Consider the following 60,948-nt stretch of genomic DNA (forward strand, 5'->3'; position numbering starts at 1 on the left):
GCTTTAATCTATACTCGGATTCTAGCCGTTCTATCTCAGGAGATGGATGATATTTTTTCACCATGAGACCTTTAGAGTTCCCACGGGTCATTCTCTTGAGCAGAGCTGCTGAGTCTTCCCAGCCAATTATTGTTACAATGTTGCCGTTGCTGTATACAGTGTTCTCTGGTTCTGCTCATTTCACTTTGCATGAGTTCATATAAATCTTCCCAGGTTTCTCCCCCTCGTCCTTTTTTGTCTCATCACAATCATGTACCACAACTTGTTTAATCATTTCCCTAAGTTTTAAAAAAAATTATTTAAATTACTTTTTTTAAAGGGGAAGAAAGAACCGCTGAGGGATGAGGAAAGGCCTCTAATACAAGGTTATCTCCAAGTTGTTATTCGAAGGGAGGCAGAGGGAGGTGGGGAAGGAGTGTATTCCAGACACTTGGGGTTCAAACCAGTTGTCAGATTTGCCCATCTCCATCACTGGAGGGAGTTTCTGCCATGGGAAGGAGCAATCTTGTGTCCAAGCACTGCTACAAATACTATTACAGATATTACATTGTGACCATGTCCCATTTGCTCTTCACCACAATCCAAGAAGGGAGCTGCTATTATTATTCTCACTTTCAGTTGAGGAAACTGCCCGATAAGGAAGGCAGAGATTAAGTCTCTTAAGCTCACAGACGCTTAGCTAATAAGCATCACATTTGAACTCAGGTCTTCAGACCCGGTTCTCTGTCTACTGTGACTGCCGAGGCCTGGGTCAAAACCAAACCAAACAAAAAGTAACCAAACCTGTGAATGATAACAAATAGAAGTCAAAATGTTAAACCTTCCTGCTCAAATTTTGGATAGCTGAGGAGAGCAGCTCAGAACTGAACCCAGAGGACATAGGTCAGGGGACAGCTACACTGAGTCAGTTACCAATCTGGAACAATATTATCGGTTCCCCAGTATTTGGGGACTGCAAGTATTTTGGGGACTGTATATTCAGTATTTGGGCTGCAAGGGACCGCACCTTCCTTGCTTGGGTGTCAGTAACTGATAGGGGAGTCCCAGGGCCTGTTGAGGAGAAGCTTAGAGCCTGAGGGGGGGCAAGCAAGGTCACTAGGTGGCTAGAACCTTTAGCCTGAAGTAAGGGAGACTCATCTCTCCGAGTTCAAATGTGGTCTCAGATACTTAGTACCTAAGTGATCCCAAACAAGTCACTTTACCCAGTGTGCCTCAGTTTCCTCATATGTAAAAAATAAACTGGAGAAGGAAGTGGCAAAGTGCTCGGATATTTTTGCTATGAAAACCCCCAAAGAGGTCCCCAAGGATCAGAAAAAAAGACTTGAACGTTAAGAACCTGAATAACGACTCTAGAGATGGACTTTCAGGCTTTGGAAAGCAGCCAGGGGAGACCTATGGCGGAAACACACTCCAGCCAGAGCACGGAGATACAGACAGGTGGGAACACGGAGACATCGAGAAAGAGCTGGAGACACAGAAAAGAACAGAAAGAGAGACAGTGAGAGATACAGAGCCTGGAGCCGGTTACACAGACACATAGAGATTCAGAGACTTACTATACAGAGACACCTAGAGAGACAACTAGAGGCACTGAGATAGAGAGAGAGACAGTGAGCTCACCACCCTTACTAAGAGGCGGTGGCTGAGGGCGGAAGACGTCTAGGAGGCTGGGGAACCCGGGTCCTCACCCACCAGACCCTGCCCGGGACGATCCCCAGACTCTTGGCTGCGGGGATTGAGATCGCCCTCCCAGGGCACGGAGCAGTCCACCTAAATCCTAGCCCCCGACAGCCTTCTGCGAGGGGGATAACACATTAAGAATCTCAGGACCTGCGTTCCCCCACCCCTGAACCCCCTAATGGGGTGTTGGGGGGGACAAATGGAAAAGTCTGCTCCCTCATTCCCTTCCCCTAGGGATCCGCCTGGGCGGTCCCCAACTCAGTCCTCGGTTGGGGAGGGGGGGACAGGCAAAAGGCAGAGACGTCCGAGGGGCGGGGGGCGGAGGGGGTGGTGCGGGCGGGCGGGGCACCGGGGCTGGATCTGGCCGGGCTGAGGTCGGGCGGGAGGGGGCGTCACGGAGGGAGGGGCCCCGCGCGGAGGCAGGCAGGGAGGGGGACCCGGGGGCAGGGGGCCGGGCCTGGCCGGGCGGGGCGGCCGCATTACTCACGCCGCTTTTCAGGGCGGGGAGCCCCGTCCGGGGCTCCGCTCCCTTTTGTGGCCCTTGGGGCTCCGCTCCCTCACTCCGGCTCCGGGCCCGGCCACCCGCCCAGCAGTTCTCTCGCCAGTCCCGTCCCCTCCACCACCCGGCCGGCCAAGCCCCTCCTCCCCTCCGGGCCGGCGTCCGGGCGGCGCCCGGCCGGGGGCGGAGGCGGGGGGGCGCGCGGGGGCGCCCGGCGCGCCGCCTCCGCCTGGACCTCGGCCTCCGCCTCCCCCTGCGTCCGGCCCGGCCTCTCCGCGCGATCAGGGCCTCCTTTGGGCCTGGACCGGGGCCTGGGCCCCACCGGCCCCGAAAGCCCGAGCCCCCGGCGACCGGCCTCCCTCCAGCCCGCCCGGTCCCCCGGGCCCCCGGGCTCCCCTGGCGCCCACCAGCTCCTTCCCCCCGGGCCCCCCCGCCCCCCGTGCCCCCATGGCGGAGACCAAATTCCCCAGGACGGGGAGGGGCCCCCTCCTGGTCAGCTGCCCGGGCCCCGGCGGTCCCGCTGGGGCTTCAAGGTGCTCCCCGCCGGCTCACTGCTACAAGTTCTTCTTCAAGTCCATGGGGACTTCGGTAGTGGGGCCTTCGCCGCCTCCCCGGGCCCTCCCCCCTCGGCCCTCCCCTCTCTGTTCCTCTCCCTCCTGGCCCTTTTCGGCCATTCCCCTCGGCCCCTTATTTGGCCCCCTCCCTCTTTCCCTGGCCTTTCCGGTCTCTGGAGGGGTGTTGGAGGGCCCCAAACCTCTCCCCTCCACCCCCCCTCCCAGGCACCTGTTCCCACAGAATGGGGCCTCTACAGGGTCTTAGCCCTCTCCTTTAAACATGTCTAACTAGTTTTTAAAGCTCTGCAATTTAACTGGGAAATGCCACCCCTCATTGAAGGCCGAACCTATAAGTGAAGGGAAAAATCCGACCTTTCCCCTCCCCTCTCCTTTAAGGCTCCACTGGCCGAGGGGTAGGGAAAATGGGCCCTTTGGGGAGGGGAAGTTTTTTGCCCTCTCAGACTCCTGGCTGGGCTGGGCTGGGCTGGGCGTGCAGGGCTCCGTCCCGGGAAGGCCAGGCTAGGCCAAACCTCCTGCCCGGCCAGAAAACCCCGGGATGGAGAGGAGCCAATTTTTTTTTTTTTTTTGGGGTTTGCACCAGTGGCCTTCACCTCCTTATAGGCTTTCCTCCTCCACCCTCTGATCCAGGGGCTTCCACCCCAAGCCTAAGAGCCCAAAAACTCCCTCCATTTCTGAAGATCCTCTCTCAGCTTCTAGGGGGTAAATGGGGAGTAGGGATGGGGGGGGGGGCTTGCACTGTGTCTCGGCTGAAACCAGGACTGCCCCTCTCCCAGAATCCTTTCCGGGGGGGGGGGGGGGCAGACCCTGTCTCCAAGGTTTATTTGATATCAGTATGGTGGCTGTCCACCACAGCATCTGCCTGTGGGCTTTAGGAATCCATTCTCTGGACCCCAGAGTCTTCTGGGTACCTTTCTTACCCTCATTACCAGCGGGAAGCCTCTTTCCTGGAGGTCTGGAACCTCTCCATCTGGGCCAGGGGGGTTTTCAATGGGGCCGATTCTTTGCTGTCCAGGCCTAAGCAGGGCCCTCGGCCGAATTTCCTTGGCTCTGGCCCTGGCCCGTGTTCTGGGGCCTGACCGGTTGGCCTCCCTCCTATCGATTAAGCCTGGTGGGCCCGCTCTCCCTTGTTTCATCCTTTCCGTGGTTTGACATTGAAAATTTTCCCTTTCCTGGTTTGCCTGCCTCCCCTGCCGGAGCTTCTGGGCTGCCTGCTCTGGCCCCAGGGTGGAGGGGCTGAGCTTTAAGGAAGCCAAGGGCTTTCTCTGGGCAGAAGCGGGGAGCCAGGGTATGGGGGGGCAGCTCTGGGGGGGAGGCAGGTGCTAATCCGGTGGTATCAAACTGGGAGTTGCTAAGCTGTGCATAATAATCTCTGTGGGGGAACATACCGATTCCGAAAGCTTCATGTTAGCATTATCCGGGTTCTGTTCTGATTTTGTTTATTTTGTTCCATTATTTCCCAATGACATTTTAATCGGGTCACTAAGGACTATTTCTTGGGGACTGTGCATTTGACAGCACGGGTGGGCTGACTTTGGGGGCCCAGGGCCTCCTTCAGATCAGGGTGGGTGGTTTGTTTGAGTATTGGGTCTTAGGCAGGGCTGGAAGGGCCCTTCCAGAGAACTTCTTCCTCTTCCGAGTTGTGTGACTTTAGGCAAATCCCTTTCCTTGTCTGGTCCTCAGTTTCCTTATCTGTACAGTGGAGAGGCTGGTCCTTTTTAGCTTTGTCTGTAATCCCCAGAGCAGTTATCACAGGGTGGCGAGCCACTTTCCATTGATCTTGGGGGTCTCCCTCACCTGGCAAGGGGACAGCTCAAGGCCCCTTTCTGTGGGACTATGGGTAGAGAGACCCAGGATCAGTCTATATGCTTAGCTCGGAGACTAGGTTTCTCACGCTGGACAGCGCTGAGGCCCCTTCCTTAGAGGTTTCATTGGTTGAGAGGCCATTGCTACTGCCATTGGGGGAGGGGCGTTGAGCTTTCCCCCTCCCCCACCCCAATCTCTGCAAATTACAGCCTGGATTTGGAAGTTGCTTTTGGAAGCTCCTGTGTGGGGTGGGGATCACGGACTCTGGCCTGGAGCCCCAAGACTCAAGATTGGGGCTGCCAAAGAAAGGGGGGCAAGGCTGGTGGGGCCTTAGCAAAGCCTCTGTTAGGTACATCCACTTCCTTTTTTTTTTATTTTATTTTTTAATCCTTCAGTCTGGATAGAGAAATGTTTCTGGCATGAAGTCCTGTATAAGGAATACCCAACAATATACATTAGGATCTTCACAATATTAAATGCAAAACATACAAATCTGCAGGTATCTGAGGGGGGTGAGTGGGACCCTCATTTTTTGAAGATCCAGGTCCTGTGACTTTTTGGGGAAGACCTGGCAGGAGCTGGGGGCCACTTATCCCAGAAGGCAACGGGGGAGCTTGCTGGGGTCTGTTCTACTCCCTTGCTAATCATAAGAAAGCTCCCCTTCTCCGAGATCCTTGTTTTGCTTGGAGCCTCGGGAGAAGGGGTGATTCCTACTGAAGGCCTGGTTAGGCCTTTAACCAGGCCTGGTCCCTGCCACCTCCCAACCTTCAGGCGTTCCCTTCTGCGGAGTCTTGGGCCAGCCAAAAGTTCCTTTCTCATCTCGGACCCCATCTGCCTCCCCCCTTTCCTTCTTCCCCACCTCTGGATAATGGGAAAAGTACTGGATTTAGTCAGACAACCCCGATTTCAATTCTGGCTTTGTTTCCTGGCTTAACTTCCCTATCTGTAAAACGCCAGAATTGAATTTAGCTGATCCTGGAGGTCTCTTCCAGCTCTGAATCTGGGGTCTCAATTAGATTTGGCTCAAACGCTTCTGCTTACTCCCCCCATCCCCACTCCCACCCCCTCCTCCTCCCCCATCCTCATTCCTCTTCCATCCCCACTCTCAACCTCCCATCCCCACTCCCTCTCCCTCATCCCCACTCCCACCCTCTCCCGCTCTCTCTCCCCCATCCTCACTCCTCCCCCATCTCCACTCCCTCCCAGAACATACTTCTCAGCCCAGCCTGCAAATTAATCCTGGGCTTAGGAAGGAGAGTTAGTCCTTTGAGCAGGGCTTTGATTCAGAGCTGGGGGGCCTCATACCTGGAGACCCAGGGAAGCCGGAGACTCCTCGCCACCTGCCGCAGCCCCTCCCCGCCCTCCTTCACCTGTTTCCATTAGAAATGCCCTCCCGGCGGGAGAAGTTCCAGGTGGCAGAGCCCCGGACCCTCCCTTTGGATCTGCTCCAACTGAGATCCCCCGGGCAATCCATCCCTGCCCTTCCCTAGCCCTCCGTCTCACCTCCTGGCGGACCCCTCCCTGCTCTGACAAGCTAATTAGCCCCCTTGCTTCGAGTTTCCAATCCAGCCTCAAATGCTCCTGAACTCCAGGGGATCTCTGATCTCATCGATCTGGAGATTTCTTCAGACAACCCAGATCAAACAAAACCCACTTATCCCGTCCTTGCATTAGTTGGCCCCTGGAGATCCACCTAAAGGCCTCCCTCGGTTTCTCTGGGCCTTGTGAAAGTTCTGGCGGAACCTTTAGGGAATCCAGCTGTTGGCTTCCACCCTGGGCAGGTCTCTTGCGCAGCTGTCAAATGTCTTAAATCTGACTATGTTATTCCCCTGTTCAAAAATCATCAGTGGCTCCCTCCTGTATAGTATCAAATATATAATTTTCAGTTACTCCCCTGCTCAAAAGTCATCAGTGGCTCCCTCCTGTATAGTATCACATATATAATTTTCAGTTACTCCCTGCTCAAAAGTCATCAGTGGCTCCCTCCTGTATAGTATCACATATATAATTTTCAGTTACTCCCTGCTCAAAAGTCATCAGTGGCTCCCTCCTGTATAGTATCACATATATAATTTTCAGTTACTCCCTGCTCAAAAATCATCAGTGGCTCCCTACTGTATAGTATCAAATATATAATTTTCAGCTTGACAGCTAAAGCTCTCTATACTCAATCCAAATATTTCCCCTTATTTCACTTTATTTCAGCCAGACTGGCCTACTGACTGCTCTGGAATCAGTATCTCATCGCCCATCTCTGTACCATCTCGGGAAATGTTCCCCTCTCACTTCTGCGTTTCAGAATAGTTAGATAAAGCATTTGTTAGGGTGTTTATTTCTCCTGAGGCTCGGCTCAAGTGCTTCCTCCTGTGGGAAGACTTTCTTGATTCTTCCCCGCTCCTTCCCCTTCCCTGCTGCTAGTTCTCTCTTTTCAGCATTTGTTGTTTAATTATATCCGACTTCTAGTGACCCCATTTGGGGTTTTCTTGCCAAAGATACTGGAATAGTCTCTTTCTTCAGCTCTTTTTACAAATGAGGAAACCGAGGCGGGAAGGGTGATGTAACTCATCCAGGGTCATAGAGCTAATAAGTGGCTGAGAGCATATTTGAACTCAGATCTTCCTGATTCTAGATCTTGTGTTCTGTGCACTATGATGCCCCTTAGGTGCTCTACCTCTAATTTAATTAAAAGCTTCTTGAAGGCAGGAGCTGATTTTGTATTTAATGTTTTCCCTCAGTTACATTTAAAACAAAAAAAAATTTTTTTACATTTGTTTTTAAATTTTCTGAGTTCTGGGTCCTTTCCCTTATCCCCACCCACAATTAAAGAAACCACAGGGGAAGTTATATAAAACATCAGGAGCCAATTTTGATAGAGCCAAAAAGGAAATCCATGGAATCCAAGCTCTTCATGTTACGGATGAAGAAACTGAGGCACGAAGCCATGAAGTGGCTTGATTGGGGTCAAAGGGCCTCATCTTTTCTTGGCATTCTCCATGCCTGGCATACAGTAGGTGCTTAATAAATGCTTGGGGAATTTTTTTGAACAAAATCACCACTGTCATGGGATGTTAGAGCCAGAAATTACACCTTAGACATCATCTCTTCCAAGGGTTCTCGGCCTTGTAGCATGAACTTTAAAACACAAACAAAACTATTTAGATAATTCTTTTAGTCTGGTTGGTTTCTTTGGCAATCCTGTGGATTTTATTTATGTATTTAACATATTCTGCCAAAGAATATATAGGTTTTTTTTTTTTTTTTTTACCAGAATTCCTTAATGCAAAAAAAAATAAAATAAAATAAAATAAAAGCTTATGGATTCATGAGAAATTAGAAATAAGGAAACTGAGGCTAGGGTCATGCTGCTTTTGGTTATAGAGAAGGAAATGAACATGGGTCCTTTGCTTGGGATACAGTGTTCTTATGATATTGGGGTCCTTCTGGGGACTCCAATTGAGTTCCTGAGCTTTAGTATTGGGTTGGTGAGGGCGGGAAGGGGAGGGGAAGGTTTGGGGTAGAGCCCGGGTTAACCTGTGGCCTGTACAGTGCGAGCGAAGCGTGGAGGGACGTGCTGTGGTGAGGGCCCGCCTGGAACCTGTGGGGCTCGGGGTCAGATAATGCAGTGCACAGTCAGCTCTCGGCTGTCCGTCTGCTGCGATGTCTGTGTCCCGTCTCTTTGCCCCTCAGTGGGGAGGGCTGACGGCAGAGTCCCTCAAATCCTTTGTCCTCCCCTGCCCTCCAGCTCGCCGGGGCTACCATCATGGGATCCCGGGCTGGATTGCAGAGCAGGTGCCGGTCGGCTTTAGTGGAAGGTGTTGCCTTGAGGGAGCTCCCTGCATGGGGGAAACCATTGGGCAAAAAGGGCCATATGTATAAATGTAACTGGGAGCTAGGTGGATTAGTCAATAGAGCCCCTGGTCTGGAGTTGGGAAGACCCGAGTTCAAGTGGACCCTGAACAATTAATTCACTTCACCCGTTTGCCTCAGTTTCCCTATCTGTAAAATGAACTGGAAAAGGAAATGGCACATCATTGGTTCTGTGACCCTAGGCCAGCCACTTACCCCTATTTACCTCAGTTTCCCCAACTGGAGAAGGAAATGGCACACCACTATCTCTGGGCAAGCCACTTAACCCTGTTTACCCCATCTGGAGAAGGAAATGGCACACCACTAGTTCTGTGATCTAAACCAGCCATTTATCCCTATTTATGTCTGTTTCCCCATTTGGGGAAGGAAATGTCAAACCCTTCCAGGATCTCCTGAAAACAGGATTGGAATGACTGAAAGACAAAAATAAAGGTAAACTATTACTCTCAAATTGGATTTTCTCAACAGGCCTGGGAAGTAGGGGCTATTATTACTGCCGTTCCTGTTTTACAGAGGAAGAAACTGAGCTTGAGATAGGTGAAGTGCCTTGTTTAGCCTCATGCAGCCAGGAATGTGTCAGAGACAGGGCCCGAAGCCAGATCTTCTGTACATTATCCATTAGTCCATCCTGCCTTTTTCTAATTGAGGGCTCTTTGCCTTGAAGCCAGATCTTCTGTACGTTATCCATTAGTCCATCTTGCCTTTTCTAATTGAGGGCTCTTTGCCTTGCTCCAGAACGTTGCAAAAGCAACCATCATTATCAGACTTATTATCATTATTCAGCTTTGACTTTGTCACCACCATCCCCACCCCCCATCCCTCCTTTTCCTAGTACCCAGCCTAAAGGTCCTTGGCCTTGGGGACGGAGCCAGGGGAACCTGTGGGGAGGATGGGGACGGGGCTCCGGCCACAGGAGGAGGCTGACGAGACCACGGTCAGGGTGCGTGCCTTGTGGGGAGTTGGGAAAGGGTTAGCATAGTCCAGTGTTGACCCTTGACCTCTGGCTCCTGCCTGTGCGCAGAGGGAGGTGGGATGGGGCCAGGAGTGGGGCTGGCTCCGTATGAGCAAATCCTTCCCAGCCAGAACCAAAGAGACTTTTTAAGTTGGCTAATCCATCTTCTGCTCTCCTGAGGGAGAAGGGGAGGGCATTCTACTCTTAGTTCTTGACCAGGGTGGGGATCCCATGACATGCGAATGAATTGGATTGGAGGGAGGGAGGGCTGGACAAGGGCACCTGCCTCCCTTTCCCCTGCAGAGCCACCTGGGGCCAGTGGCCAGACATAGATCAGGAGGACTGGAGATGGCCCAGGATGCAGTGGGGGACCTGGGCCTTTTGAAGCTAAGGTCTTCAGCAGGTCTCTGTGTGACTGAGGCAACACCCACTCAGTGACTGAGGCTAGAACTGGCAGAGCTGAGGAGGGACCCTAGGATGTGAAAGTATATAACTGCAGGACTGGAAAAACAACCCATAGGCCCCCCCAAATCCCCAAGAGGCAGCTGGCGAATGTGCTCATAGACCAGGTACTGCTAATCGGGGCTACCTACATTTCTTTTTTCTTTTTAATACTTTCAAGAATCTTATTTCAGTCAAATCGGTTTCCTTTGTGGTTCTATTTTATTTTATGCACTTAATGCCATGAATCTGAGCTAGCATCCTGCCAAAGGTGGGGTGTATGACACCCCCAAAATTAAGAATCCTGATTAACCTCCTCCCAAAGCATCGCTGAAGATGCCTTCTTTGTTTGGAGAACTTTCCTTTTCTGTTTTTATTTTTTGGCAAGGCACCTGGGGTTAAGTGACTTGCCTTGGGTTCCAGCTAATAAGTGTTAGTCGTTTGAGGCTGGATTTGAACTCAGGACCTCCTGACTCCAGGGCCACTGCTCTATCCACTGTTGGAGGGCTTTTCTTATATGAAGTTTCCGATTTCCATCCAGTGGTTATAATTCTCTGTCAGGAAGGTCTGATCTCTCTCGGTTCAGTCTTGTCTGACTCTTTGTGTTCCATTTGGGGTTTTCTTGGCAGAGATACTGGAGCGGTGTGCCATTTCCTTCTCTAGATGGGGAAATTGAGGCAGAGTTAAGTGGCTTGTCTAAGCCTGTCTAGGTCATATAGCTAATGGTGTGCCATTTCCTTCTCCAGCTCATTTTACAGATAGGGAAACTGAGGCAAACAGGGTGAAATGAATTGTTCAGGATTACAGGGCTAGTGGTGTGCCATTTCCTTCACAGTTTATTTTACAGATGGGGAAACTGAGGCAAACAGGGTGAAATGAATTGCTCAGGATTACAGAGCTAGTGGTTTGCCATTTCCTTCTCCAGTTTATTTTGCAGATGGGGAAACTGAGGCAAACAGGGTGAAGTGATTTCCCCAGGATCCCACAGCGGGGAAGTATCTGAGGCCAGATTTAAACTAGCCTGATACTCTGTGCCCTATGGCGCCCTGTAATCATTGAGACCCACCTGAGTCCTCTCTTCTCCAGGCTAAGCACTCTCTACTTCTACAAACACTCCCGTGGCTTAATCTCAAGGGCCTTCTGGCCCTCTCCTCTGGAGACCTCTGAGGGCCCTTGAATGTAGAGAGCTGATCATCTTACTCAGTTGCAGGCTGGCCAAGGCAGAATAAACACCTTCCTAGTCGGGGACACTGTTTCTTTGAACACCCTCAGCCAGTCCTGGAATTCTTTACCCATCACCTCACAGCGCTGACTTGGTTTGACCTTACGGGCTGCTGGCATTCCGGGGTCTCTTCCAGATAAATTGCCATGAAGTAACTGCCGGATATGCAGGTTTTCCCACTCCGCTGCTTAGAAACTCTGGCTGCCTTTCCTGAAACCAAGTCTCTTCTTTAACACTCTTGAATTGGCTCCCACCATGCTCTGCTCTCCCCAGAGCCCGAGAAGAGGGAAGATGCGAGGGGCCAAACATTCTACGCCCTCCCTTTGGGTGACCCTTAAGAATCTTTACCTGGGGGCAGCAAGATGATGCAATGGATAGAGCACTGGCCCCGAAGTCAGGAGGACCTGAGTTCAAATCTGGTCTCAGGCACTTAACATGCCCTGCTGTGTGACTCGGAGCAAGTCACTTAATCCCAACTGCCTCAGCCAAAAAAATAAATAATAATAATAATCATTTCCTGGTCGGTCAACCAGAATCCTTCCCCTGGTTATTTGTGGCCCAGGGGCTACCTCTTCTGAGAAGCCTTTTCTGTTCTATCCCCCAACCCCTAGTATTAGTGCTGTCTCCCTCCTTTCATCCAGCCTTAAATCCCCCAAATTTGGGGTTTACTTTTGTGAACTTTGGATATTACAGCCCCATTCCTCTTTTCTCAGGACCCCCTGCTCCCAGTATTTTAGTCCCTGTAGAAGGGGCTATTTTGTTTTTGTGTGTTTGACCCATAGCTAGTGCTGGCAGAATTGACCCAGACCCTGGCCTTTCTGATCTTCAGGGAAAGTCCGGGGCTCCTTCTAACTGCACAACTACTCAGTGTATCCACGGGCATTTGTTAGATCACAGGCTCCCTGAAGAAGGGGACCGCATTTGGCCTCCTTGTGTATCTCTAGGACTTAGCACAGCACCTAACATAAGGTAAATGGCTAATACATGTTTATGGGTTGATTGACATGCAGCCAAGTGCTACGATAAGCAATTGGGTGCCACAGTAAGTGGTTGGACGCCATGGTAAGCTGTTGGGCACCACGATAAGCAGTTGGGCACCATGGTACACAGTTGGGTGCCACGGTAAGCGGTTGGGCACCATGGCAAGCGGTTGGGCACCACAGTAAGTGGTTGGGCGCCACGGTAAACAGTTGGACACCATGGTTAAGTGGTTGGGTGCCAGAGAAAGGCGATCTCTGGTGTGGCCTTCAGACTTGAACGGAGGAAACAATGTACAAATGGCCTAGAAAGAGGGTAGATGGAAGAAAATCTCTCCAGGAAGGGACTAGCACTCAAGGGGATGGGGAAGGAAGGGCTCGTTCAGTAGGTGGTTGGACTGAGCCTCCCCAGACGTTCTGTTGTGGAATAGAGATCCCTCCCCACTTTTGAACACCCTTGTTCGCTTTCTGGTCCGTGTCCTTTCCATCCTCGTGCTTTGCTCCCTCTGTCGATGCTCTCTGTATTGGAAAGTCACCTCCACGACAACCATAGTCAGTCATCCATGCTGTAATTTGAATGAGTTGGTAGAAGTCTTTCTTTAGAAGGCGCTCTTCTGAGGGAATCAAGTCCACAGGCGCTTTATTAAGGAGTTACTTTCTGCCAAGTTCTGGGGCAAAAACACTGGGAGGGGAAAAGGTCAAGTAGCTTTTGAGATCTGGCTGTTTTTTGGGGTGGGGGGGCTCCTCCCTGGGTCCTGCCCCTCAGGAACAAGCTGAGTTCAGATCCCAAGTACACAAGAGAGCAAATTCCTCCTTGGGGTGGATCTGTGGGGGTGGAGGCCCAGGGCTGGGCAGAGCTTTGAATTTGATGGCCCCCTCCACCCCATATCAGGCGGGGCTCAAGATCTGGCCAAGAACTTTCCAAGTGGGGGGACGATTGGGAGGCAGGTGCATAGCACTGTGGGAGCCTGGAGCAGGATTGGGGATTGGGGGTGAGAGGGTGTGCCTGCTGGGCTGCCTAGGCTTACTGTTCCCTGACAATTAGAAAGAGATTAATTACAGGCAGCCCTAGTATCTAGAGGCAGATTCTTATATAAAGGGAAGTTGAGCGTGTTTCTGACAATGGGTGGGTTTTCCCTCTGTCATCATCCTTGCAAGGAGGCTCTGTCTTTTTTAGCTTGGGACCATGTTTGCCTTCCTGGGGCCCTACAGAGTTCGGGTTCTATGGCCTGGGCCTCTCTGAGGCTGTTCCTCTTAGCTGAGCCTTCCTCAGCTGGAGCCTGGTGTCCCTGATCTGACTCAGCAGGCCCCAGACCCCAGGGAATGGCCTGCTGGGAGTTAGAGGGAGAGCTAGGCGGGGAAGCAGAGATTCACCTAAGGCTCTGTGGCTAGAGGAAGAATCCTTTCTCTAGAGAACAGTATCTGACTCCTGTAGCACCTTGGACAAATCCCTTTATCTCTGTTCCTCAGTTTCCTTATTTGTAAAAATGAAAAGGCTGCTAGGATAAATCTCTGAAATTGCTTCCAGCTCTGACTTTCAAAAACTATAATTCTTATTTCCCTCTTGGGATCTCAGAACTGATCTCCCCTTTAGCTGTTTGGGGAAACCTGTGGATCCTTTCTCAGAATAATGTTTTTATTTTTTTATTTTATTTTATTTTATTTTAATTTATTTAATAGCCTTTTATTTACAGGTTATATGTATGGATAACTTTATAGCATTAACAATTGCCAAACCTCTTGTTCCAATTTTTCACCTCTTACCCCCCCCACCCCCTCCCCCAGATGGCAGGATGACCAGTAGATGTTAAATATATTAAAATATAAATTAGATACACAATAAGTATACATGACCAAACCGTTATTTTGCTGTACAAAAAGAATCAGACTCTGAAATATTGTACAATTAGCCTGTGAAGGAAATCAAAAATGCAGGTGGGCATGAATATAGGGATTGGGAATTCAATGTAATGGTTTTTAGTCATCTCCTAGAGTTCTTTCTCTGGGCGTAGCTGGTTTAGTTCATTACTGCTCCATTGGAAATGATTTGGTTGATCTCGTGGCTGAGGATGGCCAGGTCCATCAGAACTGGTCATCATCTAGTATTGTTGTTGAAGTATATAATGATCTCCTGGTCCCGCTCATTTCACTCAGCATCAGTTCGTGTAAGTCTCTCCAGGCCTTTGTGAAATCATCCTGTTGGTCATTTCTTACAGAACAATAATATTCCATAATATTCATATACCACAATTTATTCAGCCATTCTCCAACTGATGGGCATCCACTCAGCTTCCAGTTTCTAGCCACTACAAAGAGGGCTGCCACAAACAGAATAATGCTTTTAAATGCATAGAATAAAACCTGTGGATCCTTCCTCAGAATAATGTTTTAAAATACATAGAATAAAATCTATGGATCTTTTTTCAGAATAATGTTTGTAAATGCATAGAATAAAATCTATAGGAATGTGAAGGAAACCAGCTATATTGAAATATAATTATCAATATATTTTTTAAAAAATCTTTGAAGGTCCCAGGCTCTAGGAAATTGTCTTGAAGGCTTCTTCTTGCTCTGAATTAATGGTGGGACTCTTGCCCTACCTTGAGCTTCCCCACCCCAGCCAGTCCATGCAAGGGGGCCAGGGAATTCTGGGTCCATTTTTTCCCCTTCTTTGATGGACCTGGGATTTACCAATGCTACAAGGTGTGTTCTCTTTGAGAACGTTTCACGTGCCAGTGCAGCTCAATATCTGCTCCCTGTAATTTCTCCTTTTAGAGAAGTCTCTGGGACACAGAATTCAAGTTCTTGTCCAGGGTCACTCAGACGATATCTGTCAAAGGTAGAACCTGAACTCTTGACTCCAAGACCAGCAATCTAGGCTGCCTCTCTTTAGGTTCCATTTTGCAGATGAGTTCAACTGAGGCCCAGTGTCTCAGAGCTCAAAGGGAGCAGTAGAAGCACACTCTGCTCAGGGGACTTTCCCAGCAGGAAGATGGAGTCGGAAGGGTGGCTGGCCTGAAAGGGTAGGGGGAACCCGCTGTCTGTGGGGGGAGGGAGGAGGCACTGGGAGCCTGTGCCAGACCAGACTGGGCTAGGGACCTCACAGGGTGCTGCTGAGCAGCCCTCGGTTGCCATGGGAACCTGGGGAGCCCGAGGTTTCTGATCCGGCTGCGGAGTAATCTTCCATGTCTGTGTTGGCCTGGAGGCTGCTCCTCCAGTTCTGGGTGGGTTGGGAAGACGGGGACCCCCCGAGGGGGGCCTGGGCTGGACTGTTAGTCCCCGTGGGGATCCAGCCATGAGCCAGCTTGGGAGGCTGGGGGACGAGTCAGATGGGGAGAGCTGGGCCGCCCGGACTCCTGGGGGACCCTCACCCAGTCCGACTGGCGTCCCTTCGGCCCTCATCTGGGCCAGGTGCGGTGTGAGGTGCCCGGGCCACCGAGACAAAAGGAACCGCTCCATGCCCTCATTGCACTCCTCAGTAGGGAGGGAGACCTGAGGCCCCGGGGAATCAGGAAGGGCTTCTTGTAGGAGGTAGCTTTTGTTCAGGGCCTTGAAGGCAACTTGGGAGAGGTGGAGAGGAAGAGGGAGTCACAGAGCAAACCAGTAATTCCTGCCCTCTGGGAGCTTAGATTCTGGAGGAAGGGATGGAAGGTAATTTGAAGGGAGAGACAAGAGAGACTGAGACAGAAAGAGACAAAAAGAAAGGACAAGAGAGATAGAACTGGGAGGGCAGCAAAGTCTGGAGGTGACGACTTCTGGGTTCAGGGGGATGAGGTGTGGCCTTCCTGCCCCCCAAGATGGCTTCTGCAGCCGCCCAGACGGGGAGCCACCTTGTTCCAGGGCCAGGGCACCCAAGCCTTGGGGCAGACAGTTTATCCACTAGATGAGTTCTTGTGCTCTCTCTCAGGCTTGGGGCAAGGCAGCTTGATGGGACTTCTCCCCATATCCCAGATGGAGAAACTGAGGTCCTAATGGAAAAGACAGAGCAGCTTCCCCCTTTGGTCAGCTGGTATTTAAACGGTGCTTTCCTATTTGCTTCCCATTTCGCGTAATTCTCCGGCAGCCCCGTGAGGAGGTGCTACCCTCTCCCCATTTTGCAGATGAGGAAGTTGAGGCTGAGTGATTTTTCCAGGGTCAGGACCCCTGATCTTGCTGACTCCGGGCAGCCCCTTAGGGGTTCCTCCGGGGCGTTCCCCCCCCTCTCCCGGCCAGGTTTCGTCCTCCATCCTTCCCCCACCCCCACAGCACTTCCTCCGCTGCCTGAGTCACTTGGGAGCTGTTGGGTCTTGAAGGCTTTGAGTCATGGTAGTGGGGGAGGGGAGGCAGGAGGAATGCTTACCTCAGGACTCCCGACTTGCAGCTTTAAAGGGACCTCCTCCTCCTTGGGCTGAGGGGTCCCCCTCCTAGCCCCGATGGCCACGCCCACTGCTCGAGCCCAAGGTGACTTTCCTTGGCCACGCCCACTCTGGCCCCGCCCTGCCCCACCCTGAGGCCCTTCTCGCACCTGGGTGTCCCTGATACCCAGAGATGGGTGAAAAGCCTGGCTAATGGGCCTGGAGAGGAGCCCCCGACAGGAGGGCCTCTGGGTTGGTCCCCCAGCATCCCTGGGCTCCCCAAGGGCGCTCGGATTCGGCCAGAGTCAATTACCAGGCCGAGGCCACCGGAGGCCGGACTCCGGCTCCGCCCTCAGCCCCCCGGGACCAGGAAGGGTGCCAGAGGGACGGGGTCTTAGCTGCGGTTCTTGGGCAGACCCCCTGCCCCTCCCCCCGCTGCAGCCCGAGGGGCGCTCTAAGGGAGAGGGAGCAGACTTTTGCCTGGGACCCAGGGTGGGACCCAGGGTGGGACCCAGAGTGCCGATAGGCAGATCGGGCTGAGCAGGTGTGGGGGAACCGGCGGGAAGCCAGGAGCTACAGGCAGACCTTAGAGGGGTTCCAGGTCAGGTCCCTAAGGGCTGGACTAGCGGCCCCTGCCGTCCCTTCCTGATTCTTTACTTTCTTGGTGGGGAAATTAAAAAAATGATTAAAGACTTATTTTCAAAACACATGCATGGGTAATTTTTCAGCAAAGTTTGCAAATCCTTGTGTTCCACTTCCCCCACCCCTTCCCCTGGATGGCAGGCAGTCCGCCTGATCCCTTTCTGTTGACAATTTGAATCTTTAGGGTCAAGTTGGCCAGTCCCCTGCCCCTAGGCAGCCTGAGTACGGGGCCTGGTGTGAGCAGAGCACTAAGGGGCAGGGCTGTGGTGGTGGCCATGAGGGGGGACAGGAGGGAGGGAGTTGGGAAATAGGTTGTGGTTCGGGGTTGAGGCACCTGTTGAATGTTGGCTTTCCCGACTAGAGCAGGAAGGTGACTGCCAGAGAGCCAGGCCCTGGAGGAGGGAGCTCTGCTGGCCGGGATCTCCCCCTCCCCAAAGCCCGGGCTCTCAAGGTGGGGCCCGGGACAGTCCCAGGGGGAAGAGATGTACCAGAGGTACCCAGAATCAGAACAGGTTCTAAGAACAGCAGTAAACTCCTCTTAAGCTATGTGCTGGGTATTAGGGGACACTGCAAAAAGGAGACCCTTCTGCCCTCACAAGCGGGGAAACAACAGGGGCCCCCAGAAGTCCGTACAAAGAGAATGGGATGAGGGAAGAGAAGGGCAGCCTCCTGCCAACAAAGGGATCTTCCTAGAGCTTGGGTCTGACTGTGTCACTCCCCTATTCAATAAACTGTACTGTCTCCCCGACCCCTCTAGGATCCCGGCTTCCAGTATCCCACAACTCCCTCCTTCCCCCCATTCTGGGATCCAGTGACAACAGTCTCCTGGCCGCTCCTCAAACGAGACCCTCCATTTCATTTCTTCAAGCTGGCCCCCACCCCTGGCCAGAGGCTCTCCCTTCTCACCTCCTGCCCCGGGGCTTCCTCAGGTCCCAGCTAAAACCCTCCCTTCTACAGGAAGCCTTTCCCAGCCCCCTTAGTTCTGGGCCCTTATTTCCTATCTGTACCTTGTTTATACATAGTGTTTGCATGCAGGGTTTCCCCCACTGGATGGCAAGCTCCTCGAGGGCAGGATGACTTTTTTCTTTCCTTTTCTTTCTTTCTTCTTTCTTTCCTTTCTTTTTCTTTCTTTCCTCTCTTTTTTTCTTCCTTCTTTCCTTCCTTCCTTTCTCCTCCTTCTCCTTCTCCTCCTTCTCCTTCTCCTTTTTCTTCTTCTTCTTTTTTTTTTTTTTAAAAAGGAAATGGGTTCAAGTGAATCCCCAGGATCACACAGCTAGTGTCCAATGTCCGAAGCTAGATTTCTCCAGTCCTTCTGACTCCAGTACTCTTATTCACTGAACCACCTAGCTGCCCCTCAGCCATAATCTTTTGCCTTTCTTTGTATCTTTAGAAATTAACACAGTTCTTGGCACATAGTAGGTGCTTAGTGCATATTGACTGACTTGATGGAAGAGATGGCCCATGAGGGAGCCTCAAAGAAAGTTAGGGCTTCTAAGAGCTAGCGGTAAGGAAAGAGTGTGTTCTAGGTATGAGAAATACCTTTTGCAAAGGCAATAAGGAGATGGAAGGAAACAAGCTTTGTGAGAGCACCTACTGTGTGCCAGGCACTTGATGATTACTATCTCATTTGAGTCTCGCAACAACCCTGAGAGGCAGGTGCTATATTCATCCCCATTGTACAGTTGAGAAAATGGAAGTAAGCAGAGATGAAATGACTTGTCCAGAGACCTTCAGCCTGCCAGTGTTTGAAGCTTCCGAATTCTAGGTCCAGAGATGGGTGATGCAGTGTCATGTGTGAGGGATAGCAAGACACCCTTTTGTATCAAAAGCCTGGAGCGGTCGGCGGTGAAGGGCCAAACAAGAGTTTGTGCTTGACCTCAGAGGTGATGGGAGCCTCGGGAGTTTGGAGAGCGGGAGAGTGACACAGTCAGGAAAAGTATTCCTCTGTGGAGGAAAGGGATTGGAGGCCATGGTAATAGTGCAGGTCAGAGGGAGGAGGGCCTGAATTGGAGGGGGCTGGGAGGAGTGGAGAGAGGAAGACCATTTTCAGCCATATCCAACTCTCTTGGGCCCCCATTTGGGGTTTTCTTGGTAGAGATACTAGAGGGGTTTGCCATTTCCTTTTCTGGCTCGTTTTACAGATGAGGAAACTGAGGCAGGCAGGGTGACATGATTTGCCCAGAGTCACACAGCTAGTGAGCATCTGAGTCAGGTCTCCCTGATTCCTGCTCTATCCACTGCACCACCGGGATGCCCTTCACTGGGGAGGTACCGTTGATGAGGCTTGGAAGCTGATTGGGGGCGGTAAGGGGTTAGTAATGATGCTGCAATTGCCAGCCTGGGTGACGGAGGTGGGCTCTTGAGGTTCTGAGGAGCTGAGGGCGGGTTTGGAAAGAGGGAAGGATGAGGGTCTCTCTCAGGTGTGTTGAGTTAGAGACGTGTTGTGCCCTTTCCTTCTCCGGCTCATTTGACACATAAGGAAACTGAGATAAATGGGATTAAATGGAGTGCCCAGGACTGGTACACAGCTGAGGCTGTATTTGAACTCAGCTCTTTTTCCTGACTCCAAGCCCAGCCCTAGGGTGTGACCAAGTGACAAGATTTGAGCCTTGCTTGTCTGCTTCCCGATGCAGTTCAGTGCTGCCCTTGAGGAAGGAGGAGCTGGGGGACTGGGCCCTTTGTGTTTTGTCAGGGAAGCAGTCACCCCATTATCATCCTGAGATGTCTTGGGTCGCTGGCCCAGGGCTAAGCTGCACTTTGAGAAAAATGAGGAGAGGCCCAGGAGGGCCTTGGCTCAGGGAGGAGCGAGAGTGCTGAGGAGACCAGGTTGGAGCAATCCTGGGTATGGGGCCCCTGGATACATGGCTGCTAGGCTCACCGCTTCTGGGTGTACCGCTCTTGGGCATAATGCTTCTAGGTGTGCTGATCCTAGGTGTACCTACCATGGATACACTGCTGCTAGAGTCACCCTGGATAAAGTGCTGAGTGTCCTGCCCCTCCATAAGCCCCTGGACGAGCAGCTGGGGCCCCTGCTGTTGGGCAGGGGGAGACCTGGGGGGGGATCGGGTGCCTTGGATTGCACCAGTCAGTGTGTGCCAGTGGGCGGGCACAGTCCTGCCTGTGGGGAGAGGGGAGCACAATGGCACTCACATACAGACTCCTACACGCACGTCAGCACACAGTCCTTGGAGGACGCTCGTGGGCAGGGACCGCTGTACTCACTCCCGACACAACCGATCTTTTCTCCAGAAAGCCAGTCCCTGCCCTTGGGAAATCCGAGGCAGAGTGCCAGAGCCTTCTGATTGCACCTTCAGCCTCCCCCGCTCCCATCCAGCCTGAGCACAGCCAGCTACCACCTGGACCTTCCCAAAGGTCCTTCCCTGCTCTAGAACCGTCAGGGGCTCCCCGTTGCCTCTAGTTCCTTCTCTGACATTTTCAGTGTTTTAGTCCAATTACATACCCCCCTCCCCTCAGATACTTCTCAGTGACTTCCTATTTCCTAGGAAGGACCTAGCATCTCCTCCTACCTTACCCCTTTGTACCAGCTGCCCCCCGGAATCCACTTCTGCTCCCCCCAGCCTCTTAGAACCCATCAGCATGGAGACATTTTATCTGTGTATGGTGTATACGGGGCACCCTTAGTCTGTTGCTTTAATTGAATTTAACCTATTTCTTCCTTTAATTTTTAAGGAACTATTTCAGTCTGCCAGGATCCTCTGGATTCCTGTTTTATGTTTAAAAATATTCTGTGAAGGCCCATGTGTGAGAGGGTCCGTGGGGCGTCGTGGGGCTGTTGGGCAAAGACAGGTGAAGGGAATGGGTTGGAGTGGGGGGTGGGGAGGAGAGAGCCCAGACCTTGGATCCCCAGGGAGTTCAAGTTCAAGTCCTGGCTCTCTTACTTGCCTGGTCAGTCCCTTATCTCCCTGGGCCTGGATTTCCCATCTTTGGCCTGAAAACCTTGACCTCAGGGCCGTGTAAAGGCCTTCTAGTCTGAAATCTGTAAGGTTCAGCGCCATCGCTGCTGCAAAGGCCCCCTCCTGGCCCCTCCAGCTGCTGATGCTCCCTCCTCTGTAATTCCTAAGTATTTAGTCTGTGTATGTGTAGATTTAATTACCTGCTTGCAGGTCCCCCACCCCCATGCGAGGGCAAGGGATTGTGGGAATTTTTTTGGGGGGGGTCTTTGTGTGTCCCCTCTGTTTCTAGCCCACTATCTGGTATATAGTAGGTGCTTAATACATGCTTCTTGAGTTGAATGGAGGGCCTCAGGCTTTGGAGTGCAGAGGAAAAATGCCTCTTTTTGGTGTTTGCAGGAAAAGAGATTTGGTTTCTGGACCCAGCTCTCCACCCAGGTCTCCCATCCCAGGATACGGGGCCAAGTTACACCCATGGAAAATTGAGTCTGAGCTCGGCTTTGACCCTCCGGCCTTTGGCCTCGCTTTCGGGGCCGCGGCCTCCCCTTTCCCAGGCTGGGGGATGTTTGATGGGATGTTCTGCACCCTGGCCAAGTTGGGGCCCATCCCCCTCCCGAGGTCCCCCCACTACCCCTGCCAACACTAAAAATACCCCTGGCTTCCTCCTCCTCCCTGCCCCTTCCCCCCTTGAGTCCAATTGTTCTGGACTCCCCTGGGCTTCCTGGGATGGAGAGCGAAAGCGGCTGTTTCCACGGGCTTGGAGCCGGGCCCAGAGCAGCTCCTGGAGGGATGATGGGGGTGGGGAGAGAGCCGGCGGGCGGGGATTGCTCGGGATGGGCAGGGGCGAGTGGACAGAGCCCAGAGAAGGGACAGTCTGGTGCTGACCCAGGGCGGGACCCTCCCGGGGAGATGAGGCAGCTGGGCCAGGTCATCCTCCTCCTGTGCTCAGGCAGGGTGAGATAAGGAGCTGTGGGAGGTGTGGTCAGGGGAGGAGGGGGCCAGCCGGGGTATGGTCTTTGGGGTAGTCCTGGATCCTGTGGCCAGACTGGGGTGAAGCCCGCAGGCCCTTTCTCAGAGCTAGGCTTTTAATTGCATGGGATTGCAGAGGAAACTGGTGTTGCAATTAGTTATTTTTTAAAACCAAACCCCCAGAACCCCAAAGCAGAACCTCTGGGTTCCAGAGTGGCTCCTGGGCGAAGAGCTGTGGGCCCATTTCAGGGGCTCTCGGGCTGAGGGAGCTTTGCAGGCAGACTGGCGGGTAGTGCTGTAAGGGCTCTACATATCGGGGAGGGGGGGAGATAGAGGGCAGTGCACTGGGGAACAAAGAATCTTGGGGAAAAAATCTTCAAGCAAGATCACACAAAAGAAACAAACTTTGGAATTGGAGGCAGATGTTCTAACTTCGGTTTCCTTACCTCTAAGTTGAGGGGATTAGACCCCCCCCATTATCTCTTAGACCCAAATATATGATCCTTTGACTAATGGGAGATTTCCCTGGCCTCAGTTTCCTTATCTGTAAACCCAAGGGGGTTAGACCCCCATTATCTCTAAGACCTCTCCAGCTCTGAGTCCATAGTCCCTTGACCTGTCCTGGGCTTCAGTTTCCTTCTCTGTAAACCCAAGGGGGTTGGACCCCCATTATCTCTAAGACCTAACTCCACGGTCCCTTGCCCAGTGGGAGCCTTCCCTGAGAAGTCGCAGCTGACCGCCTCTGCCTCCTTTCTGCCTCTATCTGATCTCTGAGGGTGGCTCCCTCCTGCCCGGCCTCGGTGGGATGGCGTCAGGAAAGCGTTCGCCAGCCTCGCCATGGTTATGTTCCTCCACGTTAGTGGCTCCTGGTGTTATTGGGGAGGGAAGGGAAGCAGCCCTCGGCTGCCTGGGTGCCTCCCGGGCCTTTCTGTTGGCACACGTTGTGCCTGCTCTAGGAAGCTCTAGGACCCACCAGCCCCTGCCTACAGGGAGGTAACAGCCTATTGAGGAAAAGTAATAGGTACGTAGAAAAACAAACAGGTCCCAGACTTGGGGACAAGAGGAACTGGGTTCAAATTCTGCCTTTGCCACTTACTACTGAATTTCCCATCTCTGGGTTTTACCTCTCGGTTTCTTCACCTGGACAATGGGTGTATGTGGGCCTCCAGGATCCCTTCTAGCTTTCAGTCTGTGATCTTATGAGAAATGCTAAATCTTTCCCTTTTTTGTGGGGGGGAGGGGAGAAGGCCCCTTTGATGCCTGATCGGATCAGGAACAGCTCCGTGGCCTTGCGGGAATCCTCAGGGATTCCTAAGAGAAGGGTGTGGGGGAGAGCCCAGGAGGCTCCTGTAGCCTCAGTTTGCTCATTTGTTCCTCTTAGGGATGATATTAGCACGAGCCACGGCCGTGCTCTTGTGCAGATCCGGGGGAGAGCAGGCGAGAGGCTCTGCAAGCGCCCGAGTTTGCCACGTCTGTGCCCTCTGTCTGGGGGGTACTGCTGCCTGGGGATGGAGGCAGGGTGTTCTGGGATCCGTCTCCCAGGTCTGTGAGAGACAGAGACAGAGACAGAGAGAAACGAAAGGGGGGGAGAGGCACTTTGTCTGCTTTGCCCCCTTTCCTGGCTGGGGCATTCCCAGAGGGTGAGAGGGTGCTTTGCCCTCGGAACAGGAGGCAGTCTGGGACATGGTGGGTGATCGTCGATCCCCAGCCCCTTTTCGAGTGATTCTGGGACTGGGAGTTTGCTCAGGGCTGGGGGTAGTTACAATCTGGGAGGAAAGACAGGGATTGAGTTACCCAGTCACATGGTGTCGGCACACTCCTTCTGCTGGCAGGCCCGGGGGGTGCTGGGTCCGGGCCTGGGCAGGAAGGCCCAGCTGTGACTGCCCTTCTGTGGAAGACGGGGGAGGGGGAGGCGCGGCCCCTCCGGCCCTTTATGCACCATGACCCCGCAGTGTTGTAGTATCAGCCTCTTGGGCCCCTCCACACACACGGATCGAGACTTCTCAGGGAGGGGGCGCCCTGGAGTTTCAGGGTTCTGGAGCCGGACCAGGGTCAGCGAGCTGGTGACCAAGCTGCTGTGTGGCCATCTGTCCATGCGGGTCAGTGTGTCTGTCTGGGTTGGGTGAGCAGCTCTCCTGATTTCTGACCATGGACTTGGCTGAGAAAGCTCTGTTCCTGCAGTGTTCATAGATCAGCTGTGGTCAAGTTCAAGGTTTGGGCCGCTCCCCCTCCTAGAAGAAAAGGTGAATGGGAGGAAAGCAACACCTCCGTACTGTCAAGAGCAAAGTATCCTCTGGAAAGGGGACAACAGAAGAGAAAAAAATCTCAGGAAGGAAAGGAGATTGAAGAGAGAGGGATCCCAGGATGCTGGGAAGTGGGGGAATAGAATTTTCACAGATTTGAGCAGAGCAGATCTGAGAAAAGCATCTTATGCTATTCTTTCCTCCCCTTCCCTCCCTCTCCCCCCACCCTGAGGTAATTGGGGTTAAATGACTTGCCCAGGGATCACACAGCCAGAAAGTGTTAAGTGTCTGAGACCAGATTTGAACTCAGGACCTCCTGGCTTCAGGGCTGGTGCTCTATGTCTACCTACTGCTCCATCTCATGCTATTCTTGAGGATGTGGTGGAGACATATGTCTCTTTGTACTTGCATGGGTGGATTTGATCCTGATTGAATGACCAGACCCTCAGATCAGTCAGTACTTTGTTGTTTGATGCTCCCTCCAAAGCAAGAATCCCCAGGGAAATGGGCCAGATCCACTGGTTTTATTTTTCTGAGTGATTTGAGAAAGGCCTCGTTCATCCCCAGCCAGCACAAGGCTGGGAGGGATGATTAAACCCAGCATCAGAATCCCCCAAACCGTCACGTTGGGCTAAGTTGGATGAGATGAAGTGGAATCTATCCCTCAGTATTTATAAGCACTTACTTTGGGCCGGGCAACTGGGCTACAAATGTCAAGTTTTATATGTGGGTGCAAAAAATCACCTTCCCGGAAGCCAGCCAGCTTGTTGGCGGTCCAAAGGAAATGTGGGGCGGGAGTGCACGAGTCTGCGCTGATGCTTGGTGTAATTTGTAGCTCAAGAAGACAGTCTTGGGCTGGATTCAGAGTGAGGAAGTGAAGGCAAGGCACAGAACGTAAAACAATTCCAGCCTTCCTAGAGCTAAATGGAGCAGGATTGTGCACTAAAAGCTGAACGGGCAGAGACAAAGGTCCCAGGTTCGGGGGCTTGGTAGAAGAGATCCCTGGGAGAGGAATGAGCCCCTCTGCTCTCTGTTGACCTCTGCAGGATGGGGGGGCTTGCTTCTGGGCAGGTTCCCAAATGTGCCACTGGAGTGTGTCCAGAGGTGGAGAGGATGGTGAAAAGCCCTTTGCCCAGGCCCTGTAGCCCCGGAAGGCTCCACAGTGACCAGAGGGGGAGGCTTGCTAACTGCCTTCCTGTTCGATTTTGTTTTTATTACTGAAAAATTTCCAATTCTCAATCTTTTTCTCCTCCCCACAACACATATTATGGGAGAGGGGGAAGAAAAACGAGACCTTTCACTATTCGTCGTCAGGCAAACCCACTTGCCATATTGGTTGTGTCCAGAAATGGGGGCTCCTGGATCCTGGGACCTTCGCTCTGTCAGGCGATGGAGACCTGCTTCCTCTTAGGGGTGTCTGTTGTGGCCACAGCACGGCTTAGGCTCCCCAGTGTTGGATTAGTTTTTTCTGCTTGGCCCCAGAGGGCCGGAGCAGTGGGGAGAAGGCTGATGCTGGCAGATGGTAGAGGGATATCCCTTTCATACATGGGTAACGTCCAGGCTGGCTCTCTGGGGGACCTTCCTCGGGCCGTGGTCTCAGCAGGATGGTCACCAGGAGGATGGTCAGGAATGGAGTCCAAAGTCTTTATTGTCTCCTTCAGTCTGTTCTCTCTGACTGTGTCCCCAGTCCTCTCAGCCCTTAAATACCCTGTTATACCATTACAGCACACTGAGCATGTGTGAACTAGAGAACCATGATATCACCCTGCTAAGTTCTAAGCATATGTGAATTAGAGAACTGTTATCTCATCAATCCCACGGAGTTAACACCTTGTTGTAAGTATCCTTGTTTCAAGTATCTTCTCCAGAGTCCCGGCCCTCTGCACATATGTTGGACTGTGTAGCCCCGGGTTCCTTTCTGCCCTGAGACAGCGGCGTCAGACAGAGAGAGGCTTTGAGAAAGAAGCACCAGTAAGTGGTGGTTAGCAATCTGGTGGCCCCCTTCCCTGCTGAGGGGCCATAGTCCAGCTATTGTTCCACATGCCAGTAGCAGTAGAGAAGCTGGTCACCTTCTGGGGGAGTGACCCAGGTCTGAGGGAAAGACCCCTCCCCAGAGTTGGTCATTTCTGGGGATTCACACATTCCCGCAATAAGCCGGCACCCCCCTCCCCCCAGGTACTAGTGGTTTGCCATGTCCTTGTCTAGCTCATTTTGCAGATGAGGAAACTGAGGCAGACGGGTTAAGTGACTTACTCAGGATCACACAACCAGTAAGCTGTGAGACTGGGGGAAGATGAGTCTTTCTGACTCTACACTTGGCGCTCTTTCCACTGCGCCATCTGTCCGTCCCTGACACAGTGAGGGCCTGCCATGTGATTTCATGCTCTGAGAAGGCCTGCCGAGCAAACGAACGAACGAGGATGGGCGAATTGTTGCCACGTCCTAGATCTGAGGATTTTAGGAAGAGCCAAGAAGCAGAGGGCATCCCTTCTAGGCTGTCTCACTGGAGACGTGTAACGTTCCGTTCTAGGGAAGTCACGACTGTCTTCCAATTTAGGAAGAGCATGACAAAATGGGGAGCATCCAGAGCGGGGCTCCCCAGATCAGGAACTTGGCTCGGTGCTGATGGGTTGAGCGATGGGAGATGAGAAGGCTCGGTGCAGGAGAGGAGAAAGGCGTCGGTGGGGCTGGCACAAGGAACGGGGATTAGACTGGTTTGACTTGCCCGCAGAGGGCAGGACCAGGAATATTGGGGGGAGGTTGTAGAGAAATCAGGGAAGACTTTGGAAGCGTTAGAGCTGTCCCAGCATGGGACCGGCTGCCTTGGGAAGTAGTGGGCTCCCTGATGGCGAGGGGCTCAAGCGTACGTAGGGTGTATGGCCAGCCAACGAGCTTCCTTGGGTCGGGACTACGGTAGGGAACCGAGACATGAAAATCGAAGAAAAAATGGAAAACAATTTTCCTAGGCTGTGGTGAGGAGGATCCAAAGGCGCCTCACGGAAGGGCTGAGAGGAGAAAGTGAAGGATCCCAGAAGGCCGAGGGGAGGAGGAAGTGCATTCCAGGCTTGGGCTGGGAGAGGGAGCTCCATGGGTGAGGAGCGAGGAAAAAGCCAGCTTCTGTCAACAAGCATTTATTAAGCTCCTACTCCATGCCAGGCGTGGTGCTGAGTGAGGGGATATAAAGGCAGGAGCCAGTCGCTGCCCTCCCAGTCCACACGGGAGACACGGCGCAAACTCTGTGCGAGCTACATCTATGGCGGCTCAGTGGGAAATTGTCTGTAGGGGGAGGCACTGGGGGCAGGGTCGGCGTGAAGGCTTCCTTCAGAAGGGAAGGTTGGGGTGAGCCTTGGAGGAGGCCGGGGCAGGAGATGAGGGGGAACATGGCAGGCATGGGGAAGAGCCCGCCGGGGAAAATATCCAGAGGCTGGAGATGGAGGGTCTTGTCTGTGGAAGAACACATGAGAGGGCAGAGGAGGACTGGAAAGGGAGAGTGACCGACTTATGAAGGCTTTGAATGCCAGATAGAGGCTGTTCCCTCCGATCCTGAAGGCGATAGAGGGTGTATTGAGCAGAGGGATGACCGGGAAGGGCTGGACTTGAGGAAGACCCTGTGGATGGCTGAATGGAGGGACAGAGGTTCGGCTGAGCTGGCGCGGGAAAGGGAAGAGATGGCGGCAGGTGAGAAGAGTGGTCGGGGCCAGGCCAAGGAGTCAGTCTTTGACCCCAGAGGTCATAGGGAACCAGCGAGGGTCATGGCAAGCTCTGTGGAGGATGGCCTGGGAAGCTGGAGGACTAGAAGAAGGTCATAGTCTCATCAGAAGGTCACCAGGGCGGGGGCCGGGGAGTGTGGTGAATGGGACACTCAGGAGAGAGGCTGGATTTACACGCACGGACTGGATGTGAGGGGAGACCCTGCAACTCTGGGGACTGGAAGGAGGGTAGCACCTGGGTGGAAACAAGGAGGAGGGTTTGGGGAAAGATCCTGAGCTGTGGTTGGGTGGGTTGAGTTTGAGAGACCAACAGAGAGCCAACTGGAAGGCTCTGATGGTTGGTCCTGTGGGGCTGGAGAGGGATGAAGGCTGAATATATGGTGTCCTCATCTGGGGGAAAGGACCCAAGTCCCCAAGCAGGATGGAGGGGAGTAATCACTGAACAGCCCTGGGGCATGGGGGGCCAGGTCGGAGAATGTCTTGCCTATTCTTGACTGGCCAGATGATGTGTTGGCATTTATTGAGTGCCTACTGTATGCATGGTTATGCAAAGTATGGAGGATACAGAGAAATCCAACAGGCAGCCTCCTGCTCTCTCACGCTGCATGCAAACATGTGTCTAGGCCCCCTCTATCCTGGAGAAACTGGAAGTCTCATCAGTTAAGGGAAGCCAATGAATCCCAGGGGGTTGGGAAAGGCTCCCCCCATTTTAGGGGGGACTGAAGGCTGCCGAGGGCCCTAGAGGCAGAAGTGGGGAAGAGGCCTGAAGGTCAGCCAGGGAAAATGCCCAGGGGAGGGCAGGCCGGCTGGGGGCCGCGGGGTTGGGCCGGGGCCCCAGACTGGGCTTCTTGGGGGTGTTTCCCATCTCACCGGTTCCTTTATTCCTCAGGGTGGTGAAGGAAGAGATTTCTGACGACAACGCCAAGCTGCCCTGTTTTAATGGAAGAGTGGTCTCCTGGGTGAGTGGGCCCCGGGGCCCGGAGGGAGGAGCAGAGCGACCCTGGGGACCTTGGGGCAGGGGGCGGCGTCCCTGGCATGTGGGGCTGAATCGGGGGAGGGGAGCTGCGGGGGGGGGCAGGGACTGGCCATTGGGGAGGGGCAGGGACCAGCTGTACGGTGTCTGAGTTTCTTGTTCCTCTGCAGCTGGTCCTGGCGGAGAATTCCCACTCCGACGCTGGATCTCAGTGCACCGAAAGCCTCACGGATCTGCCCCCGCCCATCGAACGGACCGGGGGCATTGGGGATTCCCGGCCACCCTCCTTTCAGTAAGGGCTCCCTCCGTCTCTTAAGGGCCCAGGGCGGGGAGGTGTTGGGGCCGGGCTGAGGACGCAGCGAGGCTCTCCCTGAGGCTGTGCCAGCGCCTCCCGGCTCCTGCCAGGCCTTTGCCGCTGGGTTTCTGTTCCTGTGAAGATCAGGGATAAGGAAGGGCCCGACGGCCCACGAGGTGATCTTTGGGGGGCGCATGGCCATGGGGTCTGCCCAGGGAAGTCTGGGGGGCAAAGAGACCCCCCCCTAGTTCTGTTCCACAAACCAGGCCTGGCCGAGGAGAGGGCGGCCCCGCCCACAGCGTGGGGGCACCGCCAGGCTGCTCTGATGGCCCCACCCAAGGGAAGGGTGTCTGGGCTGGGGTGATGAGCCCTTTGCCCAGGGCAGCAGATCGTGAGGGGCCCCAAGCACTGGGCGCCTTTCAGCAGATCAGAGGTGACCGAGCTGGGCAAGAAGGCTCTGCTCTAGCGGGGACCCTCCCCCCAAGGTCTCATCCGTCCCGACTCCCTCCTAAGCTGGGGGAAAGTTTCAGGCAACACAGGGCTCGGGCCTGGGTCCCACCTCCTCCCCACCCCCCTTTTCCCGCTCTTTTGGCTTTAGGTGCGGCCCTGGGGACCGGGGCCGGAGGTTGTCAACCCCCTCTCCGGGTAGTCCATGAGAGGCCTTGGGGGCCTGGATCTCAGATAGTGGCCTACACTGCCCTCTGCTGGCCGGGCCCGGAGCTCCATGAGAGGCCTTGGGGGCCCAGATCTCAGATACTGGCCTACACTGCCCTCTGCTGGCCGGGCCCAAACCTCCATGAGAGGGCCTTGGGGGCCTGGATCCCAGGTCCTGGTCTACACTGCCCTGTGCTAGCCAGGCCTATAGTTCCATAAAGGGCCTTGGGGGCCTGGATCTTAGGTCCTGGTCTACGCCGCCCTCTGCTGGCCGGGCCCAGAGCTCCATGAGAGGCCTCTGTACTGGCCTTGGGGGCCCGGATCTCAGATCTTTGTCTACGCCGCCCTCTGCTGGCCGGGCTCGGAGCTCCATGAGAGGCCTTGGGGGCCCGGATCTCAGATCTTTGTCTCCTGCCCTCTGGCGGGCCCCCTCCATGAGGGTCTGACTGGCCGGGGCCTGGATCCAGATATTTGGCCACTGTCTCTGCGGCCCCAGAGATCTATGAGAGGCCTTGGGGTGGATCCCAGATTTTACACCCCCCTCTGGCGGGCCCAGAGCTCCATGAGAGGCCTTGGGGAGTCTAATCCCGGCCCCACCCTCCTTGGCCGGGCCCAAACCTCCATGAGAGGGCCTTGGGGGCCTGGATCTCAGGCCCTGGTCTATGCCACCCTCTGCTGGCCGGCCCAGAGCTCCATGAGAGGTCTCTGTACTGGCCTTGGGGGCCTGGATCTCAGATCTTTGTCTATGCCGCCCTCTGCTGGCCGGGCTCGGAGCTCCATGAGAGGCCTTGGGGGCCTGGATCTCAGATAGTGGCCTACACTGCCCTCTGCTGGCTGGGCCCAAACCTCCATGAGAGGGCCTTGGGGGCCTGGTCCTGATATGGCCCACCCCTCCTGGCGGGCCCAAGATCTATGGAGGCCTTGGGGGCCAGATCTAAACTCCACAGCCCTCTGCTGGCGGGCCCAAACCTCCATGAGGAGGCCTTGGGGCCTGGATCCCGGCCTTTCCCTGCCCTGTGCTAGCCAGGCCTATAGTTCCATAAAGGGCCTTGGGGGCCTGGATCTTAGGTCCCTGGTTTCGCCCTTTTAACCCCAGAGCTCCATGAGGGTCTCTGTTTGGCCTTGGGGGGCCCGGATCTGGGCTGGCCTCACTGTCCTCTGTGGGGGCCCAGAGATCTATGGGGGCCTTGGGGCCCAGATCTCAGATTGCCTCCTGCCCCTGCTGGCCGGGCCCAAACCCCATGGGGGCCTTGGGGCCTGGATCTCAGGCCCTGGTCTATGCCACCCTCTGCTGGCCGGCCCAGAGCTCCATGAGAGGTCTCTGTACTGGCCTTGGGGGCCTGGATCTCAGATCTTTGTCTTGGCCCCTGCTGGCGGGCTGGACTCCATGAGGGCCTTGGGGCCTGGACTCAGATAGGCCTACATGCCCTCTGGGGGGCCCAAACCTCCATGAGAGGGCCTTGGGGGCCTGGATCTCAGATACTGGCCTACACTGCCCTCTGCTGGCCGGGCCCAGAGATCTATGAGAGGCCTTGGGGGCCCAGATCTCAGATACTGGCCTACACCGCCCTCTGCTGGCCGGGCCCAAACCTCTATGAGAGGCCTTGGGGGCCTGGATCCCAGGTCCTGGTCTACACTGCCCTGTGCTAGCCAGGCCTATAGTTCCATAAAGGGCCTTGGGGGCCTGGATCTTAGGTCCTGGTCTCCCCCTCGGCGGGCCCAGGCCCATGAGGGTTCTGTACTGGCCTTGGGGGCCCGGATCTCAGATACTGGCCCCTGCCCTCCTGGCCCGGGCCCAGGTCTAAGAACCTTGGGGGGCTTGGATCTCAGGCCCTGGTCTATGCCGCCCTCTCCTGGCCGGGCCCCTGGAGCCAGTTTCCCCGTTTCATGGGCTCTTGGGGCTCTCAGAGGCCATCCCGTCCATTTCACAGTTGAGGGGCCCGAGGGCCCGAAGTCCAACCCCTCCCCATGCGGGATTTGGGCGGCCAGTCCGATGGTCACCAGGGCCCCCCTCCCCCCTCGCACCAGCCCCCGGAGGTTCCCACCCTCGGCGCTGCGGCTCCAGGGGACGGCCTGCGGGTGGGGCCGGACACTTGGGGCAGGCAGGCTGCCTCCCTCCCCCCCCCCCCCCCCCCCCCTGCTTTCCCGCTGTTCCTGGGCCACGGCTTGTCCCTGGAGGAAGGAGGGCCCCGGGGGCTCAGGCGTCTGTGCGTGGCTCAGGCCTCCCACAGCCCCAGCACTTCCTTAGCATGGGATGGGCTGAACCATGAACCCGGTCTGAGTCGTGGTCCAGCCACCCGGCTGTGTGTGGAACGGGAGGAACCCACGAGGATGGTGAGCCTGCCGGGGCCCGCTGGGGTGGGAGCCCCCCTCCCATTAGGGGTCAGCGCCGTCCCCGGCTCTGAGCTCCCCGGCCCCGGGCTACGGGCTGTGGCAGGGCTTCCCCGAGGAGGCGCAGAGGCTGTCCCGTCACAGAAGTGCTGGGATGCCCGATGCGCTGGCTGCCTCGGGGAGGGCCCTGTGCTGGCGGAGGAGTCCGCCCCATGTGGGGGTCTGCTTGAAGCCCAGCTCAGTCTTCGAGGGTCAGAGGCAGGGTCCAGTCCAGTGGGTCCTGGCGCAGTCGCCGCCATCGGGAGGAAGCCCCCGGGGCGGCCGCCGGTATCAGCCCCCTCTCCCTCCCTGCCCCGCTGCAGCCCCTCGCATCAACGGGCACCCCAAACTGGAGCGCCGCCGCGAGCCCGGCACCTACGACAGCGCCTCCACCGTGCTGAGCAGCGAGCTGGAGTCCAGCAGCTTCATCGACTCGGAGGACGAAGACACCAGCAGGTGCGCCCGGGCCCACCCTCGCGGCTGGGATTGGGGGCGGGCTCTGGGGGGAGGGGGCTTTGGGCTGCGCCACTCGGGTCTGGAGGGGACTCAGCATCCGGGGGTCCCGGAGAAGAAACGATCCTGAGTCTGAGTCAGGAGTGGAAGGGAGGGAGCTGTAGCCCAACCGCAGGGAGTGCTTGTGGGTGCCCTCTGAGGTCTGGGGGCCCCCGGCTCAGATGGGAATGTCCCCTGAGGTCTGGGGGTCCCCGGCTCTGGGGGGGCTGGGGCACACTCACAGAACTCCGCGGTCCTCAGGTTGAGCAGCTCCACTGAGCAGAGCACCTCCTCGCGGCTCATCCGGAAGCACAAGCGTCGGAGGAGAAAGCAAAGGATGCGCCAGATTGACCGGGTATGGAAACCAAGGAGGGAGTGTGGGGGGGGCCAGGGGGTGCGGAGGGGGCTGGGCGGTACAGAGGGTCTAGGAGGCATGGAGGGAGTCAGGCAGCATGGAGGGGGCTGGGCAGTGCGGAGTAGGCCAAGGGCATGGAGGGGGCCAGGAGGCATGGAGGGGGCCATGTGGCTGAGGGCACGGGGTCCCTGCTCACCATCCTCCCTCCTGTTCCCATAGTCTTCCTCATTCAGTAGCATCACGGACTCTACCATGTCTCTGAACATCATCACGGTCACCCTCAACATGGGTAAGGCAGAATGGGTGGCGCTTCAGCCCGCCCGCCCCCAGGGGTGCCCACCCTCTCCTGCCCGACCCTCCTCGGGAGGGGCACGCAGTAGGTTCTCAGTCCCTGAGGACTTCCATTCCCATCCCCATGTTGTCCCCAAAGCTGGGGCTCCTTGCTCTCTGAGGGACGCCCGGCACCCCCAACGGGCTTCTCCCCTGTGGCCTTCAGCCCCCTCTGTGCTCCCCTGCCCACCTGCTTCCCTAGTACCTGCTTGGTTGAAGGAGGCAAGAAGGGGTCCCCTCCGTATCCCCCAGGCTCCGGGACACCAGACAAAGCCCACTCTCCGTTTGCAGCCCCCATTTCTCCCAGGCAGTCAGCGAAGCCCAGGCCGGGGGCTCCGGGCCGGGGCTATACCGGGTGGCCCCCGCTCAGCCCCTGCTCCCTTTCCCCCCTCCTCCAGAGAAGTACAACTTTCTGGGCATCAGCATCGATAGGGGTGGAAACAGCCGGCCGAGGCGATTGCTCCTACGCTCGGCTCCATCATGAAGAGGCGGTGGCCACGGCGGCGCAGTCGGGCAGGGACCTTCAGGTGGGCGCCGGACTGGACCTTCCCCCCTCCCTCCCAGCTGACCTCCGGCGGTGACCAGACCAGGAGCAGTGTTGCTCACGTGACTCCCGGCCATCCTGGGGCACCAAGACTCGGCACCCACCAGTCAATCAGCAAGCATTTATTAAGTGCCTACTGTGTCCCGGGCACTAGGCTAAGGGCTGAAGCTCCCAAGAAAGGCATGAATAGTCCCTGTCTTGAGGTAGAGATAAGGAGGGGGAGCCTTCCAGGCTGCAAGGGCAGAAACCAGGGAGAGGAGGGGCTGAGATGGCCGGGGACAGACACACCGAGAGACAGACATGGACAGGTGGAGGGGGAGGGTGGGAAAGAGACGGGAAAGAAGGGAAAGGAGCAACAGAGAGAGAATGGTGGCCGTGGGGTCGCCGGGGACCTGGGAAGCCAGCTGGTTCCATCCTACAGAGGAGAAAACTGAGGGCAGGGACTTGGCCAGGGTCCAAGCCCCGATAATCCCAGAAGAGCCAGGAAATGGGAAGAACGGCTGGGACCGCACCCGTTGGGTGCTCTGCCCACCCCCTCGATGGCACCTCTCCCCTCCCAGGTGAATGACGTCAATTTTGAGAATATGAGCAATGATGACGCCGTGCGAGTGCTGAGAGAGATCGTCTCCAAGCCCGGGTGAGTGGTTGGGGTCTACAGGGGGAGGGACCAAGGGGAGGGCGGCCCTGGCTGTGTAGGAGGCCGTGACCTGTCTGCCTCCCCTTCAGACCCATCAGCCTCACGGTGGCCAAGTGCTGGGACCCCACGCCCAGGAGCTACTTCACCATCCCTCGGGGTAAGTGCTGCCTTCTAGGTCTCATCTCTTCCTCCTCCGCTTGAAGTCGGGGGGACCTCGCTGGGCCGCTGGCCCACCCCTGCTTCCAGGGTGATTGTCATGTCACTCCTTAGCTCCCTCCCCCAGATCCAAATCCAACCCTCCTCCTGCTGTACAATGGGGGCCAGAGGGAGCCCAGCCTTTCTCAGGAAAAGAGCCATGGCCTCTCCTCAGAGGAGCTGCAGGGCTGGGGGAACTCCCCCCCCCCCCGGGGGGGTGCTGGGTGCTAAGCAGGGAAGACTTCCTGAAGGAGTAAGGGGAGTCTGGAAAGCAGGGTCAGAGCCCCAGTGTGGAGGCCAGAGCCAGGCCGAGGAGTGCTGTGGCAGCGGCTTTGAAGGCCGGGCTCGGCGGTTCTGGTTTGTTCTAAGAAACGTTTGGTGGGTGCTGCCGGCTCCTCCCCAGGGGAGCCACGGGGAAGGAGAGAGGGAGATTTCTGGGATTCTCTGGGATCTGGGATCGATGCCGGCCTAATTCTTTCTCTTTTGCCCCTTTCCCATCTCTTTCCCATCCCTCCCACATAACCTGTCCATGTCTGCCTCTCGTGTGTCTGTCCCCTGCCCACTCACCCCCTTATCACGCTCCTCCCACTTTCTCTGTGTTCTCCACACTCTCTGCCTCTCATTCCCTCTTGCCCCTTCTCGCCTGTCTGTCACTCCTGGTGTGACTGTTGGTCTCCCCCATCTATCCTTCTCTTACTCCCTGTCCGTCTGTCTGTCCGCTTCATCTTCCCCCTCCCATCTGTCCATCTGTCTCTCCATTCCATCCTCTCCCTCCCATCTGTCCATTTATCTTCCCCCCATCTGTCTGTCTGTCCATTCCGTCTTCCTCCTCCCATCTGTCTGTCCTTCTGTCTGTGTCTTTTCCTGTTCCTCTCCTGCCTGGGGTACCACTATAGTTGGGACTGGAAAGTGCCTATCGATCTGCCAGGATTTCTCGTGACACGGGCGCGCTTGACGGGAACGGGGTGTTTCGCTACGGTATTTGAGTTCTCCATGAGTACTCCATCATGTCTACCAGCTCCTTACCAATAAGTTTATTCTTGATGCAGAGTGGTGGCGGCTCAGACGCCTAGGCAGAGCTGGCTCGAGTAGACGGCTCCCGAATTGGAGCCCAGCCTATGGTGTTGGGATTGGACGTAGCATGTTGCACACCTGTTTTGCATACTACTAATATGCACACCATGGCTCTCACACCTTACATGTACATATATGTGCAATTCTTAAGTTTTGCATAATTTTGTCTGCACACATGCACACCCAGGCTTGCACACCCACCTGCACACATGCACATATGTGCACACAAGCTTGAACACTTGTCCACACATACGTGCACACGTACACCTTGTACGTGTAGGCTTGTACACCTACCTGCAGACACATGCACACTCAGGCTTGCACACACACACATGCATACCCAGGCTTGCATGCACACTTGCACACCCACCTGCCTGCAGACACATGCACACGCAGGCTTGCACACACACACGCATACCCAGGCTTGCATGCACACTTGCACACCCACCTGCCTGCAGACACATGCAGACGCAGGCTTGCACGCTCACCTGCCTGCAGATACATGCGCATCTAGGCTTGCACACCCACCTGCCTGCAGACACAGGCACACCCAGGCTTGCACATACACATGCATACCCAGGCTTGCAACCCAACTGCACACATGTGAACCCAAGCTTGCACACTTATCTGCATACACACATGCATACCTAGGCTTGCACACCTGCCTTTAGACAGAAATGCACACAACCAGGCTTGCACACCTGTTTGCAGACAAAATGCACACCCAGGCTTACACACACATGCACACCCAGGCTCGCACACCTGCCTCAGATAGAAATGCACACCTGCTTGCACACAGAATGCACACCCAGGCTTGCATACACACTTGCATACCCACCTACTTGCATATACATGCACACTCAGGCTTGCACAACTGCCTACAGACACACATGCACACCAAGACTTGCACACCTGTCTATGTACATCCAGGCTAACATACCTGCTTGCACACATGCACACTTGTGTACTTAGATCCATACACCTGCCTACACACATACACATGCACATGTACATCCAGGATCATATATACAGGCACATATAGGCATATGTGCACTGAAGCTTGCCCACCTGCCCACGCACATATGTGCACACCTAGGCTTGCACACTTGCCCATGCGCACGTATACACACCCAGGCTCACATATCTGCCTTTGCACATGCACACAGGCTTGCACACCTGCCCATGCACATGTATTCACACCCAGGCTCACACACCTGCCTTTGCACATGCACACAGGCTCACACACATACCGCACTCACACCTGTACATCCAGGTGTGCACATATCTGTAGGTACCTGTGTTCTCAATCTACGTGCTCACATACCTGCCTATACACACACGTGCACCTAGGCCTGTCTGCCCGCCCACACTCCTGCCTGCGAGCTCTCTTGCATTCACTCCTGTGCACACAGGATCCCACACTCCCTCCACAAGTGTGCACGTTTGCACAGCAGTTACATGGACACGCATGCACCTGGTCTGACACGCAAGCTTACCCTGCCCCCAGCAGCCCGTGTGCTTGGGTCTCCATGGAGATGCTTATGTGTTTGTTGGGGGGACCAGAGTTTAACCTTTGAGGTTCCACCTCCATTCAGCTGGGCCTGAACAAGTTGGGGGGAGGCAGGGGGGTCGGGGATGCTCAGGAATAAGGCAGCATCAGGGGATGGGATGCCCCTGGTGGGCTGGCCTGTCCTTGCTTTCCCCCACTTCCCCGACTAACAAGACTAACTTGACCAGAGCAAGCTTATGGAGGAGGGTGGGCCGGAAGCCTGGGGGCCCCACGGGGGCTTTGGGGGGTGGGAGGGAGGGAGCAAAAGGAGCTTCATCCTACCCCCTGAAGGGCCTTGTCTAAGAAAGGGGTGTAGGTGGGCAGGAGCCAGAGGCCTGAGAGAATAAGTCAGCGTCTACACGGGCAGCTGTTGGGCTACAGAACCTGGGGCTGGGACCCAGCGGTCCCCAAGGCACCTATCCCCCTTTGTCCTTGAGGACTGAAATCCAGCAGGGCCCATCCATGGGGTTCCCACCTTCTGGCGAGGGAGGAGTGTGGGAGATGCATTGTTCATTCACATTGGCCCGGTCCAAACCCTAGCTCCATTTGTGACCTGGGGGGAGGGGGTGGAAATATCCAAATGTTTCTGGGGAGAACTGGAATTGGAGGCCGCGGCAGAGGTCCCAGCATGTGGCCCACTGCCGGTGAGGGCCGGTGACGTGGGAAGGTGGGGCAGGAAGAATGGGCTCCTCCCTCCCGGCCCATCCAGGCTGAGGGACGCAGGGGATGTGTCTCCCTTTCAGAACTCGAGGAATCTCCCCTGACTGTGAAGAGTGACATGGGGGCCATCGTGAAAGTCATGCAGCTTCCGGACTCGGGCCTTGAGATACGGGACCGGATGTGGCTGAAAATCACTATCTCAAACGCGGTCATCGGTGAGTCAGCTCTCGCCCAGGGCCCGGGGGAAACTGGACATGGCTGTGGGGAAGAGAAGGGGGGAGAACCCATCCCTGCTCTGAGGGGCTGGAATCCTGCGAGTGGGGAGCTGGGCTGGAAATCTGGGTTCAACTCACAATGTTTATTAAGCACTTGCAAAGTAATTTCCAAGGGAAGGTCCTAGGAACTCTGGGATCTGAATCGGCTGAGACGGCCCTTGAGCTGAGCTTTGAGAGAGATCTAGGTCTTCTCTGAGGTAAAAGGGAGGAGGAGGGAATGGGGAAGAGATTGGACAAAGGCGTGGAGGGAGGAGATAGAAGGATGTGTGCAGGGAGCGGCAAGTAGGCCACAAGAGCCAAAATGTGGGGCTTCTGGCAGGTGGGGAAACTGCAGGAAAGGGTAATCATGAGCTGCCCTGGGGAGGGAAGCTGTAGGTTTTATGAAGGGGTTTTAAATAGCAGAGGACTTGGATTTTGGGGGGGTGGCAGTAGAATGGGTTTGGTCAGGGTTGCACTTTAGGAAAAGCCCTTTTGAGAGGAGGCTGGAGGCGGGGGCAGATGTGGAGAATTTGAACTGGATGATACGTCTGTGAATAGAGTGAAGGGAATGGCTCCGAGATTGTGGCTGCCGAGCTGACAGGGCTGGCCGTTACGGGGTGTGTGTTCAGATTTGGAGAAAAGAACAGCCCAGACCTTGGCCCAAGGCCAGCGAGGAGAAAGGACTGCACTTGCAGGCGAGAGACCTGGGTCTGATTTCCAGTTTGGTTATGAGTGGTGCAGCCTGAGAAAGTAACCTTCCTTTCCTGGGTTTCAGTTTTGTCATCTGTTAGATGGGGATAATAAGAATTCCTTGTGGGTCCAAGGGGTGAGGTTATGGGAGAGCGCTTGACTTGCTTCAGAAACTGAATTATTATTACCGTCATTATTGTTACTATGAGTATTCATCCATCCAACTTGCTTGTCTGTGTTGCCTGCTGGTGAGACCTGACTGTGCTGGAGGGCTCTGGGTGGCAGGAGTCACGTCAGAGGGCAGAGAAGGTCCCTGACAACGCCCCCTGCCTCCATCTTCCGCCTTTCCTTTTACAGGGGCAGATGTGGTGGACTGGCTTTACACACACGTGGAGGGCTTCAAAGACCGCCGGGAGGCCCGCAAGTACGCCAGCAGCATGCTGAAACACGGCTACCTGAGGCACACCGTGAACAAGATCACCTTCTCCGAGCAGTGCTATTACGTCTTTGGTGACCTGTGCAGCAGTAAGCATGGGCCAGGGCCCGGCGAGGGCAGGCGTGGGTGGGGGAGGTGGTGGGAGGGAAGGGGTATGAGAAGTGCTCAGGAAGGCCCGAATCTGGCTGCAGGGCTCTGGGCGAGTGACTGCCCCCTGCCTCAGTTTCCCCCTTTGTAAAATGGAGCTCTGGGCCTAGAGTCAGAGAGACCCAAATTCAAATGTAGCCTCAGATATTTGCTAGCTGTGTAACTCTGGGCAGGCTGTGTAAATGCTGCCCGCCTCAGTTGGCTTGTCCCTAAAATAGAGATAATAGCAACTCCCTCCCGGGCTTGGGGTCCAGATCGATGAAATACTTGGAATGCTTTGTAAATCTTAAGGTACCATGTACCTATGTGTGTTTGTAGCTTTAATAATTATATTTTCACATTATTATTTTTGGGGGAGAGGACCTTTGGCCTTTTCTCTGAAAGCCTTTAAGCTCAGAGTAGAGTTGTGGTCCCCGGGGATGACCTGCCCCTTCTAGGGGTACAGCTGTGGTCCCCGGGGATGACCCACCCCTTCTAGGGGTACAGCCATGGTCCCCGGGGGATAATCTGCCCTTGAGATGTGATGTGGGGAGACTGGGACTCTGAGAGGAAGCAGATCTGGACAGAGCCCCCATCATGACACCCTGAGCAGCTCCTTTGCTCATGTCCTCCAGAGAAGGAAATAGATCTGGGGGGGGGGGCAACGCTCCCACAGCAGCTACCAAAGCTAAACCAGCCCCCCCAGAACCCCATCTTAGGGCTCTTTGTTCTGTTCTGTTCCAGGTGAGAGATTCAAATTGTGGGGAAGAAAGGACTGTAGCAGTTGGGGGGGGTGACCCCAAATGTGCTCCATGTCCAGGAGCCTCCTGCCCTGGTGGGGTTGGGCCAGGAGAAGGAACTCTTCTCGCTCTGTTGGGTCAGTTGGCCAGCAGCTCTCATTAAGCACCTGCTGTATGCCAGACGCTATAGTGAGCCCTGAGGTTACAGAGAAGGGCAGGAGCTGGTCCCCGCCTTCTAGGGGCTCCCACCCTAGCGGGGGCAGCCCCAAAATGCAAGCACCCCGAGCGGGACCCGATTCTAGCCCCTTCCCTTCTCTGCTTCCTTTCCCAGATCTGGCGGCACTCAATCTCAACAACGGTTCTGGTGGAGCCTCGGACCAGGACACGCTGGCCCCGCTCCCCCACCCTGCGGCCCCGTGGCCCGTGGGGCAGGGGTACTCTTATCCCTACCCTGTGCCTCCCCCGGGCTTCCCCCCCGCCTACCAGGACCCGGGCTTCAGCTACGGGAGCGGGAGCGCGGGGAGCCAGCAGAGCGAAGGTGAGGCCCCCGGAGCCCGACGCGTAGCCCCCCGCGCCTTCCCGGGCTCCCCCAGGCCCTGGCCGTCAGCTTCTCCCTCCTGTTTCTGCTGCTGTCCCGCACCTCCCTCCCATGCGCTCCCTAAAGGCTGGGCTTCCTCGGCTGAGTGTCAGCGGGGCCGCCTCCCCGCCCGCGACACCCCCTCCCCCCCCTCGGACGTAGCCCCCGGAGCCGGGTGACCCAGAGCCAGCCCAGCCCGGGCGCTTCTAGCTCAGCCGAGCCAGTGTTTCCGAGTCCTCTGTGTGTCTAGCCCCGTGCTGTGGAGGTGCCGGGAGGGGCAGCATGGCCTGAGCCCTGGTCCCCGGCTCTCCTTCCCCCTGAGACGTGGCCTGTGGACGTCGGGGCCCGGGGACAGTGGTGTCTGGTGGGGGGGGCCTGGAGGGGGGTAGAGATCAGCAGGGAGAGGAGTGGGAGCATTCGGGGCCAGGCCCCCCTTGGGCCCCTCACCATTAGGGCCGGCTTCCCCGAGGAGGGTGAGCTGGGGTGGGGCAGCTTGGGGGCCCGTGGCCGAGGGGGAGGGAATGGATGGGGGAGCAGGCCCCCCATAGGAGGAGGGTCAGTGGTTTCAGAGAGGGTAATGCCACCCATTTTACAGATGAGGAACTAAAGCTGAGGTTGTGTGACTTACCCAGGGTCCCATAGCGAGTGAGCAGCAGAGGCTAGTTTTGAATCTGTGTCTTGCTGGCGGCCAGTGGCCGTGCTGCCCCGCTTTGTCTACACGGGCATCAGAGGGCAGCCCCCCTGCCCCAGACTCCAAGACCTGTGGTTGGGCTGGCTCCCTTCCTGGGTGCCCCGGCCACGGGCCCCATAGTCACTGGCTCCCTGCTGGGATTTTCAGTCTGGGCGGAGGAGAGACCTTCCGGGCCTAGGAGTTGGGGAGGTTTTAGCCCCGGCCTTCGCAGGAGGGACCAGAGACAGACCAGGCGGGGGCAGGGCGAAGTGCTGGGCAGGAAGGAGGCGAGGGCCGGGATGGGGACTTGGGTTCTAGAGTGAAGCACGTTGGGAGGGCGGTGGGGGAAGGGAAGCAGGGGCTTTTGTTGTCATTTTTTTTTTTTGTTACTGAGGCAATTGGGGTTAAGTGACTTGCCCAGGGCCCCACAGCCAGGAAGTGCTAAGTGTCTGAGGCCAGATTTGATATCAGGCCCTCCTGACGTCAGGGCTGGTGCTCTACCCACTGTGCCACTAGCTGCCCCAGGAGGGGGCTTTGTAGGATGATTTACGGATTTGGAGACTGATGGGGAGGGCGGTGGAGCCATTGGCGCGGGGCTGGTGCAGTCTCAGATGGCAGCATCTACCCCGGGGGGGGGCACATCCTTCAGACGTGGGGGTGTCTGGATCTGCCACCAGGGAGAGGGGGAGGGTGTCCCATGTATCCCCCAGCTTGTCTTGGAGGCCCCGAGCGCACTGCCCGAGGCCTGAGTGCAAAAGATCATTGATTCAGGAACCAGAACCCAGGTTCTGCCCCCAGCTCCGCCACTCCCCCCTCTGGCTCAGCTGGGTCTCCCATCCTGTTTCCTCAGCCGTAAAATGTCGGTGGGAGGACCTGTCTGCTAGCCCTCAGCGCGGCCGCCCATGGGTGTGTCCAGGGCACAGGTTGCCTCTCAGTAACCCCGGCCCTGAGCCACTCGGTTGGCGGAAGGTGGGGCTGACCAAGGAAGTCTGCCGGCTGAGGAGCCACGCACCGTGTCCCAGAGCACTAGGGGGGAGGCCTCCGGGGGGCCCGGCGCTGGCTCTGCCTGGGCCCTGGCGGGGACGCAGCGCTTGCTAATGTATAACTTGGTATTATTCCCTTGTTTTGTGCTGAGCAAGCATTAGACTGAAGGACTCCTAGCGGAGGGGATGCCTCTGGGGGACGGGTAAGCCTGTGGATGGGGTCGGCGCCATGGCATGCCCCCGAGATGCCCGTGCTGCCCCCGGCAGAGGCACCGTGGCGAGGCCGGCTCCGAGGTGGTGTTCTCAGGTGCCACCGGAGCTGCCCAGGGAGGGCCCTCGGCCCACAGGCCCATTGCTCCTGTGAGGGGGTCTCTCCAGCCGCACAGGATGTGGGAGGGCCCTTCCTGCTGGGTGCGGGGGCGTTGTTCCCCCACTTGGTGCCCATTTCCCATTGGCAGAACTGAGAACCCCCGTCCTCACACAGTGCCGGGAAGCCCTGACCGCTGGCCAGACCGAGTGTCGTGGGACAGAGGGCCTGCGGGGGGAGGGTTGGCAAGGTCACTGAGTCTACTTTGGCGATCACTGTCCGGTGGAGCCCTCCCTCCTCCCCCCCCCCCCCATTTCATGCCTTTGCTGGGTTTGCATGTTTCCTGTCCCCCTCCCCCCCCAATCTGCTGTGGCTGCTGAGGGAGGGGTCACGGGGCTGTGGTGTCTCTGCATGGCTCTCCCCTGCCCCATGGTGGGCGCCATAACCGTCGGGTGCAGGACCAGCCTTGATGTACCACTCTCCCTCCCTCCTCTGTCCCTGTAGGAAGCAGGAGCAGCGGCTCGAACAGGAGCGCCAGCGAGAGCAGCCGGCGGGCACTGGGGCGGGAGAAGGAGCGCCGGACAGGGGCCGGGGGCAGTGGGGGCAGCAGTGAGTCGGAGCACACGGTGCGCAGTGCGGCGGGCAGCGGGGGCCGGCGGGAGCGTCCGCCCAGCCAGCTCAGCCGGGGCAGCAGCCCCCGGAGCCAGCTCTCCACCGGTGCCCCCGGGCTGCCCCCACTGCACCCCCTGCCCAAGGCGGGCACCAGGGCGCTGACCACGCTCAGCGGCCCCCCCGGGGGCCCACCTGTGCGCGAGCTGGCCGCGGTGCCCCCCGAGCTCACTGGCAGCCGCCAGTCCTTCCAGAAGGCCATGGGCAACCCCTGCGAGTTCTTCGTGGACATCATGTAAGGGAGAAAGTGCCTTCAGACCTCCCTCCCCCACCCGGGGCCACGTCTTTGGAGGAGGATTCGAAGGCTTTGGTGAAAAGGACAATAACGGCCGAGCCCCCTCAGCCCCGCCTTGGAGGGGGAAGTGCCAAATCCCCCCTTCAGCAGGCTTGCTCCCTAGAGCCCCCCTCAGTGCCCAGAGGACAGCACCCAGTCAGCAGCCGCGGCGGGTGGGCCTCGGATTCCCACCAGCTCCCAATCCTCTTCCCCTTCCTGTCTCTCAGGCCGGGCCGGAGCCCGCAGCCGGCCGCGGGAGGGACCCGGCGCGAGCGGCCCCAGCAGTCACGGGCCGGGGGCTCCTTTCCTGGGGGTCTCAGTGCCCCATCCGCGCGCCTGAGGGGTAGGAGAGAGCTCCCGGGGTGGGTGGGACTCGGGGCTAGGGTTCTGGCCCCTCCCCTCGAGCTGGCAGCGGGCCACGGGCCGTTCCCGGAGGGCTGAGCTAGCTCGGCCGAAGCCAGAGGCAGAGACCCCAGGTGGCCCAGGCTCCGGCCCCAGGCCTGTGGGTGACCCGGGCTCCAGCCCGGTCCGATCGGGGTGTTTGGGGGCGGGCTCGGGAGCTGGGAAAGGCTCATCCCTGCGTGTCTCTAACGGCCGCCCCTGAGGGGAGCGGGATGATGATGCTCCCGGCCCGGGGGGAGGGTGACCTGGAGACGTCCGTCCAAGCCTGGGGTGTCTTGTCCGCAGTGAGAAGTACGTCCCGCCCCGTCTGGGGAGCTCCGCCCCCCCGCCCTGAGCCCCTCCCCTCGGCCCGGACGCGCCTCGGCTCTCTTCTCGCCCTTGTTCTCTTGTCCCCTGGGTGTCCCAGCTGAGAGGTCCCCTGCCCCGCTGCGGCACGGCCGGCGGCGATGGGGGGGGGGGCGGGCAGTGGTGGGAGGAAAGTTTCGGCTCCCCCCCCTTCTCCAGATCTGAATCTGGGAGTAAATCATCCCCACTCCCGCCCCCGGTGGTTTGGGGGAGCCCTAACAGTGCTGTCTTATTTATTTATTTATTGCACCAGGCCTTGAGGGCGGGTCCCCCTCCCCGGTCCCCGCGGCGGGTCCCCTCCCGTAGCTGGCCGAGTTTGCCCCGGCTCCCCCAGCCCCGGCCCGTGAGGTGGAGAGGAGAGCAGGGGGCGGCGGGGGCCAGGCCGAGAACGGAGGGGACTCCGGCCGGCCCGCCTTCCTGTTTGCTTTGTTTGCATCTAACGGAATGAGCATGGTTTGTTTTTCAAGGGCAACGTTACTCTAAGCAGTGATTGGCAGAAACCACGCGGGCCTGCGTAGGTACCGAAGTGTAGGGGGCGGGGACAAAGGCGAAGAAATAATGCACGCCCCTCCCCCCGGCTCTTGTCTCCGCAGTGCCCCTCCCCCCCGTCTGTTTCCAGGTGTGTCCGGCCCGGCCCCCTCACCTGGCCTCAGGTGTGCCCGTCCCAGGGGGCCTCGGCTCGTGTGGAACCCACCGCTTCCTGTCCAGTGTCTCGCTTCCACAGGATTCGATTCTGTAGATACTGTATCAAAGCCCAAGTGTCTGTATAGTTAATATATAGCTGCATCCGTGTAAATGCCGCTTCCGTGTAAATGCTATTTTAAACACTTAAAAAAAAAAAAAAAGCTTTTAATTTTATGTGATCCCTTGGTCTCCTGTCTTTTCTTTTCCATGGAGCTTTTTGGGAAGATTTTCCAGATTTGCTCGTTATCGTTGGTCCATCGTTTCAGCAGTTTGGGGTTTTCTCGGCAAAGATAACTGGAGTCCTTCTCCGGCTCATTTTTTACAAATGGAGAAACCGAGGCGAAGAGGGTGACCCAAGGGTCACACAGCTTCCTTCTCTGGCTCATTTTTTACAAATGGAGAAACTGAGGCGAACAGGGTGACCCTTGCTGAGGATCACACAACTTAAGTGTCTGGGGCCACATTTGAACTCAGGCCTACCTAACTCCAGGCCCAGGGCTCTAGCCACTGTACCACCTAGCTGCTTCCAGACCCGGATGTCTTCCTAATTGCTACCTTTTAGGGGGCTTCCTTTGTTCCTAGGTTGGAGGAAGCCCCTGGTCCCTACGGAGTGTTGTCCATGGTGCTGAAAAGTCTCATTCTAATCATGAAAGCGAACCTCTCACTTGAAGGTGCTCATTTTCCATCCGGGAGAGCTGCTGTCCGTGGGGCTCCATCTCCTGCACCTGTAACTGTGTCTGCACCCCTGGCTCTCCGACTCCTGTCTTATCCCTGGGCCGTCCGTGACCCTCATATAATCCCAAATCAGGGCTAAGGCTCATGTGAGACCAGAAACACTTGTAAGTCAGGGTCCTCTCTACCCCAGGCTTCCTGGCTACGACCTAAAGGGTTTGAGCCCCTAAGGTCCCCTCCTTTCTCCAGAGTTCCCAGTTGCCTCCCTTTCTATTCTGGAGGAGGGCAAAAAGGGTGGTAGTAATGGGAGTAGATGATCCATAATTCTCTGTATGGCTTAGGCCAATGCTAGGATGAGCCTGTCTTTCCCGAGCTCCTATCTACTGCTAGGGATGAAGAGAGAGCAGAGCCTGGAGCTGACCTGGGGGTGAGAGTTAAACCACATACAACAAACTGGCTCTAGGTGGACTTCCAGCACATATGTGGGGGAAAGAGGGCTGACCTTAGCAACAAAGAACCCGGGTTCAAACCCCACCTTTGTGGCTTGCTAGCTGTGTGATCTCGGGCAAGTCACAACCACATGGGCTTCAGTGTCTATATGACCTTCATGGCCATAGGTTATATATATGATCTGAATGAAGAAGTTGGGCTGGATAATCTCTGGGATAATCTTAGGGGCCCCAGATCTCCTGCACTCCGGCTAAACTGGATTAACCCCCTTCTTTTGGGTCATAACCTTCAGGGAAGCTCGTCCTAATTCAATACCTCCTCCCCCTATTAGCCAGAAGTGCTCTCTCATCAGGCCTAAGCCTGTGAATCCTGGGACTTCTAGCATCTAATTCTATTAAATTTCTCTGTGCCCATGTCTTTACTTTTCCCCACCACTTACTAATAGAGTGTGAGTTTTCTAAGGAGAGAACAAGGGTCTCCCTCCCTCCTCCCTTCTTTCCTTCCTTCCTTCCTTCCTTCCTTCCTTCCTTCCTTCCTTCCTTCCTCTTTTCCTTCCTTCCTTCCTTCCTCTTTTCCTTCCTTCCTTCCTTCCTTCCTTCCTTCCTTCCTTCCTTTCTTCCTCTTTTCCTTCCTTCCTTCCTTCCTCTTTTCCTTCCTTCCTTCCTTTCTTCCTCTTTTCCTTCCTTCCTTCATTTCTTCCTCTTTTCCTTCCTTCCTTCCTTCTTTCCTTTCTTCCTTCCTTCCTTCCTTCCTTCCTTCCTTCCTTCCTTCCTTCCTTCCTTCCTCTTTTCCTTCCTTCCTTCATTTCTTCCTCTTTTCCTTCCTTCCTTCATTTCTTCCTCTTTTCCTTCCTTCCTTCCTTCCTTCCTTCTTTCCTTCCTTCCTTCCTTTCTTTTCTTCTTTCCTTCCTTCCTTCCTTCCTTTCTTCCTTCCTTCTTCCTTTCTATTCTTTCCTTCCTTCCTTTTCCTTCTTCCTTCCTTCTTCCTTCCTTCCTCTTTTCCTTCCTTCCTTCCTCTTTTCCTTCCTTCCTTCCTTCCTTCCTTCCTTCCTCTTTTCCTTCCTTTCTTCCTCTTTTCCTTCCTTCCTTCATTTCTTCCTCTTTTCCTTCCTGCCTTCCTTCCTTCCTGCCTTCCTTCTTCTTTTCCTTCCTTTCTTCCATGTTTGATGGCGTTAAACTAAGTAGACATGCCAAAGTCATAACAAATGTATCTAAAGACCAATTGAATCAAGGTCCTCTGACTTCAGAACTAGTACTCTACCCCTCCACCAGCTAGCCTCAGTTTCCTTTACTTTTTAATCCCTTTCTGTTGCTCAATAGTTTGCACTTAGCATTGTCAGAATGAGAGTGGGCAAAGTCAGGCTGGTGACTCCCCAAGCAGAAAAGCTCTTCCTTGGCCTGAGCTGGACTTAGTGGAGGACAAGGCTGGCTTCCCTCTGATTAGGGATTCTTATTTTTGCACCACAGACCCCTTTTTAGAACAATGTCTTTAATGCATAAAAAAGAGCCACAGGATTAAAAAGGAAACCGATTCTATTGAAGTGCAGTTATGAAAAAACCATTTAAGCCACATTCACAGATCCTGGTTTAAGAACCTTTGCATGGAGGCTGCACAGAGCTTGGAGGGGAGCAATTGCTATAGGCACTGGTTTCATGGGGGCCATGTTTGAGGCAATGGAGTCATGGAGGTTGGGACTATGGGGCTCCATGTTACTGGGTTTGGGATCGCCATGGGTCTGTGGGGAACCTCGGGGGGAGTTAGGGTTTCACAGGTGCCACAGACCCGGGTTCCCTGAGAGTCAATTACTGTGAGGTTGGCATCGCTGGGCCCTGGAGCGGAATCCTTGTGGAGGTGGGGTCAGCCCAGGCCTAGACTTTGGAAATCACTGGCTCCTGTCCCTTGTGGCCTTCCCTTCCCCTTCTTTCCCTCTGTCCCACGGCCCCAGCTCCAGAAAGCTCTGGAAAAACTCCTGAGTGTTGAGATGCTGCTGCCAGAGCAGCAGGTAGCACTTGGGCAGGTAGAAGGTGGTCAGGATCCCAAGGGCACAGAGCAAAATGGCGGCCATCTGCATGGCCGGCTGGTAGACCTTGGGCACGTTGGCGAGGAGTGGGATGAAGGAGATCCAGATGATGAAGTAGGCCAGCATGGCAAAGGTGATGCCCCTGGCCAGGTTGTACCGCCCGGCCTGGCTCTGCACCATGAAGGTGCCCAGGAAACAGAGGAAGGCCAGCGCTGCGTTGACTCCGTGCATCACGCCGAAGCTGAACCAGGACCGCACCTGGCAGTGCACCAGCGCCTCGCGGGGCAGCACCTGCCAGTCTGTCACCATGCGCTGGGGGAAAGCCGCCAGGTACCAGGCGCAGAGCGCGCCCTCCGCCAGCAGCAGCAGCACCAGTAGCAGCCAGGCCCGGGGCCCGCGCAGCCAGCTCCGGAGCCGCCCGGCCCTGCCCGGGAACTCGGAAGCCAGGAAGACCTCAGCCGCCCTGAGGAAGAGGGTGCCGAGGCAGCCGGTGAGGGGCAGGTGGAAGAGGGGCTGCTGAGCCAGGCAGCTGACTCTGCTGGGCCGGCCTGGGAAATGCAGGACACTGAGACACACCAGCAGCAGGCAGCCCAGGCCGAAGCAGCTGAGGCTTCCTCCCGAGGCCTGCACCAGGGGCGAGCCCCGGCTGTGGCAGAAGAGCCCCAGAGCCGCCAGGCTCAGGCCTGTCTCCAGCAGCAGCAGCAGGAGCAGGGCCACTACCACCGGCTCCCCCCAAGCCAGGAACCTGAGGGGCCGAGGAAAACACTGGGTGCTGAGATCAGGAGACCACTGGTGCTCTGGGCAGCGGCTGCAGGTCAGGTCATCTGCGAGGAGGGAGCAGAGGTGTGGGCCAGCCGGCGGGCCCCCCAGGGATCTCCCCGACCCCCTCGTCCCCTGGGCTGGACATAAGGACATCCCAGTGCCTGTTCTTCTAGATAACTGACGGAGAATGCAGAGGGGACCAAGAGCCAGAGCCCAGAGCCATCCTCCAGAACCTACCTGACGATTCACTTCTCAGAATCTCAGGCTCTCTCCAGACCTCCAGGAAATTTCCTCTATAATGTCCCCCAGGGGCCACCTGGCTTCTGCTTGGGACCCAACACTCTGCCCATGGCAATTCTGGATAGCCAAGGTTTTACTCATACAATCGGAGAAGTAAAGTAACAGAGCACTGAGCTTGGAGTCAGTCCTGGATTCGGATCCTGCCTCAGCCACAGTCAACAAGCACTTATTAAGCACTTACTGTGTGCCAGCACATAGCACATTAAGCTCTGAGGACACAAAAAAGAGCTTACATTCAAATGGGGAGAAAATGTTAAAAAAAAAATGTACAAAAACCAGGACTAAATTGGAGGTCATTTCCAAGGGAGGTCACTAGCAAGGGAGGTCAGAAAAGTTCAATTTCTTCCTCTGGAAAATGGGGAAGTTGGATTCGGTGACCTCTAAGGTCCTGTGACTACAAGGCTTGGATGTTAATGATGTACAACGGATAGAGTGCTGAGTTTATGAAGATCTGAGTTCAAATGTGGCCTCAGATGTTTACCAGCTGTGTGACCCTGGGCAAATCACTTAACCTGATTTGCCTCAGTTCCCTCATTTGTACAAGGAGGATAGTAATGGAACCTACCTCCTAGAACTGCTGTGAGGATTAAATGAGATCAAATGCAATGTCTGGCAAGTTTAATTAATTAATTAATTGCCGGGCTTAATTAATTAATAAGAACATAAAGGAGGGAAAGGGACCCACATGTGCAAAAATGTTTGTAGCAGCTTTTTTTTGTGATAGCAAAGAATTGGAAAATGAGTAGACGCCCATCCGTTGGGGAATGGCTGAGCAAGTTGTGGTATACAAAGGTAATGGAATATGATTGTTCTATAAAAATGAAGAACAGGCTGATTTTAGAAAGGCCTGGAAAGATGAACATGAACCAATGCTGAGAGAAACAAGCAGAATCAGAAATACATTGTGCACAATAACAACAAAAATGTGCCGTGATCAACTGTAAAAGGCTCGGTTCTTCTCAGTGGTTCAGTTAGCCAAAATAATCCCAGCAGACTTTGGGCAGAAAATGCATCTGCAGCCAGAAAAAAAAATCTTAGGAGCTTGAATGTAAATTGGCACAGGCTAAAATAAAAATATTCAATGATCAACTAGGAAAGACTTGGTTCTTCTCAGCGGTTCAGTGATCCAAGCAATCCCAATAGACCTTGGATAGAAAATGCCATCTGCATTCAGAGAAAGAACTAAGGAGATTGAATGTAAATCAGCACAAGCTGTGTTCATTTCTTTTTGGTTTTTTTGTTTTGTTTTGTTTTTGTTTTCCCCTCTCCCATGGTTTTCCTCTTTTGTCCTGATTTTTCTCTCCCAACATGATTCATAAAGCAATGTATATTACAAATAAATAAATAATAGAAAAATGTCCTATTTAATATTTAATTATATGGCATACTTAATAATTGGTGGCTTTAGGGCAATTAGATGGCACGGTGGATAGAATACCAGGCCTGGAATCAGGACAGTGCAAGTTCAAATCCAACAGCAGAAACTTAGTAGGCCGTGTGACTCTGGACAAGTCAAAGAAAAATGCAATAATTGCTGGTTTTCTTCCTTCCTGTGATCATATGACTGAAATTTGCCCTAATTTCTCCTTGGCAGCCTAAGGCGCAGCCAGAGGCAGGAAGGACTTACTACTAACAGGGTCCCTCATTTTTTCATCTCCGGGAAAGGTCAACCAAGGCCAGAGAGTGCAGGGGCAGTTCTGCTGAGACCATCCCTTAGAAATGGCACTCTCCCTTCCCAGAAGGGACTGAGTGAGAGCATGAGCCAGTGCTAAAAAGGGGTCTGTGTCACCTTTAAGGTGAATTTAGGGGGAGGAGGTGCATCCTCAGAGGTCAACATGGGGCTGCTTCTGGACTTACCCCGGTTCTTTCTGTAGGTGCCGGCTTTGCAGCTGAGGCAGTCATAGCAGCAGGAGTGGAAACCTTTGACCCTCCGCACCTGGCCTTCCTCACATTCCCGGGAACACCTGGACACAGGCTCCTGGGAAAGGGGGGAGAGGGGGAGAAATCACCGGCCAGACTCGGCTGCCCATCTTGGATTCTGGCCAAACTGAAGGCCCTGGGAGCCCTTTTGTTTCCTGGGAGCTATGGCTGGAAGGAAGCGGCTTCATTTACTGATCCGAAAGGGCTTCGGATTCAAGTCTTGCCTGAAACTTTGAGTCTGTCCCTTTTTGGCTCTGGGTCGCAATTTCCCCTTCAGTGACAGAAGAGAATTATCCCGATCCTCTACGAATAGGCTGGTATATAATGGGGATGACTGAGGGGCTCCATATTGCACAAAGCTCTGGAGCTGGACCTCATCTTCCTGAATCACATCTGGCCTGTGATGCTTACAACCGTGTGACTCTGACCAAGTCACTTGACTGTGTGTGCCTCAGTTTCCCCATCTGAAGAAAGAAATGGCAAACTACTCCATGATCTCTGCCAAGAAAACCTCAAATGGGGGCATGATGAGTCAGACACAACTGAAAAATGGCTGACCCCAAAATGATAACAATCAGCCCATAGAGTGCAGTGATCACCTCTATGCAGACAACTCAGATGCTGTGATGGGGAGGAAGAAGGGAAACAAGCATTTGTTACACACCTGCTTTGTGCTAAGCACTGTGCCACACTCTTTACAAATATGTTTCCACTTGATTGATGCTCACAATTACCCTGGGAGGTAGGTATCATTATTACTTCTTTTTTTACAGTTGAGGAAACTGAGGCAGACAGAGGTGAATTGACCTGCCCAGGATCACACAGCTAGTAACAGGTCAGATTTGAACTCAAGCCCAGACCCAGAGTACTGGTGCTCCAGCTGCCTTTGGTAGAGTGGAAAGGATACTAAATTTGAAGGCAGCAGGTCTGGATTCAAATCCCAATCTATCACTACTTGTGTGACCTTGGATAAATGAGGGCCTCAGTTTCTTTATTTGAACAAATTCGATGTCCCTTCTAGCTCTAAGTCTTCAAGCTTGTGATTTAAGTAACCAGTCCTGCAGTAGCCCCTGTCCGGGGAGATGGCCAACCCATCACCATGTCAACCTCATTTGGTCCAAAATGGAGCTTGTTATCTTAACCCCAATCTGCCGGTTTTCAAACATAGAGTCACGTCCCCCACCCACAGTTAGTTGTTAGCCACTTGAAGAGGAGCATCTTTTCCTGGATTCCTCCTTGAACCCTGGGTAATCTGGCTTGGCCCTCGTGTGCCTGGAGCGGTACCTTCCCATGCTTCCAACCGGACTTCTGGCTCCTTCTCTCCCTCAACATCCCGTTGGTCACAGAGTGACCCAATAGAAACAATGGCCCTTATTTCTCATCTCTCCCCTTCAAACAAATTCCAGCTTACCCTTCTCCCTGTACACTACTCCATGTCTCACCACCATGTTTTTGTGCACCCTGAGCCTGGACCATATCACCTCCCCAACTCCGCCTCTCAGACTCTTAACTTGAGACCCTTCCTGATCCTCCTGGCTGTCTGCCTCAGTTTCCTTATCTGTAAAATGAGCTGGAGAAGGAAATGGGAAACGGCTCTAGTCCCTTTGCTAAGAAAACTATAAATGGGGTCATGAAGAGTCAGACATACTCGAAACACAAGTCCCTAATATTTGGCAAAGTCCCCATGGACGTGCTTCCATTTCCACGTGGACATGATGGGCTGACCCTGCACAAAGGATCATTCAGAGTCTCTGCTTTTCCTCCCTCCCTCCCTGCGCCCCCAGTACCTTATTCCCTTGGCTGTGCCAGTGGATCTGGGAACGATTGAGCTCCAGGCTCCCTTGGAAGGTGCCCACGGTAAGGAGCTCTGGCTCCTCATCTCTGTGCCAGACCCACAACTTCAGATCATAGTTCATGTCCACGTTCCCACTGTCATCGAACTGCAGGGTGAGCGAGCGGGCGGGGAAGCGCAGGTTGTACATCTTACTCACAAGCTGTGGGGAGAAGGACTGAGATGCCCAGACCGACCAGGCCAGGGAGGAAGGAGGAAGTCGGGGCTGGAGGAAGAGAGAAAGGCGGCAAGGGGATCCGGGATCGAGGAGGGATCCGGGATCCAGGAGGGATCCATGATCAAGGAGGAATCTGAGATGGAGGAGGGATCCGGGATTGAGGAGGGATCTGGGATCGAGGAGGGATCCGGGATCCAGGAGGGATCCATGATCAAGGAGGAATCTGAGATGGAGGAGGGATCCGGGATTGAGGAGGGATCCAGGATCGAGGAGGGATCTGGTCTGAATGAATAAACTTGTGAACAAAGAAATGGAAACAAGTATCAAGTGAACAGTTACTTAGTAGATGCATTCATTGAACGAGATGGTGCTAACTTTAAGGCACTTTATGGGCCTGAGATCGAGAACTAGATGGGACCTCAGCAGCCTCCAGGTCCAATCCCCTTGTTTTCCAAAAGAGGAAACTGAGGCTTGATGAGGTTCATGGGTTCATCAGTCCCTCAGGAGTCATCTGAGCTCATCTTCTCATTTTAAAGAGAAAGAAACTGAAGTCCAAAGATATGAAGCTCAAAATCCCTTAGGTAGCCAGGAAGAGAATGGGAGTTCAGAATGACTCCACCCTTTGCCACTTAAGAGTGTCACTGAGCTCTGAGACTCAGTTTCCCCATCTGTAACCTGAGAAGGTAGGACCCTTCCAGCTCAAATCTCTGCTCCTATGATACTATTGTTTTGTCTCATCATACCTGAATGTAACCATGGTTTTACAGGCTGTCCCAGAAGGAACCTCTGAATACAAAACAAATCCCATCAGCTTCCTGAGGACTGGCCAGCTCAATATGGAGAGCCTCATCCCCTGGCCTCATCTCCAAGAGGCCGACCCCTTGGAGGTGAATTCTTTGGCCAAGGAGCCCCATGAAAAGGCAGGAAGGAGCTGCAATCTGTACTCTGGAGGGAGGAGACACCAAGGAGATCCCAAATCCAGTAGCATTTTACCACCACCACCATTTGTCCAATATCTCTTCTCTGTGTCTTAGCCAAACTTCTTGGGGGAAAACCTGTCAGGAATGGCTAGATGGTGGCCCTGGAGCCAGGAAGACCTGAGTTCAAATCCAGCCTCAAATATTTCCATGCTGTGTAACTCCAGGCAAGTCTCTCACTACTTTTCTCCTTAACCCTTTGCAGTCTTGCTTCCTTAGCCACCTGAAACTGCTCCTCCCAAGTTACCATTGACCTTAAAGTGCTGGTTCCAACGGCCTTTCCTCTGGCCTCCCCTTCTAGACCTCACTGCTGGGTCCAGCTGTTCGTTCTCCTGATTATTCCCTCCTCTCTGGGTTTTCTGGCCACTGCTCTTTCTTGATTCTCCTCCTACCTCTTTGACCTCTCCTCAATCTCATTAGTTCATCATCCACATCACGCTCAATAATCCTGGTTCTCTTCTCCTTATATGGTCCCTCATTCATCAGCTCCCGTGGCTTTCATGAAAATGAAACGAGATTTAATGAAAATCTGGATATCCACTGAGTGAAATAAGCAGGGCCAGGAGATCATCATATACTTCAACAACAATACTATATGATAATCAATTCTGATGGACGTGGCCCTCTTCAGCAATGAGATGAACCAAATCAGTTCCAATAGAGCAGTAATGAACTGAACCAGCTACACCCAGGGAAAAAACTCTGGGAGATGACTATGAACCACTACATAGAATTCCCAATCTCTCTGTTTTTGTCCAGCTGCATTTGATTTCCTTCACAGGCTAACTGTACGTTATTTCAGTCTGATTCTTCTTGTGCAGCAAAATAACTGTATGGACATGTACGCTTATATTGTATTTAATTTATACTTTAACATATTTAACATGTATTGCAACTTGCCATTCCCTGGCAAGGGGAAAAATTGGAACAAAAGGCTTGGCAATTGTCAATGCTGTAAAATTACCCATGCATATAATTTGTAAATTAAAAGCTGTAATAAAAAAAATCTGGATATACATCCTTGGTCTGTCTGCTGACTTTCAGCATCATATCAAACCCACTTTTATTAGGTATGTTGAATCTTCCCTTTTCATAATCTCCCTCTTTCTTTCTTTCTTTCTTTTTTTCTTTCTTTTTTTCTTTCTTTCTTTCTTTCTTTCTTTCTTTCTTTCTTTCTTTCTTTCTTTCTTTCTTTCTTTCTTTCTTTCTTTCATTTTTTCTCTTCCTTCCTTTCTCTCTTTCTTTCTCTTTTTTTTCTCTCTCTTTCTTTCTCTCTTTCTCTTTCTAAGGCAATTAGGGTTAAGTGACTTGCCCAGGGTCACACAGCTAGGAAGTATTAAATGTCTGAGGCCAGATTTGAACTCCGCTCCTCCTGACTTCAGGCTGGTACTGTATCCACTGTGCCATCTAGCTGCCCCAATTTCCCTATTTCTATTGAGTCATCATTGGTTCCTCTCTTTGCCATAGCCCTTGGATGCAGGCGGCTGTTTTTTCTTCTTATTTGTATGTACACAGCATTTCTGGTGGCCTCCACTTTCTCCCCAGCTCTGACCACCAGTTCCTACCTGGACCAGGGCGACAGCCTCCTAATCTGGTCTCTCTGCCTCTCATTTCTCCCCTCTCCAACCCATCCTCTGCCAAAGTAATCTTTCTGGTGTGGGGGTCTGGCCAGATTGCTTCTGTCCCACAAACCCAGTGGTTCCTTATCACTGCCAGGATCAAACATAGAACGCCCACTGGACACTCTTCATTCATCTATGCCGCCCTCCCCACCTTTGCAGCCTTGTGACGCAGAGCTTCCCTTCCCGAGCCACCTGGCCGCTTCTGCTGCCTCAGAGATGACCCTCCACCTCCGGTCTCTGCCGGCCCCCTTTGCCTTGAGTGACTTCCCTCTCCACTTCTACTTCCTAGAGCCTCAGTTTCCTCAGAGCTTCTGCAGGAAGTCTTGTTGAGCCCCCCCAGCTGCCAGGGCTCTCCCTCCTCCTGACAATTTTTGTACGTCCATGTGTCTCCCCCGGGAGAAGGCAAGCTGCCGAGAAGACCGCAATTTCTGTTCTGTCCCCCCCTGGCAAAGAGCCTGCCGGAGCAGGCGGCAGTCCTCACCTCCCAGGGCCTAGTGGCGTTCCGGGAGGGGCACCCGGAGGCATTACAGCCCAGGGAGCGGTGCAGGGCGTGAGCCACACTATAGACGGCCGCATAGACAGCGAAGGTCTGGTGGTGCTGCAGGCCAGCCGAGATGTTCTCGTGGCTGATGTGGTCACACTGCGGACACTGTGGCCCAATCACGTCCTCCTCGGAGGGCAGGGTCTCACCCAGGCTGTCGCAGAAGGTCTGATTGGCGGCCTGGCTCAGGCACCGGGCCACGTAGTCGCTGAACTCCGGCAGCGGGGAGCCCTGAAGGAGGAACCCCAGGATGGTGCCCACCCTCTGGATGCCGGGCAGCTTGACGACCAGTTCGGACACCAGCCAGGCCTCGCTGGCCACCCACACCTTGGGTGTGACCCGAGTCTGGATGCAGTACTGGAAGAGGGTGCGGGCAGCCGCCGCCGTGGAGAAGAGCACCACCACCTGCACCGCGCTCTGGTTGATCTGCTGCAGGATGTTGCCCACCTTGCCCAGGTCCTGCGGGTCCTGGGCCTTGGGCAGCGGCAGGATGCCCTCATGGGCGACGCAGATGCTGCGGTTGTTGGCTAGGCTGGAGAAGATGCTGAGCCCCTGGCGGCCGTACTCATCGTCGCTGCCCACGGCCGCCACCCAGTTCCAGTCAAACAGGCTCAGCAGGTCCACTATGGCCTCCAGCTGCACCCGGTCGCTGGGGATCGTCCGGAAGAAGGACGGGAACATCTCCCGGTTGCTCAGCCGGTCAGTGCTGGCCCCGTAACTGACCTGCGGGAAGAAGAGGCTGGGCCAGGAGTGTGGCCAACAGGCCCATGGCCAAAGCTGGTTAGGGGAGTGGAAGCCCAACGGCGGGGTACTGAAGCTCTCGGGGAGGAGAGGGGGACTTTGGTGAATAGGGATGGGGGCCTCAGGGGGATGGGGGCCTCTCAGGGGGGATGGGGCTCAACAAAGGGGGGATGGGGACCTCAGGGGGATGAGGGCCTCTGGAGGGATGGGTTCAACAAGTGGAGATGGGGGCCTCTGAGGGGATGGAGGCTCAATAAGGAGGGATGGGGGCGTTTGGGGGGATGGGGGCTCAAAAGGGGGGATGGAGGGACAATGAGAACATGGAAATTTCCTGCATGGGATTGGAGCTTAGTGAGTGGGAGCAGGGATAAGAACTCAATATAGGGTAGTCTTCATTTAGATAAACCCAGGCTGTTTCCTGCCTTAATATTTAAGCTGCCCAAGCTTAGGAGGCAAAGCTGCTGTTTGACGCCAAGCCAGGGTTTTGTTCCTGTGTCCAAGGGCTGTTTCTGCCCCCTCCAAGGCACTGCAGAAGACAGAAAGGGGACTCCCTGCCTGTGAGCAGGTTCGGGCCTGCAAGGAGCTGGGGAGGGAACTCTAATCAGCGCCCCAGCCCCACCCCCGGGCTCCTGTACCTGGGGCATCAGGAAGAAACCGAAGAGCTTGCCCGTGATGAGGGCGAGCTCGGAGGTGTGGGGGCCAATGACAGCCACTACGCGGGGCCAGTACTGGGTGTAGTTGCAGTAGGCACCGATGTCCCGGCTCTTGCTTTGCGACATAAACAGGAGGCTGGGCTTCATGGTGACCATGGGCAGGGAGCACGTGTCATAGAGGTCATAGCCCAGGGAGACGCCGGGCAGCAGGGCCGATGAATTGTTGATCTCCTCGATGGCCATCTTCATGGCCAGGGCCCACAGCAGCCCTATTGCTGAGAACCTGTATTAGAGGAGCCCCCAGCCTGAGCCTCAGAGCCCTGACCTGAGGGCTCCAGTCTTGGAAATCAGCCCTGAATGGTACACGGCCCCCTCCTCTGCTCTTCTCAATGATGTTTCCATCTTCTGGGACTGTTCTCTTATTTAGCTTACAGATGAACTGGACATCTCTGCCCTTACCTAGGACCTGGAGCCCCTTCTACCTCCCTCCCCTGCCTCAAGTTCTTTTAGGACAGAAAATATTCATCAATTAATAAATAGATTTATTAAGGACCTACTATGTACCAGGCCACTTGCTAAGCTCTGGAGATACAAAGAAAAACAAAAGTCAGACCTCGCCCTGGAGAAGTTCACAATCTAAAAGCAGAGACAACAAGCAAGCAAAATGCACAAACAAGCTACGTAAAGGAGAAACGGGAAACACTCAGTGAAAGGAAGGCAGTAGAATCATGGAGGATTGGTTGGGAGAATCATCCTGTAAGAGGTGGGATTTGAGAAGTCAAGGGAGCAAATGAGGGAGTAGCTGAGGTCCCTTCCAATTCTAACCTATAAACCTGAGAGGCAGTAGCAAATGGGCTCGGAGTCAGGTAGACCAGGGCTCAAATCTCGATTGCAACGCTGGACAGCAGTAGCTAACACGGTGCTTTAAGGTTTGCAAAGAACTCCCCACATACATATTATCTCATGTTGTTTTTATAACACCCCTGGGCAAACGACAACCTCTGTGGGTCTCAGATTCATCCCATATATTGAGTAGGGGGTGACATTACCGGATCTGCCCTTTAGGAGAATGACTTTGATGGCTGAATGGAGAATAGGTGAGAGAGGAGCAAGACTTGTGGCAGGCAGATCCCCCCAGCAGCTATTGCAGTAATCCAGATGTGAGGAGGGTCTGTAGCAGGATGGAGGCAGTATCAGGGGAGAGAGAAGGACTATATCTGAGAGATGGGGAAATCAGCAGGCCTTGGCAACAGGTTGGATGTGGGGGATGAGAGAGAAGGAGGAATCAGGGGAGCCTGGGGGACCGGGAGGAGGGTGCTGCTCCCTCCAGTGACAGCGAAGGTTGGGGTGGGGGAAGGGTTCTTGTCTTTGTTTCCTGCCAGCACTTTTTTGGTTGTTTGGGGAGGTGGGGAGGGGGCATTTTCTTAGCTGACAGATCAGAAGAATATGGGCAGCTCAGTCTTCATGGGAAGCTCCCTGGGAGCACTGAGAGTAGGAGAGAGGACTTGCCTGGTGTGTTTAGTCAGATGCGTCAGAGTTGGGACTTGAATCCAGTCCCCCTCCCCATCCCCAGCTCCAAGGCCAGCTCTCTCTCTCCACTGCCATGGCTGCCTCTTCTTGGCACATTAGCATGTGCTTAATAAATAATCACTGACTGAGTGGGCTGTGGAGGCTATTCTAGGGCTGTGTACCTGGCACTGAAATGCCTTGCCTTCCTTATCTGCTGCCCAGATCCTGTGAGGCTAACTCACACCTGACCTGGGATCCTCCCCACCAGGAGGCACTCGACCCCCAGCTATCTGGGAACTTCCCCATCCCATTTACCTGATGCAGAAATCCCAGGACCCCCTGCTCTCCCCCACTTCTGTGACACCGTCCTCCCCTTTACGTGGACCCTTCACGTGGTCCATGTGCCTGGGGGCTTTTCCCCTTATCTATCTCACAGACCCCCCATGCTTCCCTCCCCTTACCCGGGGATTTCCTCTCCTCCTTACCTGGTACTTGCCCCCCTCCTCCTGCCGATAAAGCTTAGGGGGCTCCTCCTTTTATCTGGAAGATTCTTTGGGGCTCTTCCCTGTTACAGGCTCCCTGGGGCCTCCCCCCTTACCTGGTGCCCATTCTCCCGGTCTCCCCACTCCCACAGCCCCCTTTTGCCTGCCCCCCCAATCTCAGCATCCCCCTCCCCACTTACTGGGTGCACAGCATCCCCTCCGGCCGGCTCTGCTGTGGAGCGTCCTCGTCTCTGACCCCAAAGGGGAAGAGGCCGCCCAGGATGTAGTCCCCGTTCAACCTGAGCTGCCTGGAGATGCACAGCTTGGCCTGGGCCGGGCAGTAGGCCAGGCCCAGGCTCAGGCCCAGGCAGTGCAGGAAGGCCCACATGGTGGAAGGGAGGCAGGGGTGCTTCTGCTCTTCACAGAAGGATGCGGAGACAGATACCAAATGGATGCAGCCTACATCAGAGGGCAGGGGAGCAGAAGCTGGAGATTTGCTTAGCAAAACTCTCTCCCTTCTTGCTCCCCGGCTCGGGGCCCACTAGGCAAATGGGCCGCGGGGCCGGGGGACCAGGGCTGGATTTTAATACAGTTGCTTTACATAGCTCCATCACGGAGGGATTTGCATGCACTCTCAGCCCGGGCTGCCTAAGTGGGCTCAGCATTAGTTCTAGCCTCAGTAGCCCCAGCTATGGGACCACGAGCCCTGAATAACGTGAGCTGGCCAGAGATGATCCCGAACCGGAGGCAGGAGGTGCTTTGTATGTATCCCTCACACTTGCCTGCTTTCTAATCTTGGACAAATTGCACCCCCCACATTCCCCCCATGAGGTTCGTTTGTCCAATGAGGAGATTCATTCTTATGCCCCACCCCTTGGGTAAGGTCGCTCTCAGCCCTAAAGACTGTGATGATTAGAAAAGTTCCAGAGATTTAGTTTCTGGGCAACTTATTAGTTTTATTAATTTTTAAAAAATTTTTATTAAGAAGGCCAGCATTTTATTAATAAAAGGATGGTCATTTGGTTTTCTCCCAGTCTAAAAACAATCACACAGGGGGCTCGGGGCTTATCTATCTGCCATATACAGATGAATTTTTAAAAATATATTTTTCAATTATCCTTTAAGAATTTTTGAGTTCCTGAGATACCACTACACCTGTCAGATTGGCTAAGATGACAGG

At 54.9% G+C, this 60,948-nt stretch overlaps 2 protein-coding genes across 2 annotated transcripts; one reads left to right on the plus strand and one right to left on the minus strand.

Annotated features, from left to right (window-relative positions):
- The first annotated feature begins 26,923 nt into the window (after nucleotides 1-26,923).
- On the plus strand, nucleotides 26,924-45,289 carry DVL1 (dishevelled segment polarity protein 1). Its single transcript, XM_031961574.1, has 18 exons — nucleotides 26,924-26,978; nucleotides 27,665-27,793; nucleotides 28,594-28,784; nucleotides 28,969-29,091; nucleotides 29,992-30,513; nucleotides 30,844-31,064; nucleotides 31,227-31,826; nucleotides 32,041-32,081; nucleotides 32,441-32,573; nucleotides 32,871-32,964; nucleotides 33,184-33,253; nucleotides 33,693-33,766; nucleotides 34,279-34,475; nucleotides 34,565-34,670; nucleotides 37,961-38,168; nucleotides 39,255-39,422; nucleotides 40,531-40,737; nucleotides 43,241-45,289. The coding sequence occupies exons 1-18, from the start codon at nucleotides 26,924-26,926 to the stop codon at nucleotides 43,642-43,644; spliced, it is 3,543 nt and encodes a 1,180-aa protein (XP_031817434.1). The 3' UTR covers nucleotides 43,645-45,289.
- Nucleotides 45,290-47,891: 2,602 nt separating this feature from the next.
- On the minus strand, nucleotides 47,892-60,156 carry TAS1R3 (taste 1 receptor member 3). Its single transcript, XM_031961575.1, has 6 exons — nucleotides 59,969-60,156; nucleotides 57,760-58,060; nucleotides 56,324-57,106; nucleotides 53,022-53,228; nucleotides 51,172-51,292; nucleotides 47,892-49,076 (listed from the first exon to the last, which is right to left on the minus strand). The coding sequence occupies exons 1-6, from the start codon at nucleotides 60,154-60,156 to the stop codon at nucleotides 48,115-48,117; spliced, it is 2,562 nt and encodes an 853-aa protein (XP_031817435.1). The 3' UTR covers nucleotides 47,892-48,114.
- Nucleotides 60,157-60,948: the final 792 nt, after the last annotated feature.

This window comes from Sarcophilus harrisii, chromosome 3, assembly GCF_902635505.1.
Source record: "Sarcophilus harrisii chromosome 3, mSarHar1.11, whole genome shotgun sequence".
Classification (NCBI taxonomy): domain Eukaryota; kingdom Metazoa; phylum Chordata; class Mammalia; order Dasyuromorphia; family Dasyuridae; genus Sarcophilus; species Sarcophilus harrisii.

Excerpts from the sequence above, each read along its gene's own strand:
- DVL1 (XM_031961574.1), top strand. The coding sequence starts at position 26,924 with ATGGGACCGGCTGCCTTGGGAAGTAGTGGGCTCCCTGATGGCGAGGGG. Across the intron at positions 30,514-30,843 it reads TGCCGCCCTCTGCTGGCCGG|AGCTCCATGAGGGTCTCTGT; the intron begins GCTCGGAGCTCC and ends TTTTAACCCCAG. Across the intron at positions 33,254-33,692 it reads CACGGTCACCCTCAACATGG|AGAAGTACAACTTTCTGGGC; the intron begins GTAAGGCAGAAT and ends CCCCTCCTCCAG.
- TAS1R3 (XM_031961575.1), bottom strand. The coding sequence starts at position 60,156 with ATGTGGGCCTTCCTGCACTGCCTGGGCCTGAGCCTGGGCCTGGCCTAC. Across the intron at positions 57,107-57,759 it reads GTTTCTTCCTGATGCCCCAG|GTCAGTTACGGGGCCAGCAC; the intron begins GTACAGGAGCCC and ends TTCTTCCCGCAG. Across the intron at positions 49,077-51,171 it reads CACCTACAGAAAGAACCGGG|ATGACCTGACCTGCAGCCGC; the intron begins GTAAGTCCAGAA and ends CCCTCCTCGCAG.